The sequence below is a fragment of the Strongylocentrotus purpuratus genome, unplaced genomic scaffold (assembly GCF_000002235.5).
Source record: "Strongylocentrotus purpuratus isolate Spur 01 unplaced genomic scaffold, Spur_5.0 spur5_scaffold_17, whole genome shotgun sequence".
Lineage (NCBI taxonomy): Eukaryota > Metazoa > Echinodermata > Echinoidea > Camarodonta > Strongylocentrotidae > Strongylocentrotus > Strongylocentrotus purpuratus.
This window is the reverse complement of record NW_022145602.1, coordinates 15602905-15654322: the sequence shown is the minus strand read 5'-3', so window position 1 is coordinate 15654322 and position 51418 is coordinate 15602905. Positions and strand designations below refer to the sequence as shown.

The following is a 51418-nucleotide window of genomic DNA, read 5'->3' as shown; positions in this document are numbered from 1 at the left end:
GAAGACAGGGGAAGAAGATATATTGCTAATGAAAGCAAGTCAATAAAATGGTAAATCTTTTCAAAATGAACAAATCTTTGTTCTTTATTTGGTATGTACAATGTCCATGAGCGAGACGTTTTTTTAAACCATTATTTGGTATGTACAATGTACATGAGTGAGACGTTTTTTTAAACTATTATTTAGCTGAAATAATATAAAGGTAAGCTTTGTTAATGTGTAACAAAGGGCAATGAATTTCATCTCGACTGTTTTGCAAATTACAATAGTGACAGACTTTTATACCCAAATAATGAACAAAGATTTGATAATCTTGAAAATAAATATGCTGTTATGTATCAATTTCTAAGTCAGAGCCAACGCTAAGAGCTAAATAAAAATATAACTCATGTAGTTCATTTTAATAGTTGGGTGATAATAATATCTGAGAGATTATCAGCAAAAAAACTGTCCATGTTCATTTCTCTAAAAATTGACATACACCTTGTACATGTATATGTACAAAGAAGAACCCCCACAATCAGACTGTTTCTGTCTTGATAATATTCCACAAAGCAAAATCACATTCCATGTCAAATGAATTCATTATAAATTCCCTACATGTATCATTTAAAACTCCACCCCTCCCTCAAAAGGTAACCATCAGTATCACCCCTACACTAAAATAGATAAGTCCCTGTCTAATAAGCATATCATCAATAATGAAACAGCTAGATTTCTTCCCATTAGACTCTCCCTCAGCCTCTCTCTGCAAAACCACACACCGACACACACACTGCTATTATCGGGTTGCACCACTTTATTTAATCAAGTGGCTGGGGGTACTAGACTGCGTGGCTGGTGGTGATTCATTTGTCGCCAAGGCAACGCTGTGCATCGTCAATTTCCCCTGTCAGCTCCCTGCACTGCATGCCTAGCATACCACGCATTCCAATCTGCAAAACCAAAACACTGCGAGGTAATGGAGGTTTGCTGGCTGCTCACTCGGCTTGATTAGAAATACATGTCACTTCATTCATCCTCCTCACACAATTCCACTTGTACACACCACTCTACATGCAATTCTCTTTGTTTATCTTCCTTCTTCATCTCTCTCTCTCTCTCTCTCTCTCTTTCTCTCTTTCTCTCTCTCTTTCTCTCTATCTTCTCTTCTCTTCTCTTTTATAAATCTTATTTCCTATCCTTTGACATTTTTGTCTCTCTTATTTTTATATACACCTGGATCAATACTCATACTCATTATACTATGACAGCTGAGGAGACGTACTCTTTCTTTCTCTCTCTCTCTCTCTCTTTCTTTCTTTCTCTTCTATTATATTTATACCATCTTTTAATTCTATATGATCCTTCCTGTAATTTGTCATTTTAATTTTAATTTCACTGTTCTTTACTATCTTATCTCCTATCCTTGATCATTTTTGGTCTCATATTTTGATATACATACACCTGTATACTGTATCTTCATCTTGTCACTCCTCCAATTCTCTCTACAGCTCTCACCCTCACTCCTTCGCTCTCTCTCTCTCTCTCTCTCTCTCTCTCTCTCTCTCTCCCTCTCTCTTATTGTCCATCTTTCTCTGTACAATATATGCTTCTTCTTTCCCCTCTTCTTCTTTCATCTTTGTCATCCATTCTTGTCAATTGTCTTTCTTTTTGTAGTCCCAATCTCTTTCTCACCCCTTCTCTCTTTCATTCTCCCTCCTCTCCCCCCTCTCTCTCTCTCTCTTCATCTTTCTCTGTACAATGAATACATCTTCTTTCCCGTCTTCTCCTTTTTCTTTGTAATTCCTCTGGTAATTTATTCTCAATCTCTTTCTCACCCCTTCTCTCTTTCATTCTCCCTCTCCCTCTCCCTCTCTCTCTCTCTCTCTCTCTCTCTCTCTCTCTCTTCATCATTCTCTGTACAATATATACAACTTCTTTCCAGTCTTCCTCTTTTTCTTTGTAATTCCTCTTGTATCATGTATTCTCAATATCTTTCTCTCCCCTTCTCTCTCTCTCTCTCTCTCTCCCGATCCCAAATCTTTCCAAAAGGAGAAAAAGTGCACGACATGCAATCAGATTTACCCCGATTCTCATCTGCTTCCCTATCAAGTCTATAGCATGCCATCTGCCCTAGGACGGAGACCCCTGCGCCAGCTATAATGCTCACGAGGATAAGAGAGTTGCTCCCGACAATTAACAAAAAATCCATCAGCGCCGCTTCAATTTCCTGAAACTGCTAATGAGTTGCATTCCAGCTACATGTAAATTACATGGCTTTTTTTGTCAAACAAAAGGACTAGATCGTCCCAACGCACTACTCGAAGACAAATTGCTTCTTTTCATCTCCCCTTCTCTCGATCTTCCCTCTAATCATGAGTGTTCTATGTGTGTGACCCTTGAAGTAGGAATTGAAAGCACAGCATGTAGGGAATTCAGGAAAAGTACATTTCACCAAGGCAACAACAAGCTAGTACAAAGAAAGGAGAATCATTTCCCCTCAGAGTGCAATAAAATCTCATCGTTTATATAATTAAAAACACTTTAGGTATAAACGTGCCGAGAAGTAATGCAATGTGTTCTTGATGCACATGAGAGCAGATCAGCAACGTTGATGCTCGTTGAATTTGAAGTATGTACTTTGAATAACACGTGTAAAATGAGCACGTTTTTTATTAAATAGTTTATCTTAAAATTATAAAGACAAGTACATCCTACACGGCAAGTGGCAATCTCCTACAAATTCATGGATTACTTAGGTATTTGTAAACTTTTGCACTCATGAACAATATCTTAACTGCGTTTAGAAACACGTGTAAAAAGAGCACGTTTTTTTAATAGTTTATCTTAAAGACAAGTACATCTTACACGGCAAGTGGCAATCTCCTACAAATTCATGGATTACTGAGGTATTTGTAAACTTTTGCACTTATGAACAATATCTCAACTGCGTATAGAAACGTGCATGTACTACATGCATGTAATTGGCATTTGCAGACCTGTGTGAACAGTTCTGCATGCAATGAGATGAGTAATCAGCATTGTATCAGTGTACTGTGTAGACAAGGTTTATTTTCTTAGATTTGGATGAAGTGGATGAAGTCTGTTCACGCTCTGTCTCAACTGCGTTTAGAAACATAGTTCATCTGCAGGTGTGAACAGTTCTGCATGCAACGAGATGAGTAATCAGAACAAGGTTTATTTTCTCAGCTTGAGGTGGACAGATGCCTGTCCCAACCCTGCCCTCAATCACCACCTCGATCACCACCTCAATCACCATTTCATTCAGCACCTCGATCACCAACTCCTATCTTCATCTGATCAAGGTCATGCACATGACACCTAATACAAATCTCCTTTCCATATTATTATTGCTGGGTTATCTTTAGGAAAATAATGCTCATGAAGATATATAAGCATATTTCACTGTAGTGGTGGTTATTTTACCCGACTGCTCAGAAAGCATAAATGCTTGTTAGTATTAGCAACCAGAGGACCGACGGCTTTAGGTCCTCTCCGAGAGACCTGGTAATGAGGATTAATGCCTTACCAAAGGGCACAAGCGAATCGCCTTGGTTTCGAACCAGGGTCACCGGATTACGAGACCACTGCTCTACCAACTGGGCTATCGCGCCTGACGTACCAGAATCATAGATTTAGGCAACAATAAACTAATATACTGGTCAGTATTTCATTCATAACCAACTGTCCCCATCTTATCAAGGCTACACCCTGATGACAGCCTCATCAGCCTTCTTTGCATATCTTCACATATCTTCACAAAAATAATATTCTTAAGAACAATATGTATTCACAATGAGAACTACAACCTCAAGACAATCTCAAGAAAAATAATCACCAAGAGATCTACAAATTTAAGCCTCATCCCATTTATCATTGACACAATTAAAACGAAACTATATCCCCTCCGACTTCGTCGGCGAGGGATAATTAAACAGAGACTAGGCCTTTAGTTTTCTAGCATGTTTTGTTTTTTAAACTGGAATGTGGATTAAAAACAAATGAAATGGAATAGATACTTTTAGTCTGGATTTCAGATTTATTTTTCAGATTTTCAAAGGGACTCTACATGTACGTGTAACGGACCTGCTAGAACTGTTGATAAAAAACAAAACGCTGTCCAGAGCCTAAAATAAATGTACATTTGTTTGTATGTAGTGTGCATGGCCATACAATGTACGTAGGCCTTCACGTACATAAACATGTACATACGTGTGCGTGTAAACCTATATGTCAAAGATTCAAATTTACAACACATTTTATCCATGGCCTATAACATGACAGCGCCAGGTACTCTGCCAGCCATAATCGAAAGAGAATTTGTGTGTAGTCCTGCTTGTACAGTGTCCACAAAAACAAACATACATGTACATGTACATGTGTACATCGAAACGTACATCGAAACGTTTACAGACAATGTACAGTGTAAATGAACATGGTAATCCTACAGTTGCTACACATCTTATCCATATAGCCTATAACATGACAGCGGCAGGTATGGTGCCAGCCATAATCGAAAGAGAAACCCCACTGAGAAGGGACCCAGCAATAGACTTGATCTTGACCCTTTGACCCCAACGATGGTTGGGCTCTCCCCGAGGTCGCGACCCCTAGTCACGGACCCAAGCAGATAAGAAAACAAGCCTGTAGATTTACCGCTGAAAGGTAGTCCTGCATAGATTTATGAGCATAGGCTCTCCAGACAATATCAAAATTCAAAGAGAGAACAAACACATCTCTAATTTTCTTTCCATTTTCACTTTTTGTAGACTGACAGAAATGCTGAGAAAACAATCTTGCTTGTATAAATTTATTGTACAGTATATAGAGTACATCAAATAAACATTGACTACTGGTACTCATCTACCACTTCGTTTTGTCTCCTTACACATCTCCATTTGTTTCTCATCATGAGGATTACATTTTGTGGAAATGATAATTTCACAGAAAGGAACAGAATATTGATGATAATTGAGCAAAATTATCAAATGTAATGGACTGATGTTGCAACTTGAAACTAAAAGGCTACAAGTGCACAATTTGAGTGTTACAGTAATTCTAAATCTGATCAATGTTCTCAATTATTGGGCACAAGTAAACGAAAGGACATACATGTACTGTACATACTCATGGGTGCAGTGTAGCCTACAAGCTACATTACATTTCCATGTTGGGTCACACGATAACACTGTACACCTGAGAAGCCTACAGGTGTACAGTGAACACGTTTTTTTGTGTAAACATGTAGTACTTCTTGGAAGTTGGTTGGAGCTAGAATACCTGGAAAGCAATGCGACCACTGGAAATCAATCTGCTCCGTGCATTCATAAATGCACGTCTCCATAGTTGACTGACATTTAAATGTACCAATGAAATATTTGAAACTGCTTTTCATTTTCATTTTCATTTTTACCATTTTTCGGTACATAGCTGTCAGTAGATTTTCGTAATCATAGTATTTAACGCAGTGTAAATTCACTGAACACAAATGTATTTCTCTACATTGTAAACTATAAAAATTAGTACAGTACGTGTTTAACAAATCAACATTTGTAGGTGACATACAAGTACATGTTTTGTTGTACAGCTGTAAATGTCCACACAGAGATACAATGTATACTTGCAGGCCTACTGTACAAACTGTAATGGTATTTCACAATACATCAAAGTACATGTATGTGGACAAGATATTGCTAATATATTTCAGGGTATTAGTTAATAAAAAAATTAGTATATTTTCAAATCAAAATAGTATCATACTGTATGTTAATGAATCATAAATTATATTATAATTCTAAATTATAATTGTATGATAATAAACGTAAATTTTATTCAACAAGCATTATTTGGAGTAGGAAATACAAAGTGTTGCTGCTGCTGCATGTTAGCCTACAAATGTACAGTACATGTACAAGTTGTACATTATAAATGATTTTTTTAAGTGCGACCCTGCCCTACATGTACACTACTGCCTAAAGGTTTTGGCAGCGGGCTGCGGGCGCGGGCAAGCTACCCGCGGGTCGCGTATTTTTTTTGAGTGTCAATTGCCAAAAATGTGAGCAAGTTCGGGCAGATTTCGGGCAGATTTCGGGCAGATTTCGGGTAGATTTCGGGCAGATTTCGGGCAGCTGAATTGAACGCACGCGCGGAATTTGGGGGAGCGCCCGAACTTCGGGAAGTTCCCTAACTTCGAGCTGCTTTGTTTACTTTGTTGCTATGCGCCGTTGCTTTGCGCGCAATGTCTGTGAAAAAAATGCGCATCTGCGTGGAATGCTAGTGCTACGCGGCTTTTTGATGTCATAATGGTTATCTCCAAACGTCACAATAGTCACTCTAACTCGATGTTTTTGTCAAGAAAACAACCATTAAACAGATTTAATTAACATGCGGTGAACGTCTGCCGAGTTGGCGTTCTCGAACTCATGTCATTTTGTCCAAGTTAAAATAAACACGATGGAAGGACATAGCTAAAAATTAAATCAATTTACAATTTAAGTATTTAGTGTTGAAGTATTATCACTTATTTTGGTACAGTTGTCGCCTAACTTTTTTGTCAACTGCGGACTACCGCAGATTTTTTTCTTCTCCAGGCGGCTAATTACAAAATAGACAAAATTAACCGTCTGGTACGAGGATAAATGCTTCGATAAAACCAGGGAGGTGATCCACACGCATCCGGTAACCCTTGCTTCACACGCAAAGGGGGATTGACTGGCGATTTTTACCGGAATCTGGCGAACAGTTTGCCTTTGCTTTTCTTCATCTGGAATCAACCGAAAATATCAAAACATCCAAATAATTATAAAGACTTACTTCAGGGTTCGTACACATACACATTTTAAAAATTCCATGACTTTTCATGACTTTCCAGAGCAGGATAATGTAAATTTCCATGACCATTTTCAATGATGAACATGTCTTAATTTAAAGCGTACAACTATACATCATCGCAATACTAGAAAGCAAATCACAAAACTATAAGGCGCACCTCTATTTCGAAGATCCTCCCCCCCCCCCCAAAAAAAAAAAAAAAATCAGAAAAAAAAAAAATCTGGAAAAAAAAAATCTGTCATCTTTAGTTAAAAAAAAAACATTGTTAGTTGTTACTAGACCTAGGTCTAACTTAGTTCACAAGCACTTCAACTGTGCCTCGTATAATGAAAAGTGAAAGTATTTTTCGAACACTGAAATAAGACGCGATCTGATGTGGTTAACAAAAAGCCACCAAAAAAAAGCCAACATTGGTCTTTTTGTTAACATCAGATCGGCTCTTATTTCAGTGACAGTGTTAAAAATACTTTCATTTTATTACGAGGCACGGTTGAAGTGCTTGTGAACTGAGTTAGACCCAGTAACAATGTTGTTTTTAAAACTAAAGATGACAGAATTTTCCTCCGAGTCCAAACAGAAATGTGGACAGGCTAGTTTTCGTGTGGTGATTCGTTATCCCTTGTGTGAGCTGCATCATACAGGTGAGTGAGCTGAAGACACGGTAGAGCTTCTGCCGGCAAAGTGCCTTGTGACAGGGCATAATTTATCGAGACTGAAAACAAAAACTGAAAAAACCCTCTCTTCCTTTCAAATTAGGAACGTAGTTTAACTTCAAATAGTAGATCCTATTCTTTATTTGCATTATGTAATTTATGTTGAGACACAGAGATTTTTGAAAACCACTAAAAAGTAGCATTTGAGGACTCAAATATCCTGTTCCTGTTCCTGACTATTTAAGGCGCACTCCCGACTTTCGATATTTTGCTGACGGAAAAAAGGTGTGCCTTAATTGCGGACGTTAGGGAAAGCAGCAACCACGAGGCTAGGCTAGTTAACTACTGGCTGTATGCTCGTGCTCGCACCATGGACGCCAAATGTGGAATCAATGCGATTCAGGGTTGCGATATTCGAGTAAAGAGCAACACAATTTTTAAAGGGTTCTTAAGAAAACACGAGTGGCTCATGATGCATAGTTATTTACATTTAAATTATTGTTTTATGAATATTCTGTGGCCGCTCGCGTGGCCCCTGTCAAATTCCACCAGCCTTCAGCATGGACCTACTACGAACCATCATGACGACAGAGAAAGTGCATGTTACGCAATGTTTACGCCTTTGCTGTTCTTTCTACAAACCGCAGCGGCATGCATGTCTGAAGTGAGAGGGCAACTTCACGAAACAAAGCTTTAGTAAACAAATCAAATTTCTAAAGGGAACCGCTTTGTGTGGAAAAGGAAAGTTATTGCCCAGTCACTGAAGAGATGTTGAGTTGTTCTGATGCTGGATGATACCGATTTATCGATGGTGACCGTAGTGATGATGATGGTGATGATATTGATGGACGATGATGAAAATGCTGGCTGTATGTATTGATGGCGATTATTAAAATGATGATGTAGAGAAACTCCAGCCCCCCCCCCCCCCCCCCCACTTCACAAAAATACACACACAAGATAGCATGGCGATAAACAATGAAAATACGTTATAGATGGAAATAAAAATTCGAAAAACGAGTAATACATAAGGAAATAACAAAGAAATACTTGAGGATTGAGGAAAAAATGATTGAAAAAATCTAAGAAATACATAAAGTGAACACATTTACGAAGGAAACCAGAAGACTGATTAATAATTGCTTCATAAAGATCTACGTATGGAAAGAAAAAATGATAATCGAAAATACATGATTGATAGAAAGAAAAACATGGAATTAAACAAGGGGGTGATTGTGGAATGGGGTAATTTCCAGGGAAATGTAAATGTCCACGGGGGGGGGGGGGGGGGGGGGGGGGGGGGGGGGGGGGGAGGGGGGGGGAGTAATTGGCCGTGGTGATTGCCCAAGGGTAATTCTCCTAGAACTAGAACCGTAATGAACAAGAGAAGGGAATATACAAGCATAGAGAGAGAGAGAGGGGGAGAGAGGTGGAACAAAGAATTGCAAAAACAGAAAAGATGATGAGAAAGATTCGAACAAAATCAGAACTGCTCTCTCTGTCTCTCTCTCTCGAAGGTTCAATCATCACTAGATCACGTGATCTTACCGCGCAAACATGATCTGTTTTAAATAACTTCTGAGATAAACGCATGTTGCCAGACACCTTGTCTCCAAAGTACCCTTTGTTTAGAAACACTTTTAACATAATACGAAATATACGCTACGCTAGCTCTCCTCATTCAAACATTTAATTCATTGGTGAACAAATTAAATTTGGAATTGATTAATAAGTTCTCTGCTTGTTTCGTGTGTCTATGTTTGTTCTTATTTTTAGTTAGATTGTCTTCTTCTTTTTCTTCTCCTTCCTTTTCTTCTCCCCCTTCTTCTTATTCCTCTCCCCCTTCTTCTTATTCCTCTCCTTCCTTTTTTTCTTCCCCCACCCCTCTGCTTCTTCATATCCACTTCTTCTTTTTCTTCCACCCCCCGGCCCCGCCCCTCTGCTTCTTCACCAGACCTACTCTTCTCCCCCCCCCCCCCCCTGCTTGTTTATCTCCCCCTTCTTCTTTTTCCTCTCCTTCCTTTGTTTTCTTCCCCAATCCCTTCTGCTTTTTCATCTACTCTTCTTCTTTTTCTTTACCCTCACCCCTTTGCTTCTTCATCTATTCTTCTCCCCCCCCCCCCCCCTCTGCTTCTTTATATCCCCTTCCTTTTTTTCTTCCCCAATCCCCTCTGCTTCTTCATTTTCTTCTCCCCGCCCCCTCTGCTTTTCATCTACTCTTCATCTTTTTCTTCTCCTTCGTTTTCTCCCCCTGCTTCTCCATCTCCCCTTCTTCTTTTTCTTCTCCTTCCTTTTCTTCTCCCCTTCTTCTTTTTCTTCTCCTTCCTTTTCTTCTCCCCCTTCTTCTTTTTTCCTCTCCTTCCTTTGTTTTCTTCCCCAATCCCCTCTGCTTCTTCATCTACAGGTGTACTCTTCCATCTTTTTCTTCACCCCCACCCTTTGCTTCTTTATCACTTCTTCTCCCCCCCCCCCCCCCCCTCTGCTTCTTTATATCCTCTGTTTTTTCCTCTCCTTGGGCCTTTTTTCCTTCCCCAATCCCCTCTGCTTCTTCATCTACTCTTCTTCATTTTCTTCTCCCCCGCCCCCTCTGCTTTTCATCTACTCTTCTTCTTTTCTTCTCCTTCCTTTTCTCCCCCCTCCCCTCCTTCTACTTATTTCCTTTCTTCTTTTTCCTCGCCTTCCTTTTTTTTTTTTAAGGTCACGAACGTGATGCAAGCAGCGCGAGCATAGGTCCTAAGTTGACCTAGATATCTACATAAGCTTCGCGTACCACGTGCGTCCAAAATCTAGATCTAGCATGCATAGTGTTATTAGCATAGGCTTTGCCTACAGGCTACACAATGTAGCACTATTAGTATTAATTATGACTTAGCTGTTGCAAAGAAAGTATCTCTTAATCCTTGGAATTAAAATATGGAAACAGGGACTGATGTGTCATTGGCATAATGTAAGGTGAGACCAAATTGTTCATATCATTAGTCTGATGAATGCTCAATTGAGCCATTTTATTAAGTTTAGGCTAGAGCCTAGGCTAGGCATGACGATGTGGTACGGTACATGCTAGCGTTTGCCGTCCCCGTTGCCGTCCGGCTAGCGACTGCTAACTTAATGGACCCTGGGCCTAGCTCCTCGAAGATGTTTGGCAGAAAAATATCTAAAGCCTACGGTGGTCATCCACTCTTAGATCTAAATCAGGGGGTCTAGACTAGACTTTAGGCTGCCTTACTCATATTGCTGTGAGAGTTGGTGAACACCAAAACAAATTAGTGAGCGTCTTTCCTAACATACACTCGACTCTCCCATACACTCTACGTGTATTTGTGTATAATTTTCGTGCGGTGCGATTCATATTTTAACACGCAAATTGTATAGGCAAATTGATCTGCAGTTGAATCGCTCTTCTCGACCAATTTGACTTTTCAACGTGACGTCATCGGGTCTTGTCGCGTGCGAGTCTTAAAAACGCACGACTTCAGCACGCGCATCATTTCAAGGCGAATATAGTACCGGGCAGATTTCGGGCAGATTTCGGGCTGATTTCGGGCTGATTTCGGGCAGATTTCGGGCGCGACTCGAACATCGGGCGCGACCCGAACATCGTTTCTTCAGCTACGCGCTTCGGGCATCGGGTCAGCCCGCTGCCAAAACCTTTAGGCAGTAGTGTACATAAGTACTGTGCAAACTAGCCTGCTATTAGTACTTTCTATGAAATAAAAAAATCATCACAAAATAGGGCCGTATTAGCCTAGCCCAAAGACAAACATTATCTCTTGGGTCATTGAGTAGCTTTACGATGCTACAAATTACATGTCTCTGCAGGTTATGTAGCAATGAGACCATTCAAAATGTACTCCTTTTGCCTATGAGCCAGGCTAGGCGTGAGTCTGCAAACAGTCGTCTGTGCAAACGTGTTTTGGGGTAGGTATGAAAGCTATTCGGGTATGAATGCACAAGATCTACCCAAGGCAAATACTACATGTCAGCGAAGACAAATGAAGTGTCTGACCGAACTCAATAAGACCACTTTACCCCGACACCTTGTACCATTATCATGATCCCCCTGTAAATGGACATCTTTCATGCACGTCATGATTGACAGGATTAGGGTCTGGAGATAGATGTCTTGATTCGGACGTCTACTTGTTGTACGTTACAGAGATCTGAGGTTCTACATGTAGGGCACTCATGCCAAGTGGTAATAGACCAATTTTCGTAATGTAACCATATTTTTGTGTCAAAGCGCCTTGATACAAATTCTTTCTTTCATCTGTTACTAATTCAATTTCAAAATTCAAATTCAAATTGCATACATTAGTTGTTGCTAGGTAGGACAATCTTTATGACTTGTCTAGAGTTTCTGCATAAATTGAAATAAATTTTCCATCGCATCCCTAAATCTAACCCTGTATCTTGCGACCGAAATATAGCTCGGAGCAATAGTCGCTTGAGCACATGTCACAGTTTTCAACGTTATATGTAAACGAGCCTGAAGTGTCCCTTTCGATATTAAATGCCTTTACTGAATGAGGGGAATCTTGGTACTCACCATACATTTTGCCTTCATCTGATAGAATAATTTTCCTGCGTCCACACGGTGGATATATAGCCAGGGCCTCCTGGAAGCTTTGCTCGATGTCGGGGCTCCACACGCCCTCTGCATCGTTGCCCAATTCATCGTCGGTGGGCGAGCCGGGCGTGGTCTGCCCCCCTGGCTGCGTCCCCCGGTGGGGGTCTGGGGGGCAGGGGGCACCTGAGAAGGGGGCCAACTGTCGGACATCTCTATTGAGGCAGGTATGGTGGCAGGATAGACCGTCACTGTCGGGGGTGAAAGTCAAAGTGGAGGGGCGACGACGAGACCTGCAAAGAAAAAATGAGAAGAAATAAAATATTTGAAAAGGTGGGTTTCATCAAATCTATTCCGTCACTAAATACAGTGTAAGTACAGTCTAACCTGCTTTGGTGACCACCTGTCTACAAAGACCACCTACAAATGTATCTTCAACAAGCAATTTTTTTGTTTCCTTTGAAAATGGTTTCTCATTGAAACATGTACTTAAGGAACCTGTCTATAAAGACCACTTTTTGTGTTTCCCTTGGGCGGTCGCTGTAGACAGGTTTGACTTTTTAACGATTCTCATCATGAAATTTTCTTCACAAATATAGTTGTCTGAACCATGTTCTGTACTTCAGAGATTGAGAAGAACATCTCACTTTCAAATGATTTATATCATTTACAGCTCAATTAATTAAAGCACCACAAATGAGACCATATTATTTTCTTTAAATAATTCAGGATTCCAGCGCGATGTCCGATAAAAGAAAAATATTTAGGTCAGAAACAGTAAATGATTTCCCAATCAGCTGCTACTTACAAATGTACATGTATCTGCAACGCGGTCTATAAAAGAATGAAAAGGGTGGCGACAAACGACAGAATTTATAAACGTGGAGGTCTATAAAGCTGACATTTTTTCGTTATACGCCTTAGACTGAAGAATTACGGATTTGCAAAACATGCAGTTCAAGTGTTTGCCATCATATATAAGTACTCAGCTTTTTCAGTTTCTATTATCTCACACTTCACTTTAAGAAGTGAAAACAAATTTCCATTTGTCTCATGGTCAATTGACCCGAGTGTTATTCATCCTCTTCTGCTCAAAAATGATTTCAATTACTGGAATATTTTCATAGAATTTCAAGGAGTTAAAAATGAATTGATCTGTAACATCACTTCTTTTAAGGGTCATTTTGACTGAATTGAATCTTTTACGTACTCTTCCGCAATAAATTTAATATAATTTCCATCATTAGAATTTTTCTCATAATCAGGACTTTGAAACAGATTGATTTATAACTTCACTTTATGAAGAGAATTTTGTTCTCTATTTCATCACTTCATAGCCATTTTGCCTGATCAATACTGGTGCTCTTCTGATAATGTACATTGTAATATAAACAATTTCCATCACTATAATTCATCACAAAATGAATCTTTCAAAACAGATTGATATCAAAATAAAAAGACCCCCTGCTTGTTTTGAAACAATAGCTGCTCCATCTGAAGAAAACAAAACAAAACTGGAGCATTTTATGTTTATCAGTCCAATGCATGGCATGGTTCTTGCAACAGTTGTTTCCTTGCGTTTGGTTTCATGGTCAAACGCAGAGAAAAGTAGGGGGAGAGGGCAACGAGTGATTTCAACAATTTGTGCTTGCTATTTTTCACGCCACACTCCACAATAAGAAAGTACACGAGGGGGTTCACTCGATTACAAAGGTGTCAATTCGGCACCAATCCGTGTAAAATCAGTAGGATAACAAACTAAATGCACTTTTGGGGTTGACCAAAATATGGATTTTAACAGATGATACCAGTGAAGTTTACTATCCTTTAACACAAAAGGGGAAACATCTGCTTTTCCTCTCTACCTCCCCCTCAAAAAAATAACAACAAATCTTCCCCACTTTTTCACTCAGTCCCACCCCCCTCTTTCACAAATTATCAATGAAACTCATGCAATAGGTGCTATAGCATCAACCTATTTCAGTTTCAAGTTTAACACCTGAATTAAGAAACATCTATACACACGTTCATGCATTTCTGAATGGAATATTATAAAAAATAAACAAACGGCTAATGCCAACCTCAAATGAACCACAGACCCAGTAATAGTATATATTTTTTAAATCACAGAAGAACAGATCAAATAACTGTTTGTATACCAGCAACTTTCAGGTGCATAAAATGTTTGCAAAATCTTGCAAATGGTTCAGATTTATCAAAGTTTTGTGCATTTTAACAAATAAATCATTTTTAATGTAATTCATGGAAGTTTCCTACAGTAAAACTTGTTGCAAGATAAAAGTCACAAAAGAGTATGATTTTATGGTAATTCTTGATAGCACGAAATTTGGAAGAAAGAAAAATGATAAAAATAAAAAAAGCTTGTAACAACATACATTACATTGTAATGTATCATACAAGTAGTACATTACATGTACTATCACTACGCAAAGAAAAATCTGATTATTTTGATAGCATATCTACTGTACGTTTAAATGAAATTCCTGTACCGTAAACGCAAACTTACTTTTCATTGCCCAGGTTCATTCACGAACTATGTAATTGCCATTATATCACGATTGATTAACACTTACAGTGTACACATGAAGTATGTCAGTCATTGTTGTAATATCAAGTTGATAAACGTCCCACTTCCATATTCATTTGCTCTCAAAGTGAAAGTCTGCCACTCAAATTCGAAAGTAGCAAAATTTGAATTTCCAAAAGAATCTTCTCTGGCCTAAGATCAAAGACAATTTCACACATTGCACTCAAATTGCTCCGATGGCAGTCAGAAAAGAAATGAGAAATACACGAGCAATGTGGCTTGTGGAGCCAGAGAGCGATATGCCAGTCATCATTATACAGCAGAACAAATAATAGGGCTCAATCTCAAAATGGACCTTTACAAAAAAATAGATAAATAAGTAAACAAAAATAGAAAATAAAAAAATAGATACATGGTAGTAGCTTAAGATTTAGCTCTGGTAAGCTCTAACACAGATCTGGTAAAAAGGAAATTTAATAATTTGTATTGTCATGAGAAAATTAAGACTTCCTATGGTAGATCCAAAATGAGCTTCTGTGTATTATTTTTGTTTTCTACCCCTTTTCCTTTTTCTTTTTTTCTACACTGATAGAGTTACTACATATATCTTCCCGACTAGATTACAAATCACTTTTATAAGAAGTTCAGTCTTCTCACTTCTCGATTTCAATGAAATCATCTTTCTTATAAACCATCAGGTCTCAAGATTTGTCTTGAAAATTGAGAGTTTTAGACTCCACCTTTCTTTGGGCAAATCCGCAGCTGTTTAGGGGTAGGACTTTTTGTCAGTATACACTGTTTCAACGCAATGCAATGAAATCTCTATCAGGATCGATAACAAAAGTACATTTGTCTTGTGAATCACCGTTGGAAGATTTCTTGAGGTTCGTGCCTGAATCCCTTGGCCAGGACTTGGGTGAACCACACGAGTCACTACGATGGCAACATGATGAACAATTATTGACCCAAAACTGGCGGTGTCTTGACAAAGCCCATGGATAAAGAAGTAGCATGTAGAAAGTACAGATAGGAAAACTTTGGTTTCTAAATGTGTTTTTTTTTCCCAATTACACTTTATCGATATTTACCCTTCCATTGGTTCCTTGATCATATAAAAACAATGAACAACTTTATAACCAAGTATTGAGTCTAAATTTTTGATAGAATATTGGCCACTTCATATTATTTATCAGAAGCAAAGATGACAACCAGGGACTGTACAAGATTAACAAACAAAAAAAGGAAATACTTTTCTTAGGGTATGGGTTTGCTTGTTGAGGCCTTAAAAGAAGAGTTGTCCTTTTAAACATCTCTTGTAGGGCTACGCTTCCCTGGATCTCTTTCTCTCTCTTTCAACTCTTCCATCAAGTTCAACAGACCCTACAACACTGTGTATTCTCATTCTTACGATTGTCTTTAATTCAATGGTTTCCTACCCCCACTGGGGTTGGGGTTTGTAAGAAATCCCCTTCAGGAGTCAAGGTATAAAAAGGCGACCAATGCATGGGCTAGAGCGGGGATTTCCCTTTATATACCTCCAGTGAATACTTTGTCCTTGGAAGCCTATTCAGACTATATATACATGTAGGAAATTTATATAAAAACTGTATAAAGAAACGACATATATGAAGAATTATTATGACGGAAGAAGAGTACAGACTAAAAACAACTTTGTATAAAGAAAATACTTTTGACAAGGTCAGTTGACATGACAGCTGGCCAATCATTAGCGCACGCTCACCATAAGCCCCGCCCAGTTTTATGATTTTCGTACGGTACGACGTTCAGACTACATTTCCCTATATATATATATACCTCCAGTGAATACTTCGTCCTTGACATAAAAATTGTATAAAGAAACGTCATATAAAGAATTAAGGTATAACGAAAAGGAGCATAAAGACTAGAAAATATTTTTGACAAAGTCAGTAGACATGACAACTGGCCAATCATAAGTGCGTGCTCACAATTAGCCCCGCCCAGTTATACAATTTGTTTGTACGGTGCAACGTTCAGACTACAGTGGGACCCTGATTCTTTATCAAGTTTTTATTTAAAAAAACAAAACTTGACAACGTTTTGTTGAACGTTTCTTTATACAACATTCAGACTAGGGCAGCCAGAGAATGGGAACAAATAGTACTGGCGTCTTTGTTGTTGGAAAGCATCCCATCAAAGTATTCTCGAGTTCTCCTGAAGTTCAATTGACGCTGAGTGTGACAGAGAATTCCACTTGCATTGTACATGTAGATTACCTGGGACAAACAGCATTCAAAGTTGCTTTATGTATTATGATTTGATCATTAACTGGGAGGCTCGGATCGATAGTAAAATAAGAACAATGATCAACTGAAAATCTAATTGTACATGTACTCGAATGTGCAGATAATAACTGCATTGTTGCAAGAGTTTCGACTATCTATTTATATCAATTAATGGTTGTTTCAATTTTGTCTAGATGTCTGTAGAGTGTAGATCTATGAAGAAAACATTTTTTAAATCTGGATAAGAAAACAGACATCAAGTGAACTGACAACCTCTTTTTGTGAATATCAATGCAGTAATAATAACTGCCTCCCTCATTGTAATTTAAACATAGCATGAGTCTTGTTCATTTCACAAAGACTATATTTCAATAAGTGGATGTTTTAAATTGTGGTTTATTGGCAAAATATCGCAACAAATCTGGACGAGATACTGGGAATCATTTCATTTGGTCTTATCGACTAAAACATCAACATCAAAAGAAAGTGACACACCGTACACCCAATAAATTTGAACCAGAGCAACTGTATTCATATTTGACGGTCCGAGCATCCCCTTCCCCCGAGTGAACTTTGAAACAGAAAATGCTGTCACAATTCACGAACCCCAATTACAGAATTTGGGTAAGTGATAAGGGCATGTGTTGCGACTCGGATAAACGAGGATAGCAGAAATGAGACGCTCCAGAGAGGACGTCGGAGGCATCGGCTATGCCATTACGCGATTCCCCTCCTTTGTCCCGGCCCAAGCGGCGACGACAACATCAAAATAGGCCTGTCTTCATCAGCTCGAGATTGCCAAATAACCCGCTATTTTAACTATCCCGATCGCAAATTATCCAGTTAATTTGCGTCCTCACCAGCCCGAAGTTGCAATTAGTGGGATATTTGGTCTATATCTTGGGCTAGTTTGCAAAATATCCCGCTATTTGTCTGTTGCGTCTTTACCAGCCCGAAGACTCGCACTATGGGTGAACGCTGAGCAAAATATTTCAAGCTAATTTCTCGAGCTCAAGTTTCAAGTTTCGAGGTCGAGTCTCGAGCCGATGAAGACGCGTTTTGTAACTTCAGGATTATTTCCCAAATCAGAACTAGCGGGCTATTTGGCAATCTGGAGCTGATGAAGAGATCCCTACTCAGATCTGAGAAAGTCGTTAATGCTGTAGAGGGATGGGCATTCCGGCCGGTACAATCCGTGTGGCCAATGTGATGGCTCTCTTCTCTTGACAAGAGATTGGGATTCAAGAAAGATTCATTCACAATTATTTTCAGATTCCCGTCAGGGCACCGAACGATACCAAGTGCAGTCATAAAATGATTCTGAGGATGAGACCTTCAATTAATGTCCTTTTTTTTTTAAGTCTACTTTTTTAACTCTGTAAATTATTGTAAAACTTTAATGGACGTTTATAGTTTGTTTGTAGAACATTGTTTCTGCTGTTGTTGTTGTTTTTAACTATAACAAGATTTGCTTGTTTTAGAGTTTGAACATGGACCTACATCTGTCCATGTACCGGTCTGTGGTTTATATGATAGTGTTTAAATGTTATTTAATCAATGATCTTGTAGTCATGGGCCTTTAAATACTGTGTATGGAGACAGCAATTTTTATGTTTATAACGTTGCTAAAACACTACTATTGTTCGTCAACAAAACAAATTCAACAGGGAAAGTCCCTCCAATTTTATTCTATACTACAATGTACATTGTATACGTGCATTGAACAATTAACTAGACCTCTGGCTCTGTGCATATAAACAAAAACAAAAATCATCTGAATTTCCCATATTTTCCCCGGCAAACTTTTCTGTGGATTGATACCCTACAATATGTTGTGTTTTAATTCAGTTTTCAGAGATCTAACCATTCAGTCTCCAATATATCGGATGGTGAAGTTTGCTGAGGTAACCTCTGTACTGGTCCGAGCTTAATTTAGTCAAAGATAATTAAACGGCTAAGGTTAGGGTTGCAATCGGGTTTAGAACAGGGCTAGCCTGGGGCATAATGTTTGATCCAGGATTGAAGTTATTAATTTTAATTTATATACACATGTACTGTACATGTACTGTACATCTTCTCTATCTCTTGGAACTTCTGTCATTTCTCTCTCCCTCCCTCTCTCTCTGCTCTATCTCTCTGTATCTCTCTGTATCTCTCTCTCTATCTCTCACTATCTCTCATTTTATATCTTTCTGTTTGTCTTTATCTCTCTCTTTCTCTCTCTCTCTCTCTCTCTCTCTCTCGCTCTCTATCTCTCTCTCGCTCTCTATCTCTATCTCTACCTTCATCTCTATGTAGATCTCTCTCTTTCCTTCTCTCTCTCTCTCTCTCTCTCTCTCTCTCTCTCTATCTCTTTGTCTTCTCTGCAATTCTTCCCTATCTGTCTCTGTCATCATCCAATCTAGCCTTCACTCCAAGCCTCCCCAAGTTTCCAGGCGCTCCATGGGACTTTGCAAAAGTGTTGGAGATGTCCAAATATGGACCTGCCCTCACCTAAACATCAACATATGCACCGAGCGTCTTCGTGGAAATGGGAAGATATCGCGTTTCGAATCACTCAGACAAGACAACCCTACATGGGCCCTATCGCCACCATCCATTACTTGGTAAATGCATCATTTTCTCCCCGTACAAGACACAAATTTTATTCAACATATAAACATATCTGGTAACAGTCTCTCAGGAAAACGGTCCCTTTTTGCACCTGTGATTGCTAGACAAGATACATATTTTGTAAATAGAATTTATTAGACTGGTCACACTTCATCGTCTGGGAAACAATTCTGACAAGTCACGAATCGTGCATGATTACACTTTTCAAGGTATCATATTAAGCTTCCTGGCATATTGCTTTCAGTATTTTGGTTTGCCGATTATATCTACATATTTATGTTTAGTTATTGCAACAAGTGTGAATGACTTGGATATTTTGTTTTCAAAAAGAACAAACACATGTACGCGTAAAAAACACTGTACACAGAACCCAAGTCGGAGTTTGGTTCTGTGGGAGCGTTATTCTACGTGAGCGCGTAAAGATACGTCATGTAGTCTACATGATGGGAGCACTGGTTCGCTTTGTGCAAGACTTGTAATCCATTAATGGCATTTCTACCAAGTCTGGTGTCAGCGAATTTAAGCTTTTACAGTAGCTTCTAGACCGCTTCTTTGGAAATGCAAGCCCATGACCAAGAATCAATTCTATATTTAATTAAAAATATTCCTATTATGAATAGCAAGATAATCAACCAATTTAAATAACTACCCCAGTATAAAGCAATTTCTTTTTGAAAAATCCTATTATTTATAATGTCAATGCTTATGCAATGATTCCTCCTTCTTTTCTCTATTTTCTTTACTTTCCCTTTGAGGTAATCTTGATTTTATGTAAATTATGTATGAGAGTTACTGTTACTTTGTATGTTTGGTGAGAATCATTTTTAACGAGCCATTTACGCGCTTGTCATGGTCCTCCAACTTCAGATATATGTAACTATACATTCATATGTTTGTATTGAAGATGATATATTTAGTTTTTATTTTGACGAGAAATAAATAAACGAAATGAAATGAAATGAAAAGCAGCTTGGATTAGCTTGGATTCAGATCTTAAAACTTCCCCCACGGACCAGCAGTTAATGTTAGGCCCTGGTTAAGCCAAATAGACCTGTTCTCGTGCAAGACGTCAAAAGCTGAAGGGAAACTATCAATTGGGATGAAGTGGCCCTCCTAATTCACCTACAAATTTGATTAGGAATCTGTTGGTACTCGTCAAAGCAAGCTACCTACCCCCATTCAGACCACAGAAAATCACTGTATACATGTAGCTGTATGAAAATCATACAGCAAGATCAGAGAAGTAGCTATAGTTTTCTAGTCCGAACGTATTTTGAACCGTTACATTTTAACAAAAAGTTGTATAACATACATGTATGTTTAAAGGTAAAGATCAGTTTTGGAAACGCCCCCCTCTCAAAAAATGAAATGGAAGCTCTTATTACCAATCATGTGAAAGAATATGTTTTGACTAATACATGATGATAAAAATTTTGCCGGGAAACCGCCAACTAATTGATATACATGTATTTGGTAAATTAGTTTATCTATTGGGACCAAATAGATAATACACCAGGTCGCGCACGTGTGCGTAGTCCCATCTTTCTGTGTACAGTGCTTGTAACTTTACCAAGACTGGGCCAAATTTCTTATCATTTTGATGATTCCAGAACCTTGCAGTACACACCAATACTTATATGCTAGATGATCAACCTTTTCTGATCGATTCCACAATGTTTCTTTCACAATGCAATCGCATGACCAGAACTGGTCTTTATCTTTAAGCATTGCTCCAAATGAAAACTCACTCAAGAATCAGGGTCGATTCTAGTCTGAAAATCGCATTGTTAAAAAAAACATATACTAGGCGGGGCTTATCATGAGCGCGCACGAACCAATCATGTCAGCTGACCTTCTCAAAACTAGTTTCTTTATTCAGCATTTCTTTAAACGAGTTTCGTATGAACTTCCCTCTGTCTGAACGGGCTATAAGACGGGAAGAATTCTCCCCAGAAGAGATCAGGCCTTGTTAGCGAGTGAGCAGGGTCTGCAAGGTTGCACTGCCCCCTGTTGTTCAGAACTAGGGATGTCCCGCGGTGGCTGTTGTACTACCCAGTACCAACAAAAACATTGACTTCTAAGCAGAGCGAGCTAAATGTAGCCGTCTCTTTTGTACTTGTTTTGTGTCTATTGCCGATGCATCTCTTTCTAGAGAAAAAAATCAACGTTCCTTACAGCCTGTCTGCGCTACTTTGGCCAGGGGGATTAGACCTCCCTGCAAGGTCACTGACAGGTGGTTTTCTCATCAAATCAGCTCACAATTAACATGAGACAAAGGGGATCATGGGAAACCAACAGGCAATGATTAGGCATTGTTTGCTACATTAGAGGGCGCAAGCAGCTATGAGTAGTCCAGTGGGGCTTTAACATAAGATGTATGAGAAATGCTAAAGTAAACAATGAATACCTTCTTCTTCAGTAGCAGTAGTATACAATTTGTTGATATGTATAGATGAAAAATATAGGTTAATCTGAGGTATTTTGTCCAGTATGTTATTGTTTAACAGACTACACAAATAGTTCATGTAGCTCCCATATTTGAACTGGTATCAACACCTAATATCATCTATGGATTAAACCTGAAAGAGCATGCATCTCTAAGGCATGACTTCATACATGTACATGTACATTATACAGTTCATGCAAGACTGATATCAATATATCTATAGGTGTACAATGCCAGCCGTTTACCCTGCCTCAGTACTGAGTTCACAATAGAGATTAAAACGTATCTCATTGTGCGGATTGAAGGAAGCTGACCAGAGAAGATTTGGGCCTGCTGAACAATGCCATGTCACATAAAGAAAGAAGATGGTACAATGTGGCTTAGGGGCAGCTGAGTGAATGCTATGATGTAACAATACAAAGATAGGGGGAAATACCCCTCCTCTACAGTGTAATGGTGTGTCATTACTGTCCATCATGTACATATCGTATACCACACCTTTCTACAATATTGCATTTTCATTATATTAGTTTGGCAGACATATATTCCTTGGTTAGATCAAAGAGATACCTCTTTGGATGGATTTTTTTTCAACTTAAGAATGGGAATAAAATTGAAACAATTCACAAACATGAGTTTTCCTTAGTTCATGAAAACAAGGATCTGTACATACATGTATACATGTGAATGAAGATGATGATCAATAAAACTTCCATTCTAAACAATTTTGTGGATAATGCAGTTTTTGAGAAAGAAGGAAATCAATTAAGTCCAAAATCCCTTGCTATTATACCATTTCTATTGTGATAAATCTGCATTGTATGTACATGTAAGCAAAATCTGAGTTTCTAATCTACAGTAGGTACATGTACTTTAGGTATATGGTTTTATGGTGATTGCCAATTGTATAAATGGAAAGAGTCCCTACTTGAAAATAAATGAGGGCAAATGGGATGACTCCTGGATTAAAAGCCATCAATGAATTAATAAAATGACATGTACACCCCCTGTACATGTAGGCAGCAAAATTGCATCTCAAACAAATTACTGAAAATTAATCAATTAAAATCAAACAGATGAGCATGAGATGAATAATGAAGATGACAGTAAAAGTGAACCTTTCAAAACACCAGCAACAATTCAAATGCGATTACATTAATGGGCAGGTCCAAGCTATTGTCCCCTCTGGGGGTCAAATGTCATCTTTATATATATTTAACAAACTATACCTCATTTTAAAGCTGAAACTATGAATTTTATGAATCTGATAAAAAATTAAAAAAATTATCAAAATACGAAGAGTGCCAAGGTCACGAACTTCGATTTGTATTAATTAGCGTGACGTACGGGACATTACATTTTAATTTTTGTATCTCATTTGAATTATTTGTTTAAAATTAAATATCTCAGGACATGATGACCATCATGCTAGAAAATAGGAAAAAAATATAAAAACTTTCAAAATTAATTAATTATGCAAATGAGGTAGGTTCCAAAGTGTGATGTCCCGTACGTCACAATTTGATCATAATTTGTTTAATTTTAATTATGAAAATATTTTTTTTTTTTAAAGATATTCTAGGAAGTTCTAATTTAGATGAATACCAAACAAAAAATAGGTTTAACAAAAATTTCGAAAATTCTGTGTTGATTACATAATCAAATTAAGAAATGTGACGTACGGGACAAGTGTGTGACGTACGGGACAACCCCATACAAAACCAATGCGAGATTGGAAAAAGGAAATGACCAAAAGGAGAATATATACTGTGTTAGGAAACTTGTTGTATACAGGGATATATGAACATTCCAACTGGGTCCCTTCTAGGAATTTACTTGTTTGTACTTTTGTTGTTGTTTTATGTAATTGTTGTTAATGTAATTAGTCTTCAAGCCAGACCCCTGGTATTATCAACTTTGGTATTTTGCCAGTTGATGTCTCCAACATTGACAGGATGCTAAATATGTAAATCATAATAGTGTACTACGTTCCAGGAATGAGTCTAATGAAATTATATGGTAGTGGATGCACCAGAAGCTGGCTTTTACAACTCATAGGTGCTGCAGGTAAGAATAGCACATGTATGCTATCAAGCTCTCCATGTGAGGTTTTTTTATATTCTATTTAAATGTCATATATGATGATAAAGGATTACAGCATGCACTGTACATGTTATGGAGCCAGCTCGGGAATTCTGATCTCCTAAAAACTAAATCATAACTTTTAAGGAAGGATAGCCTTTTTGAGTATTTCACACTCTCACCCACTTAAAGGTAAAGACCAGTATTGGTAACGCCCCAATTTCAAAAAATGAAATGGAAGCTCTCATTACCAATCATGTGAAAGAATATGTTTTGACTAATACATGATGATAAAAAATTTGCCGGGAAACCGCCTACTAATTCATATATTTGGTAAATTTATTTCTCTCATGGTCGTGTGAGAGAGATAGGGTAGTCCCATATACATCTTTCTGTGTATAGTGCTTGTAACTTTACGAAGAATGGGCCAAATTTCTTATCATTTTGATGATTCCAGAACCTTGCAGATGCTAGATGCTAGATGATCAACCTTTTCTGATCGATTCCACAACGTTTCTTTCACAATGCAATCGCATGACCATTACTGGTCTTTACCTTTAAGATTTTTATCACTTTTACACCCATGCATTTTTGTTGAGTTTGCTTTAAATTAATCTTTTGAATTGTGGAAAAGGTCACACAAACGTTTAGGGTTTTAATTTCTTATATCTGGTGGTGTTAATAAGATGTTTTAATCAATACGAAATACATTCAAGATTTATATTTTTGTATCCATCTTTCACAAACATGTAGGCTACATTAATGTACGTCAAAATTCTTGAATATATGACAGCAACATATACATGTTCTAATCTGTGATAAAAGGATATAAAAAAGACAATATGTCCAGCATTATCTTTGAATTCCTTCAAAATTCTATGATATTACTATCAAATAATTCAAACAAGCTATGAAGAAAAGACTTCATATTTTTAATGTGTCTTTGTTCACAAACACTTGGAACATAAGAAATGTTCTTTGACAAAATATGATGTGCCAAGTGTGCCCCTGTGTTTCAAACAAGTTTAAATAAAAGTTTTCAAGTTCAAGTTCATCTTCTTCATTAATTATTGTTTAAAAACATTTTGCAATGTTGAATGGAATGGATAAAATAAATAAGAAAAGAAGCATGACTGCACATGATAGATGGGTAAATGGAATAAAAATGGTATAATATAGTGTGTATGAATATTAATTAAATTTGTTTTCTTTGTTAAAGTAATATTTGTATTGATTTACCTCATAAATTAACACAGATAATATTAAGTAATGGTCAGAGGATCTAATTGGGTTCTAAAACACTCTAATTGTCACTGATTTAAGTTAAAATTGTTCACATTTAACAAATTTTGACGAAAATTCTCCATTTCAATGCATTTTCCCATAGGGAAAAGTTGTCCCGTACGTCACGTGTCCCGTACGTCACGTGCACACATTTATGTTTTGGTATATTACATAATAACAAAAGGTCAGAAAAATATGGTAATAGTTGTGATTAATGCTTGATCCCATAATGAATTAAGATATCATTACCATAAATCTCATAACTTGATAAATTCAGAGAACTTTTATGATGAACTTATTTTTGAAAAAGTCAGAAATTCTCTGGTCCCGTACGTCACGCAGCACATTAATTACATTAAAAATTAATTTATGAATTGGTCAGAACTAAAACTTTTCACAAATGAACTAGCCCATAATAGCCACAGACTCATACCAAAAGATAGTCATATAAATAATGACATCCATTGTTATTTCTTGTTTAAAGTCTCTGAATGTCCTGTACGTCACAAAGCAAATAGCTTGGACCTGCCCTAATATGCTTGTAATATTTTGTGCTAGGGTTTATAGCCATGAGAACAATAGATTTATTCTATATGCAGAGGTAATGGGCTGTAAAGAGCAATCAAAATGATTTATAAAAACGGGGCCAATTGCCAATTTGCCATTATTCCGAGGGTCATACTAGACTACAGATTTATAAACAGTACAAAGGATCCTGGTTGGGATCGCAAGGTGAGCCGTTTGATTTCGCTGCCCATGATTTCACGCCAATACAGAGAAGATGTGCTATACAGTTGTAGATGATCATGATAAATGCTGTAAAGCTTAACTGGTGTTAACAAAAATGTTTACCGTTAACACTTAAATTGGGGGGGGGGGACAATGGCTGTAATTAGACCAGTCCACCTTTCATTCTAGAGTTATAAAAAAAGACAAAAAACATCAAATTAACGAGGAATAAGAATAGTGCAGCTGTTAATATCTGTATATCAATGCCTACAGATTCATTCACAAGAGCTTTTACAACTACATGTATTGTGTTTGTTGTTTGTTTTTATTTTAACGGTTTCTCATTGTTTGTATGCAGACTACAGAGTTCTGCTTTGAGTAGGGTTTGCAAAAAAAATATGACAATCAATCATTCAGTTTTTGTTTTCTTTTTGGGGTAAAAAGGTGGTGATTAAAAAAATAACTTAAAAACACAGAGAAATTATGAACTTACTGCATAGAAACCAACAGGGTAGCAACAAAATCTACTCCTTTCGAGGATGTGTGTTTGATTTCACCCTTTAAATACTACTATTGAGCTCTGGACAAATTTACATAGTGTTCAAAGTCAACTTTGCTGTACAAAAGAGTACAATACGCCTGTGATTCCCGCGCAAATAATGAAAGAACTTTGCACTTGGGCAATTTTAATGAATCACCAAAAAGTCCACCACGGAGATAAAAGCCGCCGATAAATAGAAATAGTTTGGGCTGAAACCGACTAGTAAACATCCTGGAGAAGAGGAAAATTAGTTGTTCGATGACGGTTAAAATTAAAGTTTCGGTTTCGTTGGCATAGAAAATAGATTAACGTACTGCATGAATTCATTTTTTATACTAAAGTTTCTATGGCTGCAATATCTCACAACAATTCTATAAAATATTGATACATATAATTCATTTAATCACAGAATGACAAATAGAGTACATCAACAAAAGTGGTACATTTCTATCTAATACATGTATGTATTTCTTTTCTTCTCTTCTTTTGTGATAATCATTTTGAATGGATATATATGGGCCGGGGTTCCAAAAAGTGTAAAGGCCAACTAGTATACTGTTGGCAACAAAGGATTCTTCTGGAGGGGGGGGGGGGGTAAATAGGGGGAACTCTCCTCAGTAAAGGAGGAGGTCTGGGTAGTATTAAAGGGCCAATGGATGACTGGAGGCAAGAATAAAATCCCCTTCTGGAATAAATATTCATGACTGCCTAATACTGAATTTTTTGTGTTTTTGATTTGATTTGATTTATTGGTTTCTGCATCTTTTTTCTTTTTTTTCATCATACATTTTCATGAACATATGGCTTGATACAATATTTCAAGTGTATATAACTTTATACAGATAATAAACGATATTAAACAAATATATTGAATTTAAACAAATATATTGAATTTAAACAAATATATTGAATGCATAATTAACATACTGTACATTAGATGCAGGAGGGCTACAGAAATGAGCAAAGTAGCTTGCATGCCCGCAGCCCTCAACTTAGATACGACAATACAAATAGTGTCATTATAGGCAGATAGGTGCGCTATATAAATCTTTAATTATTGTGTGCCTAAACAACAACAACAACAGAGAGGGCAAACAATGGGAGGCCTACTCTTAAGCAAAAAAAGGGGAGGGGGTTGGAGAAGTGCAATTTATAAGGCCAAATGGAGTACTATGAGAGCCAAGACTACATGTACATGTACTATACTTCTACAGAAAAAGAAAAAAAAAGGGCCATTCTCTTCAGTTTGGGTCTCACACACTTGTTTCAACAGTCAACAACAAGGAGCAAAGTCCAGATCATCGGCGACCCATTTTTTTTTTTTATCCAGACATCATCATGGTTTACAATGAGTCATAGGGGTTGTACAAGAGTCACCCCAGCCTATTATATTGTCATGTTTCTCCCATAATCCATCATTCCTCTCCCGTTACTTTTTCTCTTCTTCAACGGCGACGACAAGCTTTCCCACCCGATTTTGTTTTTCGAGATGACTTCACCGCTACAGGGGTCTGAGAAAAAATAGCTTGGTGGTGGAAAGATTGGAGACAAAAGAGAAAGCCAAAGCTTAGCAAGTCATGTTTTTTTTTCTTTCCCAAAAGTTTTGAACAAGGACAAGGACTATGTATGTTTACTTCCCTATTTTCTGATTCATGATGATAGAACAAGAGTTTCTTGATCCTTTAACCCCCATCCCCCCCCCCCAAAAAAAAAGGTTTTCTTTCTTCAAAACTCTTTTGTTTTGTTATTTCTTAACTTTTAAATCCCATAAACTTTTACAGACTTTAAGGACTGGAGTCGACTACTATTGTGACCTACATCATTTAATTTACATATCATTTACACAGATGACTAGGGAATGTTCTTGCTCTCTCTCGCTATCTCTAATGAAAAAATATTTGTCAGTTATCAATGCATCGCAAGTTACTACCATAGTATGATGTGTGTTCTATTTTTCTTTTCTTTCTTTTTTCTTTAATTTATCACCCTAATGTACTTACATGTAGAAGCTAGAATCAAAGTAAATGCACAATTATTCTTCAATAAATCTTCAAAGTATTTCTAGAAATGATAAATGTTACCATGTTGGAACTTTGGAAGAATGATAAAGTGGCAACCCCATCTATACCGGTTGTCATTTTTTCAAATGGAGTTCATAATTAGACCATTATGCAACTATAATTACAGGCCGGGCTGTCCACTTTCGTGCATGGCCCACACCTCTGATTGATCAAAGATTCATGAAACTGCCAGGCTTCCAAAGTTATGTAATAACTGCCAGTACATGACTAGAACAGTTTTGAGATTCCAATCAGATTGGTTTCATCCTAGGATTAGAATTGCTGGGTCATGTATCAATTGATGGGATAATTTCACAAGCCAATGGTTCAAAATGCCCACACATCATTGGGGTCTTTCATTCCAAATGTGAGATTTACCAAGCATAGAAAGAAAAGAAAAAATTATTTGTCAAAAAAAATATAAATGGTGCTACACACAGGCTTGCTGCCGCCCTCCCCCCCCCCCCCCCCCCACCCCCCCTCCCCCTTCTATCACTCTCCCCCTTTTCTGTCCTCTTCCCATTCCTTCTTGTTAATCTTATTACTAATACAGATCAAAGTCCTTGATACATAATTACATATTTAATACTAAAACAACATTTGTAGAAAAATTATTCCAAACTACATGTAGTTACTCTTGAAAGCCTAATTATTCTCTGGGGGCATTGGATCAGCAAAATGCTATCATAAAAAACACTATGAAATTGGTTGAAAAGCAATTATTCTTACAAGTACTATTAAAACTGAGTGGGTCAATGCTAACAGCCCTTAATTAATACAATATTCTTTCTGCCATACATGGTTGAAATAGTGATATACCAAGTTACAATCGAGCAGACTCTCTCTACTACTTACAAAACTGCACACTTACAAAATACCTACTTAAATTTTCTTCATCGTATCCAAAACTACCAGTATATTTGACAAGTGTCTTTTTTCGCAGTGAATCACGGTTTATGCACTCTGTTACAAGTTATGAGATTTGATACATCCCGAGAAATTAACCAGCATGAATCCTTGAACATTAGGTTACCACCAGGGAATGCTGAAAATGAACAGGGCTGGCGAAGCGGGCCAATCGTGTATCTTGTTACCTAGCTTCCCGCCACTTACACCTCTATAATGGATAGTAAGGCAGCGAGCCCAGATTTTTATCGGATTCTGTTTCAGCGTTTGTGAAGACTGAGATAACGCCACGTTATCTACTTAATAACTCGAGAGATGATACGGCACACTTAGATACGGGCTTTCCTTTTTATTACTATTTATGATATGCAGTATGTGTACCAGAGAGAGAGAGAAGGAAAAAAATTGAGATCGAATAGCAATAAATGGAGCTGAGAGATGTTATCATGTCTTTCCATTATCTGGGTTAATTGTAAAGGACGGACATGTATTGTAACCGTTTCTCATCGAAAGTAGAACAAACATTGCATGTAACAGAATATTTGATAAGCAATAGCCGAGATAGCATTGATTTTATCGTTGACTTGCATGTACAAAAAAATTGCAAGCATGAGAGTGATGGTTTGGGCTTTTGAGTTTCTATTCGGAAAAAAAGAAGACTTATCATGTAAGAAATTCCCCTCTTGTTGAAAGGTATTTGTGTATTTTGTACTTTTTCTGAGTATAATAAAATATTGAAACAAACATGCAAACTGATATCTAAAACAACTTTTTGCATACTGTACATGGGTGTCCATTTTTGTTTTAAAAGAATTACACTTTATATAACATTCTCAATCATTTATGAATTTAGATTTAAAATCAAACTGAACATTGCTTCTTGTAAAGTCGGAGTATAAACGAAAAGATATTATGAGTAGGTTATCCAACTTTTCTTCAAAACAATAGTTCTAAAATGATGCTTTAAATTTGTTACAATATTTCTTTCTTTTTTTAATTCAAGACCATAAAAATATACATTTGTAATTGCTTTGAAACACAAATTTAACTGTGCATATTGCATTTCAAAAGACAAGTACAGTACATATTGTTCCTTATTTCATTTCATAAGCTTTCAATGAAAAATTGGTACTTGCATAGATCTTAAACTTCTTTTATTCTTCTTCCTAATTGCACTACTTTTTTTTAAACTTTTTTCTGAGGCCTGTGAATTAAGACTGACAGCAAATTGGGGAAGGGTTTTCATTTTGTCTTGAAAACCTGTCAAATACATTGGCAAATCACTGAAATCAAATGACAATTTAATTTTTTTAAATCCAAGTTTTTATATGTACATGTATATATTCTTTGTGTGCCCAGACTATTTAATGTAAATGTAGGCCATACAAAATCTTTCTTCTTTTATTTTGGTTAGTCAGCTCAAGACATTCAATTAAAAAAGAAATTTTGGAAGGGCCTAACAAATATTAAAAAATTGACACAAAGAAAAAATATGGGGGACTTCAGAATTCAGAGTAAAAATTCAATAAGTTAATCAGGCATGTTCGTTCTATACTTGAAAATACTGTACATAAAGTTTGGAACCTAGAATTCTAATTTAGATTAAAATCTTCAAATAATAAATTGAACCAAGTTTACAAGTCAATGTAAAATCTTAAGATATGAAGATTTTATATATTTCATTCCAAGTAGGCTTCACTAGTACGATTTTCATTTATCCATTGTTCCATATCAAAGTGATGAGAAATCAAAGTAGATCGACACTAAAGGGCGGTTTGAATACACCTCGAAAAACAGTCACAAGTTTATTGATTGGCGGGTGGATTATAATTGCCTGGCATTGGGAAAGATTTGAAATTCAACAGTTTTTTTCACATGAAAAGAGAAGAGATAACAACAGTCTATGTGCAATGAACTTGATCTGTTTCAATAACAATTTCTGCAAAATCATGACGTCTAGGACTAAATAAACACAAGCACAATAGAGAGTGCAGAGACTTAGCAAACACTAAATCCTCACAACCGTTGAATATATCACTGCACCACAAAGGGCATTGTATTGGATTTGCGAAACCAGGCAGCGAAGCTAGGCACACTACACGGCACGGCCGCTGTTTACTCAGCGCGAACTTGCCGTGCACACCGTAGGCAACAGTTCCCCCTACTCTAGCCCGTTGGCCTTTGGAGCAATGCGGTAATACAGCCGCCGTCCCATATGTTTACCGTCGCATAATGAGCGCCCTTATCTTTTCCGGGTATTTGTCTCCGATCTCGTACGCTATTCAGATTTTCAGATCGCCGTCATAATAGGATTAAAGGCGTCATAAAAACATGATTGTACAACGGGAAAACCAGTTCTTGACAGAGAAATGGGTTTAGTTAACAACTTAAACAGGTACAAATTATAATTGTAAATCTGTCACATCTCAAAATGGTTTTAAACTCGACGAAATTTAAAAACAAAAAAGATGACATTGATAATTTGTATTTTTTGTTTTGATTCAACTGAAAGTTTAAAACATTTCTAAAGACTTAACATTAACAAGAAACGAATAATATGTTCTTTAAAGTTGATTCAATCACATCTACCGTATCTGTTTCCAATTTTTGTAATCAAAGAATTAATCTGATTTTTTAGCTATGAAATGGCTCTTTACGGGAGGAAGAGACTGTTGCTTCTTCACGCTGCAAATAATTCTCGCTGCGCTGAGAAAGATAGCAACAGTCGGCGGACTGGGAGATGCACCGAGCGAGATGCAACAAGCCAGACACCAAATATGGAAGAAACTATTCTCTACCAGCTGGCCCGGGTGCACGGCTGGAGAGAAGCGTGTGCCCTTTCAGTACACATACCAAAGGCAAAGCCAACCTCGAGAAGCCTACTGCCAAAACCCCCTACCAAATAGCTGACATGTTTTCTTTTGTGGTCCGAACGAGGATCCAGAGTCTCGCCAACTATGTTGCTACACAATAACCCAGCTCGCATCCACAATACACGGCAGATCTACCGGTCCGGCAATGCAATACAAGCATACATACTTTACCTGCGGAATGGCGGAGCATTGGACCAATATCGCCCTCGAATTACGGCGTTCATCTCACAACATCCCTTGCTTGTGCAAGAATATGGAGTATTAGAAACCATCTTCGCAAGTGGGATGAATTTTAATCGCTAAAGCTGAAAGGAAATTGATTTAGAAGTCGACCAAAACAAAATGAACTTCGATACTCGTCCGGAAGTCCTGACTGTCGCAAAAATGACAAAAATGTCAAAGATGCAGGAATTTCAGAAAGACCTCGTTCCCCAAAACCTTGTTAAAGTTGTAATGAAATCTAAAATTAATCAAACTGACCTGATTGCAATTGATGTCTGTGTCCAAGGCACGGGTACTTAATGTGGCGAGTGGAATTCTGGCTGAAAAGATGCTTTTCAGTGAAGATTTTTCGCGTTCCAGCAGACGTTCCGAAAGTATGTGAGGAATGAAGAATGGTATGAGCGCGCTGAAGCTGCTAGATCGAGAGAGACCAGCGCTGCAGGGGGTGGGGCCACGCGGACCAGACAAGGGAAGGAGAATTTACTTGTGATCAGGCGCACCTGCGCAGCCGCCCAGCTCAAAATTCGGGACCAAACTTTTCTTACTCTCTTTCTCTCCTTTTTGTCTCGGTTGTCTTTTATTTGTCCTATTCTTGACTGCATTTTTGTTCTTCAATCAGCTGCTATTATTCCTCGAAACAATGCTTTCTGCTATTATACATTACTTATTGCCTTATTTCCTTTCATCCTATAATTAACGGCAAATTGTTTAATAGAAGATAGTAATAATACTGGTGTAAATGACTTGCAATTATTTTGTGTTTTTAGAATATGAAACGTTATCCATTTTAGGCTTATGGAAATATGCTTTTATTATTATAAACAATGGGATATTTTGCATATGAGGAAGCATAACTTACACCCCTCTTCTCAATAACTCCCAACATCTCCACACGGCAGTTTGTCGACCTGGGGAGGGGTTAGCACCTGATGGTTACATTCCTCCCACCCCACCCCCCCCCCCCCCCCGGGGGGCCTTCTCTCTCTCTCTCTCTCTCTCTCTCTCTCTCTCTATCTCTACTCTATCTCTCCCTCTCTCTGTCTCTCCAGTTCTCTCACTCACTCTCTTCTTTATTTTCGCTGTACTACCGTTGTCTTAATTACTTTACGTAACTGTTTTATACTAATCGACCTTAATTGACATCTTTATTAACCCCTTTCTTATCAAATTATGTTCTCCCTTTCCTCATGCTACAGAGATAATGAACTCCAATTAGTTCCGTAGGTAATCGGTCACGGTATTTGCAAATTATATCGTCATCATTCATTGCCGAGGCTTAAATCGTTTCTCCACTGTTATGCTAAACACAAAACAAAGTGAAACTCGCTTTTAAAAAAAATGATAATAAGAAGTCAAACGCCTTTCAAAAGGATGGGGGAAAGAAATCGCGGTTTGCCGGTATTATGCACTTGTTGCTATTGAAAAGTAAATTCTCCCAACCTCAAATGCAAACAATGGCCAACGAGAAATCGATGATCTCATCCTTTCAGACGCGTCCACTCCCGTGCGGGGGTGTTATTGTTGCGTGACCACATAGGGACGGGACACCGTAGCTAAAATAACCCAGACAAGGACTGCCCTGGCTCAAATTGTGTCTGCGGCAGTTAACAAATTCACATTCTACAATTTCCTGTATACCTTTTAGTGATATGAGTAAGCTGGCTGTACTTTCTTTCCCAATGCTTCGGCTGATATGTCTGATTATTTTTCACCGCCTGTTGCAGCGCTCCCCAGCTGCCACCACCGGGGTTTCAAATTGCGCCCGTCCCCGTTCTTTGAAACTTATACACAAAACTTCGAATATTGTCATCATTCATTGTAAATAAATAGAATATTGCTCTGCGGCGAGTTGGGGACTTCTGTGCGAAATCGAAAACACATCTGTGAAGTTCGCGGATGAAATAAACGCTTCGATCCCACTTTTCTCATATTCATATTGTTTCGCGGTTTTCGACGAACTTGCAACAAATCAATATTTGCAAGTGTTATGCAAAGTAGTGGTGTATTACTCATAATATTATTTTGGTTGCGAAATATTTTGCTGGGGTTCGTCATGATAGACGGTGGCGGCGCGCAAAAGTGAACCAGATTGAAATACAAACTATATGCATACAAATACTTCAGTTGGTATCAGAGCGTTTTTAAAGTTAGCAGAATGACTGGTGTGATTTTCATTTTTATCGAACTGGTCTAGGCATGAGACTCATTTCAGTTCTTTGTTCTTTGTTCTTCCTTCCCCTTTTGTTTTATTTCTCCTGTTTCCTTATTCGTCTTCTTCTTCTTTTTCTTCTTTTTATATTCTTCTTTTTCTTCCCCCTTATTATCTTTATCATGCTTTTCCTCTTTCATCTTCTTTTTCACATCTTTCCTTCTTTCTTTCTTATAAACGCCGTTTTTTTTTTAAAGCAACGTTTTTTGCCACAAGGTTTTAATTTTGTTTGTTCGATTAATTTGCTTGTCTGTACCTTTTGTTTTATAACACCATGCAAAAGTGAATATTTTGGTAGTTAAAAGTTACTTTCCTTCTCATAGCGGTTATGATAACTAGTTCTGCTAAATAAAGAACTTTTCAGATTCTTCACCGTAACCACGGTTACGAACGTATTTTTTGTGGGAGAGGGGGAGGATATTCGTCTCAAATTAATTTACCACCCCACCCCCTCCCCCACAGAACCTTATTTGACATTAAAAGATGGTGCTTTTTACACCGTGTCAAGTTAATAATAGATAATGCCATATCCCAGTGGTGCACGATAGCTACAGGGGACAAAGGGGCGCTTAACCCGAGTTGAGCTGAGAAAAATCAAATAAAAAGAAAGAAAAGGGTGGAAAAGTGAGAAAGGGAAAGGAAGAAAGTGAAAAACCATAAAAGAAGAAAACACCAGGCCCGTTGAATAAAATTGTCCATATCCAGCACCCTATATAGCCTTGTAAATTCGTTTTAATGTTAACAAAGTGCCCCCCCCCCTTCCTCCAATGGGCGGACTCACTGCGCTATTACTTCTACTAAAAAAAAAAAGCAATGAAAGCTTAATCACGAAGCTTTCGAAAAAGCTTCTTTCTGGTTAACGAACTATACGTGTATTTTTTTATTCATTTTTTTTTCTTACTTTCAAATAATTATCTGAAGTATAGATTTTGATGATTCATGGAAATACTATCATTTTTTTTTTTTTTTAAATTAATTTTCCCATATTGCATTTGTAGTCATTGAAGATCACTTTGCAAACAAATATTTGTTTCTATTCTTTCCTCCTTATACCAAAATCAAAACAGCGGGTTTGGCTAAAAGTCTTAAATGTTATCCGACGCCACAATTGATGACAATAACTAGAATGATGTATACATATATTTTGTTTGTGGCCTCGAAATACCAAAAACCGCCCTCTACGATAAAATGACAGAAACATATATTTTTCTTCCAAAATCGATCGTTCTCAAGAAAACATGAAATATACAAAACGCACACATGCACAATGACTACCCAATGACATTTGTGGCTGACGTTACCACCCATAGACACCTCGTTTAAAGGATATGAGAATAATCAATAAATCAACGCTTTTGGAATCTCGTATGGTTGATTTCTCGAAAATCTTTGCGATTGTGTTCAGTAGATAAAATTGATTGGTTTTGCCATTTTTATAAAAGGACAATTCATTCAAAATATTATTCAGTTTCGGCTATAAATAGCGCCTCTAATGTCCCTTTCGTTTGGGCGGCGATGTTTCAATAATATTTGCCGTATATCAAACTTCAAATTTGTATACGTATACAGGATAGCCGAATTATCCTTCTAATCCCAAAATATTGGCCTTGATGTTGAGAATAAGGTGAAACAACGCGACACACCTTTGAAGTAGTCTGCTATTATTATTAGTATTATTACAGGTATTTATTGATCATGTCATATTATAATGCATGCCTGTCATTTTATTTTGGCGCCAATATTGCGGCGGAAAAGGAATGACAATTTTGTGATCAATTCTGCGAAAAGTGTCTGAAAATTTCACAAATTCGTTCATACTAAGTTTCGTCATGTTAGGTTTATGTTTGTGGTTGTAAATGCCATGGTGACAAGACAATAGAGACAGACAATACATAAACGTCAACGCCCTTGACTTACGGTATTAACTCTCACATGGGGATTGGGGTTCAGGTAAAATAAAGGTAACATAATTTAGGAAATATATCAACAATGTCTTTTGTTATGCAAATACAAATATCACGTACACTTGTATAATTACTTTTGTATCCTTTTAAAAATGTAGTTTTTAACTTGTTTGTTGCACATAATTTGTATATTCTTGTTGAATATGGAATGAAAACTTGAAACTTGCATGGAAAGGTAAAATATATCCCCCCCCCCCAAAAAAAAAAAAAGTTGCTTGCACAAAGAATTACTGTCGAGATATTTGTTATTGATGGAGTTACTGTTGACAACGAAGGTAATGATGATGATGATGATGATAATGATGATGATGATATGATAATGATATTACATTGCAAATTCGTTGTATAAAGTAATGTTGTGCAATTTTTTTAAACAACTTAACACAATGGATTTGCAGTGCATTGATGAGGATAATGGTGATGATAATATCAATGAGGCCTAAAATTAAAAAAACTTGTTGTATTGCCCTTTGCGACCGACCCAAAAATCTGAAAATCTACGGTCGGCATTTTAATTTATTTATTTTTTAATCGTTTTTTATATTTTTTTTTATATAATGAATAAAAATATATGTATTTTGTTTGTTTAAATGGGATGTAAATGCATCAAATCAAATTTTACCAAAATTCTCACTTGTGCAAACTTGAGGTTAAAAAGATATCAATGTAACGATGACGTTGAAGAACATGTATTAAAGCATTAAAAATTGAGAAATATCAGCTAAAAGAGGGCGACAAACAAAAAGTTTAAAAACAAAAAACTTTCCGACCGACCGACCCATGTTTTGGCACAGGGCAATACAACAAGTTTTTATTTTAGGCCTGATGGTGATAATGAGGGTGATGATGAAGATGATGGTGATGATGATGATGATGATGATGGATATTAATAATGGTGCTTATGACAGCTACGGAAATATGTATTTTAGTTCACATTTTAAAGACACTTTCGATTTATTCTCTTCAGGTGTAGTGAGTAATTTACACTTTTCAATGCCAAAGCTTTAGTTTTTCCACTGCATAAAAATTCACCATAAGTCACGGTATGGCAATACATCAATATTCAAATGAGGATAAAGTTAATCGCATTGTTATTTTTACAACGTTCTTAGGCCAAATAAAAAAAAACATGTTTAGCGTCCTGCCTTTTTGAAAAATAGGAAGGAGGCCCTTTTTTTCTTCTTTTTTTTCTCTTTCAAAATGGCCGCTCGGTACATTTTCCCTGACAGTCTGGCTATTTTTCAAGATGGCCGCCGGCATTTTTTTTTTTTTAAATCAGAAATAGATCCATTTTAGCAGTGTTTTTCATGTTGTTTTTTCTTTTAAAAAAAAAATTAAATTAAAAAAAAATAATAATAATAACATTTAAAAAAATAATAATAATATAATTTAAAAAAAATAATAATTAGAAAAGGAGGCGGCCCCCAAAAGGAAACGGGTGGGGACGCTAAACCTGTATATTTTGTTTTACATGGCCTTAGTATTCAGTTTAGTGGATTATACGTTCATCAAGCAGGAAGTCTTTTGTGGTAAACAGTTTGTTTGAGATAACTAATCTCCAGTTAATCCGCTATATTTTGTAAACCGTATAATTAATACAATGTACAGGTATATGGTTTTAAACAAAGTCTCTTAATTATGCCTTCGTGGGAATGAAGAACAAACAATTGTGAGAAAAAAAGAGAGAATCAGTAACAATCACGCTTTATATAAGGACATTATAGCAGAGATTGAGATTAAGGGCCCAGTGATTTAGGGATTTAGAAAGCATGAGAAATTTTGAATATGAGAGATATAAGGAGGGGAGGGGAAAATATGAGGCAATGAGGGGGGCAAGGCAGAGGAGAGGGAGAGCGAGAGAGAGAGAGAAAGAGAGGGGAGGATGAAGAGATAGAGAGGGAGAGAGAGAGAGAGAGGGAGCGAGATAATAGACTAATAGAGAGTAGAGACAGAAGGAGGGGGGGGGGGGTGAATGGACAAAATGGGCACTTTGTATTCTCGTCAGATTGTACCATTATGATGACTACAATCCACAATGTAGAATTTTACGTTTATCTAATATGATTAAAACCTGAGTGAAGGATATTGTTAAAGGTAGTAATGTGCATTTGCAGGTCAAAAAAGTGTAAAGGTTAAATTCCAACGGCATTGAAAGAAAATACTATAATTAAGAACTTCCCTAAAAAAGGGGGGGGGCTTGAAAAGGTCTTTAAGTGGGAAAATAACGACTATTAGTTGTCGAAACGACTTAAGAGCTATAGAGCCAGTAAGTAATAGTCTGATTTTTCAGACCATTGTACCGAATGGTCGTACGTTTTGTGCTGCGCAAAGATTCAATCGGTTTAATTTTTGGCTATTACAAGAGGTGGGTTATTGATGTAGACAAAATTAATGCGCATGTACCCTTTACAGCTCATTTTATGTATGTTATTACCAAAGAAGAAGAAAAGCTAGTCAGTCACTCAATAGTGTCTGACAGTGAAGTCTAGCAAGTAAATGGATTTCCTTGCATAGGACACAGCTAACATTTAAATTTCACAGATAGGATTTACATGACATATTCATAATTCCTGCAAAGTTCTACAGAATTTCATGTTGGGTGCAAAAGGGACATATTATATCTTTAAACAAATCAACGTATATTAAGCTACACCAGTATTTAATCAGACATTAGAGGCGTACATTGTGCTTTGAAATATTGATGCTCAAAATATCACAAAGCAATGAAATGTGTAGTTTTATATTGTAAGTACTTATATTGTGCATTAAAAGAAGGCATGTATGTCTAAATAAATTGAAGTATACAGAGTTTCGCAAATTCTTTCGAAATATCAGCCAAGGCCTAAGTCAAAAACGAATTTCGATCGCTTTGTCCATCACCTATTCTTTTTTTGTTTGGGGGTGGGGGTGGGTTTTGTCTTCGTTTTGTTTTGTTTTGTTTTGTTTTGTTCAATTTTATTATTTTGTGTTGTCTTGTCTTATATGTTTGCCTTTATAGGGTAGGACATTATGTATATAATTATACATAATCATTTTATCCTTGACAATAATTGTCAGCATATATAATAATATTAATATCAGGCTTATATAGCGCATACTATGTTGCCATCTCTATACGATTACAAATTAGCAAAAGAGCAATCTGATATATAATACAACATTAGGAATAGTTACATTAACTTAATTACATCAGTTAAAAAGTATGACAATACAAGAGGGTTCTAAAAACAATACTTAATTGAAATCAACAAAAACTTTGATCGGACACCCCCCCCCCCCCTTCCCCCTCCCCAATTTAAAATGGTCTGTCTACGCCCCAGACTAGAAGGATTTTAACCTCCGATACTATCCAATGCCTCGTTTAGGTGCATTGTGGACTGCTGATTACATAACCTATCCCGTGCAATCATTGATATCATAAACCATCCCTCAATGCGTCACTTTGCTCAGTAACGCCGGGAAACTCCTTGGTGACACTATCTTTAAGGCCAAACCAAAAAAAATGAATATAACTGTCAATATGCCAACGATACAGAGAAATATAAGTTTCTCTGCTGGAAGAAAAGTTTTCAATCAGGTATTTAACGTTTTATGGAGCATTAATTAAAAGCTGAAATGTATATAGGCCCTATATATAATTATATCCGTTCTCGCTATTTGTTTTATTTGGGTTTAGTTTGGTTAGGTTTGTATTGTTCTGGTTTGTTTCATTTTGTTTTGTTTTGCCTTTTTCTGGTTTGTTTTTCTGTTCTGTTTTGTTTTATTTTGTCTTGTGTCTTTTTGTCTTGTATGGTTCTGTTAAAAAAAAAACATAAATTCAATCGAAGCAAATGAGATTAAACAAAATAACAATGTCATAGGCTTGAGTGTTGGTTGTAATGAGAAAACATTTAAAATAGTACAATTAGCAGATGACATGACATTATATTTTGTTCGTACAGTTTTGTCAGGTAATACAGCTATAAAGATTATTAAAAAATTCAAAAAGTATTCTGGAATTCAATTAAATGAAAACAAGACAAAAGCACTCTGGTTGGGTACCAACAATCCAACAAATACTATTGGAAATATGTTATGGGAAGATGTTCATGTTAAGTCACTTGGTATTTATTTTTCTAAAAATAAAGACATAGGCCTAGAAATGAACTGGTCTGAAGAGAGGATATTAAAAATAAAACAGCTGTTAAATCTTTGGAAACAGAGAAATCTCACGCTTAAAGGAAAAATAATGATATTAAAATCATTGATAATGTCGAAAATCATTTATACTTCACAAGTTTTGTCTTGTCCTAAAGAGATAATTAAAGAGCTCGATAAGTTATTTTTTGATTTCCTATGGAAAGGGAGACCTGCAAAGGTTAAAAGGTCAAATGTATTGAATAATATTCAAGAAGGTGGTCTAGATATGTTAGATGTTCAAACAAAGGTTGCATCGTTAAATATAAATTGGTTTTGTAAATATCTAAGCGATGAATTAAATGCAGGTTGCAAATGTATGTTTGACTATTGGTTTGAGCAAATTGGTGGTATAAAGGTTATAATGAATTGTAAATATAGTACAAAAAACGCAAAATTTCTGGAGAACAAGATGCCTCATTTCTTCTATAATTTAATTATGACATTTTTCTTGTATCGATCATGTACTTTTGGCAACTATCGTAGGGAAATGATTTGGCTGAATACAAATGTAACGTATAAAAAGAAAATGTTTTTTTATAGGAATTGGATAAATTCTGACATTTTGTTTGTTGGGGATTTAATGGATGGCAAAGGTTTTCTACCAGTTAATGAGTTAAGTGCGAAAATATTATTTAAAGATGGAAGGTGGTATAGTCAATATGCACGTATAAGAAGAGCGATTCAATCACTCGAGAATATGTTAGTACTTGCAGATATGAATGTAGAACATAGGGAATATATGAAATTTAGACCCACAGCGTTTGAATTTAACGATATAAAATTAATTGAAGACATGATTTCAGTTAGACAGTTGACAGTTAAAAGAATATATCAAGAGTTAATTAAAACAAAAATTGAAAAAATCTAGAGCGGAAGAATTTTGGCGTAATACTTTGGAAGTTGAATATATACCTGTATGGTCGGACGTTTGGTTATTTAAGTTAAAAAGTATAAAAGACAGCTTACTAATTAATTTCAATTTCAAATTCATGTATAATATTTTAGCAATACCATATAATTTGTTTAAATGGATAGTTAATGCCAATGATAAATGTTATTATTGTAATCAGACAGGTGATTGTATGCACATGTTCTTTTTTTGTAACGAAGTCAGTATGTTTTGGAATGAAGTTGAAAGGACTATTAATATTTCATGTCTAATTTTAATTTCAAACCATGTCATCTATTGTTTGGTATTGATTTTAATTCAACGAAGGAAAAAGATGTTGATATTATTTTGAATTATGCACTTTTTACTATTTACAAAAGTTTTGTTGGAAAAGAATCTAAAAAGAAAACAACTAAAAAGAGACTTCTTCATATTTTTATTTACCTATTAATTTATCGTTTACAAATAGAAGAAAATATCAGAAAACCATGTATATCCCTCCAGAAATGGAGGCAAATGCTAAAAATGTGAATATGTTTATATTATATTATGAAGAAAAAAAATAAAGAAGACCTGAAATGGTTATTTTACACAAAAAAATCGAAGCTAGTGTCTTGCCCTATATTGTGATTTGGGTATTACCGTTTTATGTATCCCGTAAGTGTCTCTTACCCTTATACCCCATCTTTATGAATATGCTTTAAGATGTCTAAAATCAAATCAAATAGACTAAACTTTAAGAGATTTTGCTCGTGATCGGCAAAAGGCAATTTATCGCAATGAGCTCTCTGATCGATATTCGATGCCAGTGCACGCCCTCGTCCAATGGACGTGCTCATGTTTTAGAGAGGACAGAAAAATTATGATTGAAAATCCCAATATATCGGCTTTGATGTGTCAATCAAGGTGTATACAAGGCAACACACCTAAAACCGTGAGATATAATCATACGATTATCTTGTCTGTCATCAGTAATCATTGTTTTCGTATATAATCGGAGAGGATCAAGGATGGCAGATTTTCAAAATAAAATCTGCGAAAGGACGATTTTGTATAGCTCACCACTTTCCACTGTTATGTTTAGTCTATTATATAGGGGCAACGTATACCAGGCGAAAATTATTTTACACCCATATAGAAAAGATGCAAATATGCCACAAGCCTACAAAGTTTTATCACAAATATTAAATCAGAGAGGATGTAACTACTTCCACGATTACATAATCTGACGTTCGGATGTTTTTTTTTTTTGGAGGTCTTTATGTTTTTCTTGTTGTTAGTCTTCTCTGTTATGATGGTGATGATGACCACAATGACGACATGACTATCCATAATGATGAGGAGGAGAGGAAGGAGGAGGTGGAGGAGGAGGAGGAAGAGGGGAGGACGAGGAGCGGGAGGACGAGGGGCGGAGAAGGGGGAAATGAGTAGTATGAGGAGGATGGAAGCCGGGTTGTGATTCAATCATAGAAAACTCAAAGCCTGTAGCTAATAAAATTCCCCAAAATACCTGCATCACACACAAAACTCAACTTGCCGCAAAAATAAGGGTCTGTACGCGAAGACTTGGCACTGCAAAAAGTTTGTTTTAACTTGTGACACGAAACGCTATGAGTGGGGCTCTGGTTGTGTCAGCTTAATTGATCCGCATTCCGCTACTTCCTCTATTGGTCGTGATTCATCACAAAGTAAAAGCCTCAAGCTCGTTTATAGATGACAACAAAAACTTCGACCCTCATAACAATGACAAATTTCCCCAGCAAGTTTTGACAGGAAGTTTTCGTGTATTTCTCACAACTTTGAGGAGGTCTTTCACAGGTATACCTCCTTTCTCCCATTTGCTGTGAAAACTGAAATCGATAGAAATAGAATAGAAATTTATGACATTTTTAATACAGAGCAAACTGGAAAGGTCCTCGAAAGGTGCATAACAACAATCGTCAAACTGCGTTTGATTTATCAAAGTTTGAAAAATATACAACTTATTTTTTATCAGATTATCCTCAAACTTTCATAGATCTATGTCGTTATCCTCTTCTATTGAAACCAACTAGAAACGAGAGTGGACTCCTCTTTAGAAGTAAGGTTTCGTTCTGGTCATCATGGTCATGTTATGTATTGTATTGATTAAACTGCATATATGTACATCAATAATCTGTTTATAAACATATAAATCAATTTACAATGCAATGTAACAAATCAATATTCTGTTTGTAAACATATTATATCATAGAAATCAATTTACAATTATAGTAAAACAGAAGGAAAATTATATACAGCAGAAAACTCTTTTTTTTTTCTTCTTCTTGTAATAACATGACACATCAGTAATGCATGAAGTAAATGATACAATATAATGTAACATAATCATCCAAAAATTTAGATATATGTCGTTTTATTGTAAAAGAAGTTGTCTTAGTTTAGTTCGGTTTGGTTTGAAATTGCCCTCTAGTTGAGTTTTCGAAAATAGTTTCGATCGTGTTTTCCAAACCATGCTACAAGAACAAAAATGACAATTCTGACGAATTATTTTCACCTTTCCAAGCAGTCAACCTTCCTATGTAGCTCTCCTACCTTCATAGTCTATTTGGCCCTGCATGGCTGTCATGTCGTATCACCGTTGATTACTAATCGGTTGCTTCAAAGCTCAGGCAAGGGATTAAATTCTGTCGGTTCCCTTTAAAGACGCAGTCGAGGACTGGTCATGCGATTACACAGGGAAGTGTTTCTTAAAGCCATTGTTTAACAATGTTTCCAGTTTTACATATCTGATATGCATGGCCCTACGTGTTATCAGTGTCTGTGATATGGAGTAATATTGAAGCTCTAAACAAATTGAGATTCAAAATTATCATGAAGTACTTCAAAAAACTTTTTTTTTGTTTTTAAATCTTTGAAAGACCGATTTTACCATACTCATTTTCCCCAATAGACTGTAGTGTTATTTTTAAAAAATCGTTGGGAAAACGGTTTTGGAAATTTCTAATTCCATACATAAATATCTTGATAATCAGAAAGGCGATCGCTTTGTAAAAGTCATGGGATCCCTGACTGACCTAAAGGTTTATAATTATGATCGCAGCATGAGCTAAATCCAGGATTTTGTTTAGAATCTGGGACAAAGATATCCAATCCTTTTAACGTAAAGGAGTGGATATAACTTCTTGGGAGTCATGTTGGATCATTTTAATTCAATTTTTCATTTTGTTTCCACATCATTTTGTAGGAAAAGGACAATCACAATGAAAATGTCTTATACATTGAAAGAGAAAATAAAAAGAATAAAAAACACAAACAAATTCAAATATTATGATGGGATTTGCAAAGGCCACATGCAGGCCTATATCAATGGCAAACCACAATAGATTTAAGCACATGTATATATATGAAACAAACAAAGAAAAAACACAAAACAAAAACGGCATTAACAATATTATTTCGTCGGGGGTATAGAATCCACGCATAAAAGAATGTTGTCCACTCTCAGAAGAGAAATTCCGATCACTTCTCATCACATTTCGGTCGTTATAAAAGCTACCGCTTTCAGAAGGCATTTTCTGCTATGAATAATTCATTCTTCCAAGCTGACCAACAAAGAATGAGACGGCTCACAAATGATTAAAATTTTACTTTTTAATCACCTTCTTGAGCTCTGGTATAATGAGCATCGCATGTCGAGAGAACATGGCTACAATTATTCATTGTGGATTTTTTTTAAATCCTGCAGAAGATTGAATTTTTTTTAACTAGTAAAAATAAAAAAACAACCTCACAAAAACTTGCTGGAGATCATCTTCAATACAAACAACAACACTCATTATTGTGCATATAATGACACGTGTTAAGCACATAGTGTAGGGCCTACTTATATCTTGATTTCCTTTTCTTTCTTATGCTCATTTCTCAGCCCCTAAACATTTTTTTACCAACAAAATCGTTTGGCACATCTCATTTATTTGGAATCTTGAACATTCAGTGTAAATTTTGTTGGATTCTGTGAGAATGAAATTTCTTTCATTACCAGAACCCAACCTTCTCCTTCAACCAGTCAGACCTCTCTATAAAAATGTCCATATACATCCTTGCGTCGTCAAATTTAGATATAGTCGGGATCCATCTCAATCAGGAAACCAATAACAGTTATGCAAACTGCCCCTTGTACGTCAAGCACGAAGTATTTTTGTCTATCTATTCCGACAAAAAATAGGAAAGTGAAAGGAAAAAGAAAGAATTTTGTAAGGCAATTTGTTTTATTTTATTATTTAGGTTTTATTTCCACATTAACTGCATATGAAAAGAATTTACAAAGTAAGGCATATACAAGGTAACAAAACATGTACGTAATATTCGATAGATACAACAGTAATAAAAACGATTTAATGGCAAGTCATTAAATACAAATGATGCTAACAATAATATGCAATAATGAGGAGGATTCCTTGGAAGCATTATGCTTGTAATTAAGATTCCCTTTACATAATACGTTTGTTACATAATATAAAACAAAAAACAAAACAAAAGAACAAAAACGGGTGTGTGGTGTGTACTTGAATATAAGTGGTGCAGCCAGCCAACAAGTGTTTATAATACCGATGGTCTCTATCATGATGACCTTTAGAATTTTCATACTGAAGTAGAAGTTTATGTTTCAAGTGATATTTAAAAAGTAATTAAACTTGGCAGCTGTTTGAGCGAAATGTCAAAGGAGTTCCAGTACACAGGACCAGTATAAATCAAATTTGTTTTTTATAGTAAAGTTCTCAGTTTGTGTAAGTGAAAAAAGGAAGACCGTCGGGTTGGATAATTATGAAGTTGTTGATTCTTTTGGAATGTCGACGTGATGGCATGAGGAAGTTCGTTAGAATTTAATCGAAACATAAAACAGCCTAAAAAGAAATTATACAAGTCATGAACTTTCAATTTGTTATTTTCTAAAAAAAACAACTATTAGTGTGGCTTAACCTATTAGTGTGGCAGATTATTCGTACGACGCGTTTTTTAAGTATCAATAATTTGTCCAACTGGTAATTAAACGAATTCCCCCACGCAAGTATGCCATAGTTAAGATAAGGCAAGATAAGCGTCGAGTACAAACTTTTCAAAATATTATACTTAGGAAACGACATTTTTAATTTATTGATTATTCCAATGTTCCTTGATAGTGTTTTACTTAAATATAAGTTGTGTTCTTTCCAAGAAAATTTATTGTCAATGATAAAACCAAGGGATTTTGACGAATCAACTAAGTTTATAATTGTTTTATTGATGTAAACATTGCCAGGCAATCACGAAATATAGTTGCTGAAGAGCATACATTGAGTTTTATTTAAGTTCAAGGAAAGTTTGTTAGCACAAATCCACTCTTCAACAAGTTTCATTTCAAGATTTACGGTTTCAAGTAGTGTATTGGGGTTTTGTGTGAGAAAAACACAAAAGAATCATCAGCAAATAATATAAACGACAAAACATTGGATGAGTTTTGAAAGTCATTCATATACAATATAAATAAAAGAGGCCCCAGAAGGGATTTTAGGAAGACTTAACGGTTAAAAAGGCTGTATTCATTGAAACTGAAAGAAAGTCGATTTTTTTTTTGCGAAAATGTTTTCTTTCAAGAGATCAGTACTGAGATATTCAACAAATATGATTTCGTTTATTCATATTAAAAACAATTTATTTATAATATATTCATTAATTTATTTAAAGATTACACTGCCTTAAAATAAATAAAGAATGTTGCCATTGGTTTGACGTCAACTTTCCCTTCCTGTTGATTTGAATTATTAATTTATTACCACATACATGTCACATATAGATACAACGAAAAAATATACATGGATATATTTTGGTAAAAGGAACTAATAATTAGCATAATCATGATAACACTTATCATGGTTAGTTCCATCAACATAATTCTTGACATTCAAAGGTATTTACAATTTAGTTTGATGATTGTAATTTACAATATTAACAGGAAAAAAGGTTATATTAAATCAAAATTTGATTTCGTTTGTTTGCTTGCCTTTTGTCCAAGTGGAAATATACTGATGGAGCATTAATTTTCTTTCTCGTATATAATTGTAAACGATCTCATTGACTCAGTATTTAATCTGAAATAATTCAACACTCGTTGTCTGTTTTTCATCATTTAAACAAAATACATCCTGTATTTCTGCAGTGATAATTCATCTCCAAATTAGTCGAGCTAAAACGCTAACTACGAATTTCGATGATTTGAATTCAGTTGTCATGAATTATCGGCCAACATGCGTAAGAATGTATTCCTGGTCCCTGTCTCACAAAGAGTTGATATCAATCGCAACTTATTTGCGATTGATATCAATCGCAACCATGTACATAAGAGATAGGAGACTGCAAACTTGCGATTGATTGGAGGACTTGCGATTGAATTGGATCAATCACATTTCTTTGTAAGACTCAGACAGGGGCCTGTTCAATATTATACGTGCGCATGATTAATGGGCATGCTTTTCATATCACCCTGAGCCCTACTTCTACTTCTACTTCTACTTCTACTTCTACTTCTACTTCTACTTCTACGACGATACTCAGCAGCCTTTGTAGGTCGATGACCTCCTATTATGTAAGAGAGAGGGGAGAGAGAGAGAGAGAGAGAGAGAGAAGAGAGGCGGTGAGAGAGGGGGGATACAGAGGGATAGAGGAGGAGAGAGAGGGGCTGGGAGAGAGAGAGAGAGAGAGAGAGAGAGAGAGAGAGAGAAAGAGAGAGAGAGAGAGAGATGGGGAACGATTTATGACGGAATGAGAGAGAAAGAGAGAGGGAGAAAAAAGACACGCATGCTATTATGACAGCAAGAAAAAGGTGCGTCAAGTTGCAGTGATGATGAACACTTGCATGATCTCTTAAACAGTGTTAAGTCACGTCTCTTGTTTCTTTTCAAAATAAAACCAAAGCCTGCTTAAAGCAGAAAGATTAAGCACAGAAGGTCATTAATTAAATACCGCCTGCACTGAGTCCTTTGGCAAGCAACCTTAATTTTGGCACACACATCACAGAGAGCCGTCACGGTGCTATAATGTCTGCAGGTAATATACATTCAATCTTGATGGGACATATCCCGTGACGTCACAATGAAATTGATTCATCGATTTGAAATTTGTTTAACGATTAATGTCTGATACCTTGTTTTGGAAAAGGGAAAGAAAATATTCGCATCGAAATTGAGATGATCTATACAGTGACTTCCTATCTACTGGAGATATTCATTATAAGTGAATACACGTAGTTTGATAATACAATTCTTTTAAAAAATGGGTATTAAGCATCATTTCTGCAAGGTATTTCTGCAAGGGCAGATACAAGAATTAAAAAGTAAGGGTGAGGGCTACTCATCTCAGACATCACCTTTTCAAAGGAGACTGATTAGGGGGGTCCCGGCAACACCACCCCTTCCAAAACAAAATTTAGAATTATCATGGTAGCACTGCTTAAGCCGGGGTGATAATGGTCGCAGGGTCCTCGAGGAGAACAGTATTGATACTGATGAGGCCACCTGGGGTAAACAAGACATTTTTATGATATTTATTAATATATTTATCGGATCACCTACAAGGAAACGTTCGTCCTTTGGCAATGACGCCCCACTCGGCCCCCACTCGGCCCCCACTCTGTCCCCGTGTTACTTTCCTTAACCCCACCCAAAACACCTTCAATCATTTCACTTCAGACTCGTTCAGGTATGGCGCGGAAAACCGCCGCAAAAATGCCGCCGTGGTGTTTTTGTTTTTTGTTTTTGATTTTGTACAAAAGATACAGAAATTTGAAACGTATATTACACTTTACGTCATCATAAAACAAAAAAAAATGTCGCGGTTTTGCCTCGTCATATCATTCTGAACGAGGCTCTCTATTTTGCGTGTTTGTGGTTTTATCAACTCATCGTACAACACCGGCCGGATTTGTCATCCGAGTCAAATCGAATTAAAACAAACGCAAACTATCAGCACCGTCTGCTTAACCCGTCGCTAAACTTGTCAAAAGGAAGGCTAAACGTCAAAAGTACAAAATAAACACACCTTTCTAAAAGATTTCCTCGAATTAAGAGACTACTGCGGAATTAACTTGCGACAGAATTAACAACTTGCCCAACCTGAAAGTGAAGGCTTTATTTTCTAAAGAATTTCCCCCCCCCCCCCTTCGCTCTTCTCCCTTTAAAGGGAAAGTCCACCCCAAAAATAAGTTTGTTTCGATAGAGGCAGAATAATAAGAAAATCAGGTGAGTGAAAGTTTGAGCAAATTCTGAATGAAAATAAGAAAGTTATAAATTATTGAAGTTGTGATCAATCAAATACAAATTGGCAACTCTGTGACTTATTATACGAGCTCTCCTTCATTTGGTTTGTGCATAATATTCCATAAAATCATGTTTTCTTCGTTATTGATGACGGAATATATATTTGTTCCTTGCAGGGGGAGTATAGAAACATATTTGCAATTATTATATTTAGGGTGCATGTATGGTTGAAATTTTTCTTGAGGGAAAATGAAAATTTTAGATTTTTTTAGTACTGAGCAAATGGAAGTTGAGCTCGCATGATACGTCATAGAGTTGCCAATTTGTGTTTGATTGATCACAACTTCAAAAATCCTAACTTTCTTATTTGTAATCGGAATTTGCTCAAACTTTCACTGACTTGTTTCTCTCATTTTTCTACTTCTATTAATACTAATTTAATTTCAGGGTGGACTTCCCTTAAGGGAGTTTACAGATACAATCTGCGCATGTGCAGATAAAGGTCATTTATAACAAAAAGGTAAAACCCACCAGAGATGAATACTGGATATGCGCGCAGGAAAGTTATGTAACATTATTCATTTATGCACCAACGGTACATTCTAAGATACGCAGGTGGAATTATTCTTTTCAAGAGGGCAAACAAAAGGTATTCATGAAGCACACCTAGGACTTTGGCAGTTATTATTCTAAGATGCTCAAAGTGGAACTTCTCCATGTGTAAAAGATCTGTGGATATTAGGGGTTTGTACCATGCGCTATCTGTAAACTCCCTTATTGCTGAGTAATTCCTTTAAACTTATGACGGCAAACTTTTGAATTAAAACAAAAAAAACTCCCTTTTTTTCGTACTACATTTTCTATTTCTTTCCCGAACCTTTAATCTGTGGGCAGTTCGTCGACTCCACCCTTAGATGGAAACGCCATGGTATGGGGCCCATCGCGTTTACGTCATTATACAAAAATACACAGTCTTGTGGACTAGTGAATGAGGGGGGGGGGGCGGTCCGTGCCCCTTTTTCCCCACCTTATGAAGGCAAAGTTGCAAAACTCTAGTACAGTTATGAACTTGCCTCTCTCTCTCTCTCTTTCCCTCTTTCTTTCTTATTTTTTCATTTTTTATTTTTTCAAAAAATATTTTTGTTGGGTTTGTCATTACATGTGTATGAATATTGCCCCCTTTTTTACACACACACACAAACAAAAATTTGAATCCACCCCTATGCATTGTAGACAATAACAAAAAAGGTCGCCTTACCGCAATCAGTTGAGCTTCGATCGTAGA

At 36.5% G+C, this 51418-nt stretch overlaps 1 protein-coding gene and 1 long non-coding RNA gene across 2 annotated transcripts; one reads left to right on the top strand and one right to left on the bottom strand.

Moving 5' to 3' along the window:
* Window positions 1–11884: 11884 nt before the first annotated feature.
* LOC115925085 lies at window positions 11885–32847 on the bottom strand. Its single transcript, XM_030988249.1, has 2 exons — window positions 32569–32847; window positions 11885–12344 (listed from the first exon to the last, which is right to left on the bottom strand). The coding sequence occupies exons 1-2, from the start codon at window positions 32667–32669 to the stop codon at window positions 11885–11887; spliced, it is 561 nt and encodes a 186-aa protein (XP_030844109.1). The 5' UTR covers window positions 32670–32847.
* LOC115924923 lies at window positions 23924–25053 on the top strand. The gene is made up of 2 exons (XR_004064477.1): window positions 23924–24196; window positions 24567–25053. It is a non-coding gene; the product is annotated as an uncharacterized LOC115924923 (long non-coding RNA).
* Window positions 32848–51418: the final 18571 nt, after the last annotated feature.

Excerpts from the sequence above, each read along its gene's own strand:
- LOC115925085 (XM_030988249.1), bottom strand. The coding sequence starts at position 32,669 with ATGGTTTCTAATACTCCATATTCTTGCACAAGCAAGGGATGTTGTGAG. Across the intron at positions 12,345-32,568 it reads AATGCTCCGCCATTCCGCAG|GTCTCGTCGTCGCCCCTCCA; the intron begins GTAAAGTATGTA and ends TTTTCTTTGCAG.